The sequence below is a fragment of the Bufo gargarizans genome, chromosome 3 (genome assembly GCF_014858855.1).
Source record: "Bufo gargarizans isolate SCDJY-AF-19 chromosome 3, ASM1485885v1, whole genome shotgun sequence".
Classification (NCBI taxonomy): Eukaryota; Metazoa; Chordata; class Amphibia; order Anura; family Bufonidae; genus Bufo; species Bufo gargarizans.
The window spans coordinates 433,910,986-433,983,074 of record NC_058082.1 but is presented as its reverse complement, the minus strand read 5'-3'; positions in this window follow the sequence as shown (position 1 = coordinate 433,983,074).

Below are 72,089 nucleotides of genomic sequence, written 5' to 3'. Positions count from 1 at the left end.
GCCGAACACGGAACACAAACTTTTAATGAAAAGTTTGGGTTCAGGTTCGGGGTCCAAAAATCATAAAGTTCGGGTTCGCTCAACCCTACTGCTGAAGTGAACTGAGAATAAATATATATATATATATATAGATAGATAGATATATAGATATATTTTTGTAAACAGATTTTTATTATTTTAAAATATCCATACAATTAATAAGTGCAATCGTATTACATCTTAATAAGAAGACTGTTTACATGAGCAGTTGCAATTATTAGAGCAAATGATAATTATTGAGCATTGATACATTACACAGATATTATATTTAGGTAGTTTGTTTGTTTGATTAACAAACTCAGGAACACAGGGGTAGAGAGTATAAAGTACTACTTAAAGTGCCTATAAGATTTCCATAACGACCAGGTAAGGAGGAAAGTGTTTTTCTGGATTTAAGTTCCCAATGGGAGAGTTCCTCTAATCGATAAAATTTATCAACTTTGTTAATCCATTGATCGACAGGAGTAATTTCTGGAGAGTGCCAGAATGTAGAGGTAATGAGTCGGGCTGCTGAGATCAGGAAGGAAAAGAGAGAAATTTTTGTGAGTACCTACCCCCTGGATGCCAAAAGATAAGAGAGCAATTTCAGGAGAACAAGGGAAGCTAGTTCTACAAATATTATTGCGTATATTGAAAATGGTTTGCCACCATGAGAGTATCAAAGGGCACTTCCACCATACATGAAAGTACAAACCTCTACTCTTTTCACATCTCCAACATTGATCTGAAACATTGGGATAGTATAAAGAAATCTTGTCCGGAGTTCTGTACCATCTAGATAAAACTTTATACCCATTTTCCTGCACTCGGACACAGCGTGAGAGTTTATGTGGGATGTTGAAGAGTTTGGTAATTTCTATATGTGAGAATTGTCTAACCAAGTCTCTCTCCCATAGTCCATATTACAGTAGGTTTGGCATCCAAGGGGGAGAGGATAAGTTTTTTGTACAGAGTGGAAATCAGTTTTTGAGGGAATTTGGTAGTATATTTTTCCTTTTGTACTAAAATAGGCCAGTAAACACTTTTGACCCAAATAAGTGCACCAGTGAAGTGCGTATATTTTTTTATTTCTATCATGAAATTGGCCACTAAACGCTTTAGCCAAAAATAGGCGCACCAGTGAATTGTGTATATGTTTTTCTTTCTGTACAATAACAAGACATATAACTGCAGAAGTGAACTGAGAAAATATTTTTCTTTTTGTAATGAAATAGGCCAGTAAATGCTTTTAGCAGAAATAAAGGCACCAATGAAGTGTGTATATTTTTTTCTTTCTGTACTGAAATAGTCCACTAAACCATTTTAGAAGAAATAAATGCACCAGTGAAGTATATATATTTTTCTTTCTGTACTGAAATGAGCCAGTAAACTCTTTTAGCAGAAATGAATGCACCAGTGAAGTGCGTATATGTTTTTCTTTCTGTACAATTTAATCACACATAACTGCAGAATTGAACTAAGAAAATATTTTTCTTTTTGTGCTGAAACAGGCTAGTAAACGCTTTTAGCAGAAATAAATGCACCAGTGAAGTGCATATATTTTTTTTCTTTCTGTAATGAAATAGGCCAGTAAACACTTTTAGCAGAAATAAATGCATCAGTGAAGTGCGTATATATTTTTATTTCTGTACTGAAATAGGCCAATAAATGCTTTCAACACATATAACTGCTGAAGTGAACTGAGAATATATTTTTCTTTTTGTACTGAAATAAGCCACTAAATGCTTTAAGCAGAAATATATGCACCAGTGAAGTGCTTATATATTTTTATTTCTGTACTGAAATATGCCACTAAACGTTTTTGACACAAGTAAGTGCACCAGTAGAGTGCATATATATTTTTTTCTTTCTATAATGAAATAGGCCACTAAACACTTTTGCCATAAATAAGTGCATCAGTGAAGTGTGTATGTTTATTTTTCTGTACAATAACAAGACATATAACTGCAGAAGTGAACTGAGAAAATATTTTTATTTTTGTACTGAAATATGCCAGTGAAGTGCGTATATGTTTTTCTTTCTGTACTGAAATAGGCCAGTAAATGCTTTTAGCAGAAATAAATGCATAAGTGAAGAGCATAAATATTTTTACTTTTTGTACTGAAATAGGACACTGAACGCTTTCACCACATATAACTACATAGGTGAAATGTGTATATAATTTACCTTTTTTTGTACTGAAATAGGCCACTAACCTCTTTCACAAATAAATGCACCAGTGAAGTGTGTATACATTTTGCCATTTTCTACTGAAATTAGATACTGAACGCTTTAACCACAAATAACTGCAGAAATGAAATGTGCATATATTTTTCCTTTTTGTATTGAAATGGGCCACTAATCTCTTTCACAAATAAATGTAGCAGTGAAGTACGTATATTTTCTTCCTTTTTGTTTTGAAATAGGACACTGGACGCTTTCTCCACATATAACTGCAGAAGTTTAATGTGTAATTTTTCTTTTTTGTACTGAAATAGTCCACTAAACTGTTTCACAAATAAATGCAACAGTAAAGTGCGTATATTTTTTTTCCTTTTTGTATTGAAAGGTACTAAACTCTTACTACACAAATAACTGCAGAAGTGAAATGCGTATATATTTTTTCTTTTTCCACAGATATAAGTTACTAAAGGCTTTTCAACATAACACTTGCACCCCAATAATAAGAACAAATTTCTAGAATGTTAGAGTTAGAATGAGGTTTTTCTAGCACTGTCCCAAGCGACTTTAAATGCCTCTTCCTGCACTAAGATGCTGTGAAATGATTCCTCCCTATCCTTTCCCTGCTCTAATAAATCATTTCTTCAGAAAAAGGTTTTTCCAATTGCTGTCCCTAGCACCTTCTCACATCTGCCCCTGCACTCAGAATGCTTGAAAATGGTAGACTCTAAAATGGCTGCCGTATTTATAGTGCTATGACATCACAGGGCTGGCTGCTGATTGGCTGCATGCGTGGCATTATGGGTCAGCCCGCCTTCCCAGAGTTCCTTGTCCCATGTCCTCACATGTGTAGCTGCCATTGTACCTGCCATTTTAGGAAAAATTGCGATTCGTTACCACTAAGCACGTGGAAATTCACATTCATTGCGAATCAAATTCTTCCTTAAAATTGGATCGAATTCCACTTCGCCTCTTTCGATCTGCTCATCTCTATTCATGACATATAATGAACATCTTTCAAAATGAAGAGAACCAATTGTCATTAACAAATCAATGGTTTTATACTCAATAAATCTACCAGCTAATTCAGTAGAATCTATTCCAGACACTGGAACGGTTCAGGTAGTCTATATACCACGAGACAAAAGGCAGACATTAAAAAAATTATCAACATTTGATGCAGCCCCCGAATCAACAAAAGCAAAAGTAGAAACTGACCTTCCCAGTGAAAATAAATTAACATGCAAAATAATATTTTTGGGGGGAAATACCTGTTCGTCTGAGTGACCGCCCCAATCATCACTTAGGACAGGATCGCAGTTGATATGCAGGGCTGCTGCAGTAGGAGTACAGACCATTTGTCATACAATGTTCCTTACGCTGCTAAGAGGACATAGTACCCACTTGCATGGGCTGCTCCATCTATACTAGCACCTTGGATACAGAGGCTTGAGGGACCGAGTAAAGAGAAGGATGGACAAGGACAGATCTTTCCTGCTTACACTCCCTAAGGTGTCTGTCAAGTCGAATAGCTAGATCTCATCTAAATAACCTTGGGTGGGATGACTAACTAGAAGGTCTTTCGGAGTATCAGAAAGGCCTAGTCTAAACTATGATCTAAGAGCTGGGTCATTCCAGCCAGAGGCAGTACACCACTTACAGAATTCAGAGTAGTAATCTTCCACAGGTCGTCTGCCCTGACATAAAGAAAGAAGTTGGCTTTCCACATAAGCTATTCTGTCTGGCTCATGGTACAGGAGACTTAGCAAGGAAAAGAAACAGTCAACAGAAACTAATTAAAGGGGTTGTCCGGGTTCAGAGCTGAACCCGGACATACCCTTTATTTTCACCCCGGCAGCCCTCCTGAGCCTGGCATCGGAGCATCTCATGCTCCGATGCGCTCCCGTGCCCTGCGCTAGATCGCGTAGGGCACGGGCTCTTGTGTTTTCAATAACACACTGCCGGGCGGTAACTTCCGCCCAGCAGTGTGTTCGGTGACGTCACCGGCTCTGAGGGGCGGGCTTTAGCTCTGCCCTAGCCGTTTTACTGGCTAGGGCAGAGCCAAATCCCGCCCATCAGTGCCGGTGACGTCACCGGGCTGCCTGTCAGCCCCATAGAGAGCCCGGTATGTCACCGGAACTCAGAAAAATGCCTTTGCCCTGCGCGATTTAGCGCAGGGCAAAGGAGAGCAATAAATTTTAAATAATTTATTGCTAAGGAGAGCAATAAAATTTTAAATAATTTTACATTGTGCCTGCATGTTCTAGCATTTAATGTTTTCATTATTAAACTGCCAGTGCATGTGTCAAATCAAATAATGTGCTGTTAAGCCAGGGAAGCCTAAGCATACTATGTTTTTGGGGAGTTGGAGAAGAAACTAATAAGAATTCTACGTTCATTTAGAACCTTATCCAGTGGGAGTCATTTATAAAAGCCCTCTAGTTTCATGATTCTGTGGAAAATGATATATGACTACGGAAAGATGAGTACAGTGAATTTACTGCTGCTTTTATTAATCTATAAAAAAAAATGTAAATCACATATGGGTACAGCAATATCTCCTTATATACTCCTGTATTCAAATGATCTATCTATCTATCTATCTATCTATCTATCATCAAATATATATCCATCCATCCATCCACCTATATCTATTTTTCTATCCAAACTTCTGCCTACAAGGTTAAAAGTAAACCATATGGATAACTTAGTACAACTGCTAAACATGTATGACTATAAATGCAAGGGAGAACATGTAGTGCATGTAACATGTAGTAATGTAGAAGTATTTGGCTTCTGCATTGCTACACTGCCCTCTACACATATGTTCATAGACACAATAGGGTGTAGCATAGAATGTAATGCCTGTATTACACAGGCTGATTGAGCAAGAGATCGTCGGGAGGGAAGCGTTCCCTCCAGGCAATTGATTGCTAGCTTGTAGAGGAGACCACTACTATTACATGCAGCGATTTCCTCTGCAGCATGGGGAGGAGTGATCACTATGCCAGCGCTTGTCCCCATACTGTCTAGTGGTTTGCCGGGGGCAGATCGTTATGAGACAGCACGACCTGCTACCGGCAAGTGATGACTTTTAAGCATGTTTAAAAATCTGAATTGCTGGATGAAGGAGTGTTTGCTCGTTCATCTGGCAATCGGCAGCAGTATTTTTGAACACTTGTTATCGGTTATCGGCCGAAAAAAATCGCCCAGTGTAATACAGCCTTAAGCAGTGTCTATTTTTGATAGTGTGGGTGTTACAGGCTGAAGATAAAGCCCTTTCAAATAGAAAATCAGGACAAGGTTGAAATTCGCATTCCCATGAGTTGTTATTAGATTTTGCCTGGGTTCAGTAGCGTTATTGAATAAAATTTAATATATTTATGAGTAGTCTCGGATTCCATTAGTTATCAGCTCTAAAAATGTGCTGTGCTTTCCTAGTGCCAGGATTCAGTGCTGTGTGCTCTGCCAGTAACACCATGTATATATTAAACAATTCTTCCACACATAAAATCCCGCAACACCAATATTGGAAATTAAAGTTATAAAACATAGGCAGAATGCTTTGCAACTAAATAAAGACAGCATCAATCAAGAACTTGCTGACTTTTGGTGCCACAGAAACAACTGTAACGAGAGCTTATGTAAGCAGTCCACTTCTAGCCGCGCATACACTATTTATTGCAAATCAATGCAGATCCAGTAAGTGGAGGGGAGGGAAATGGACTCCTGACTTGCTCAGAATTCATGTCTAAGGTTTACAGGCCAACTACAGCCTAACCTTAAGCTTAGCATTTAAAGCAATGTCATAAATTTAATAGATAAACACTTAAAATAGTCTTTGTTTGCCCTTCATTATATACTCTAAAGTTCTGCACTAAACATGCTGTACTTACTGTTAATCAGTGTATGTAAGATGATTATATGGCCCCTACTAATATAGCCTTTGTTGGTATTCAGCAAGATGTTAAATATTAGTTTCATATGTGAGAAAAATCTTTTGTCACAGGTAGATCATTTTAGTGACAATTTTATGCAGGTTTGGAAGAACTAGTGTTGTTTTGTTTCATGTTAATGCAATAAGGCCGGGTTCACATTATCGTTTAGTTTTCCGTTCTTCTGATCATCATAAGAACATAAAAATAAAGAAAAAAATGGCTTCAATGGTGACCAGGCTCCCTAGCATTGCGGGTGATGCTGGGGAGGCTGGTCACCATCACGGCATACTATTGGCTGCTCCCCCGTCACCAGATATTTAGATCCATGCGACGAGGAGATGCAGCGGTGGCTGTGCAGCGATCCGCAGGTGTCAATTATAGGAGGGGCCCAGGCATTGTGGGGGGTATTTCTGCTATTGGATAACCCCTTTAAGCATCCATTATGTTCATTTAGGCACATTCGGCATTCCATTTGAGATCCGTTATTTTAGATGGCATAAACAAAATACTTAGTGTAATGCTTTTTTCCATCTAAAATAACGTATCTCAGACAGCAATAGCTAAAATGGATGTCAAATGTGCATAATGCATGCTTTAAATACAGGATCCTTTTTTTTATTTATTTTTTCTATTCTTGGCAGATCAGAAGAATGGACAATTTAACGGTGAACCCGGCCTCACATTGTCCATTCAAGTTGTCTTCACAAGAAAAACATTTGAGAATGAAGCCAGCCCTGCAAACAGCTGATCACCAGGGTATTCTACAGCCAGCCACACTTTTCTACTTAAGACTGTAGTATGACGTGCAAGCCATTCAAGTGAATGCCAAACTATATCACAAATGGACAGGCTGGGTCTCTTTATAAGCAGCACTCTAACTTAGGACCCCCCTCATTGATATCCATATGTTATAAGAGACCACATGGAAAAGGTTTGTTTTTAGGAGACAACTAGAGTTGAGCGAACACCTGGATGTTCGGGTTCGAGAAGTTCGGCCGAACTTCCCGGAAATGTTCGGGTTCGGGATCCGAACCCGATCCGAACTTCGTCCCGAACCCGAACCTCATTGAAGTCAATGGGGACCCGAACTTTTTGGCACTAAAAAGGCTGTAAAACAGCCCAGGAAAGGGCTAGAGGGCTGCAAAAGGCAGCAACATGTAGGTAAATCCCCTGCAAACAAATGTGGATAGGGAAATGAATTAAAATAAAAATTAAATAAATAAAAATTAACCAAAATCAATTGGAGAGAGGTCCCATAGCAGAGAATCTGGCTTCACGTCACCCACCACTGGAACAGTCCATTCTCAGATATATAGGCCCCGGCACCCAGGCAGATGAGAGAGGTCCCATAACAGAGAATCTGTCTTCATGTCAGCAGAGAATCAGTCTGCATGTCATAGCAGAGAATCAGGCTTCACGTCAGCCACCACTGCAACAGTCCATTGACATAAATTTAGGCCCAGCACCCAGGCAGAGGAGAGAGGTCCCGTAACAGACAATCTGGCTTCATGTCAGCAGAGAATCAGTCTTCATGTCATAGCAGAGAATCAGGCTTCACGTCACCCACCACTGTAACAGTCCATTTTCATAAATTTAGGCCAAGCACCCAGGCAGAGGAGAGAGGTCCCGTAATAGACAATCTGGCTTCATGTCAGCAGAGAATCAGTCTTCATATCATAGCAGAGAATCAGGCTTCACGTCACCCACCACTGCAACAGTCCATTTTCATAAATTTAGGCCCAGCACCCAGGCAGAGGAGAGAGGTCCCGTAACAGAGAATCTGGCTTCATGTCAGCAGAGAATCAGTCTTCATGTCATAGCAGAGAATCAGGCTTCACGTCAGCCACCAGTGCAACAGTCCATTTTCATAAATTTAGGCCCAGCACCCAGGCAGAGGAGAGAGGTCCCGTAACAGACAATCTGGCTTCATGTCAGCAGAGAATCAGTCTTCATATCATAGCAGAGAATCAGGCTTCACGTCAGCCACCAATGCAACAGTTCATTGTCAGATATTTAGGCCCAGAACCCAGGCAGAGGAGAGAGGTCCCGTAACAGACAATCAGGCTTCACGTCAGCCACCAGTGCAACAGTCCATTGGCATATATTTAGGCCCAGCACCCAGGCAGAGGAGAGAGGTCCCTTAACAGAGAATCTGGCTTCATGTCAGCAGAGAATCAGTCTGCATGTCATAGCAGAGAATCAGGCTTCACGTCAGCCACCACTGTAACAGTCCATTGTCATATATTTAGGCCCAGGCAGAGGAGAGAGGTCCCGTAACAGAGAATCTGGCTTCATGTCAGCAGAGAATCAGTCTGCATGTCAGAGCAGAGAATCAGGCTTCTCGTCAGCCACCACTGCAACAGTCCATTTTCATAAATTTAGGCCAAGCACCCAGGCAGAGGAGAGAGGTCCCGTAACAGACAATCTGGCTTCATGTCAGCAGAGAATCAGTCTTCATGTCATAGCAGAGAATCAGGCTTCACGTCAGCCACCACTGCAACAGTCCATTGTCATAAATTTAGGGCCAGCACCCAGGCAGAGGAGAGAGGTCCCGTAACAGACAATCTGGCTTCATGTCAGCAGAGAATCAGTCTTCATGTCATAGCAGAGAATCAGGCTTCACGTCACCCACCACTGTAACAGTCCATTTTCATAAATTTAGGCCAAGCACCCAGGCAGAGGAGAGAGGTCCCGTAACAGACAATCTGGCTTCATGTCAGCAGAGAATCAGTCTTCATATCATAGCAGAGAATCAGGCTTCACGTCAGCCACCAATGCAACAGTCCATTGTCAGATATTTAGGCCCAGCACCCAGGCAGAGGAGAGAGGTCCCGTAACAGACAATCAGGCTTCACGTCAGCCACCAGTGCAACAGTCCATTGGCATATATTTAGGCCCAGCACCCAGGCAGAGGAGAGAGGTCCCTTAACAGAGAATCTGGCTTCATGTCAGCAGAGAATCAGTCTGCATGTCATAGCAGAGAATCAGGCTTCACGTCAGCCACCACTGCAACAGTCCATTTTCATATATTTAGGCCAAGCACCCAGGCAGAGGAGAGAGGTCCCGTAACAGACAATCTGGCTTCATGTCAGCAGAGAATCAGTCTTCATATCATAGCAGAGAATCAGGCTTCACGTCACCCACCACTGTAAGAGTCCATTTTCATAAATTTAGGCCCAGCACCCAGGCAGAGGAGAGAGGTCCCGTAACAGACAATCTGGCTTCATGTCAGCAGAGAATTAGTCTGCATGTCATAGCAGAGAATCAGGCTTCACGTCACCCAACATTGGAACAGTCCATTGGCATATATTTAGGCCCCGGCACCCAGACAGAGGAGAGGTTCATTTAAATTTGGGTAGCCTCGCAATATAATGGTAAAATGAAAATAAAAATAGGATTGAATGAGGAAGTGCCCTGGAGTACAATAATATATGGTTAAGGGGAGGTAGTTAATGTCTAATCTGGACAAGGGACGGACAGGGCCTGTGGGATCCATGCCTGGTTCATTTTTATGAACGTCAGCTTGTCCACATTGGCTGTAGACAGGCGGCTGCGTTTGTCTGTAATGACACCCCCTGCCGTGCTGAATACACGTTCAGACAAAACGCTGGCCGCCGGGCAGGCCAGCACCTCCAAGGCATAAAAGGCTAGCTCTGGCCACGTGGACAATTTAGAGACCCAGTAGTTGAATGGGGCCGAACCATCAGTCAGTACGTGGAGGGGTGTGCACACGTACTGTTCTACCATGTTAGTGAAATGTTGCCTCCTGCTAACACGTTGCGTATCAGGTGGTGGTGCAGTTAGCTGTGGCGTGTTGACAAAACTTTTCCACATCTCTGCCATGCTAACCCTGCCCTCAGAGGAGCTGGCCGTGACACAGCTGCCTTGGCGACCTCTTGCTCCTCCTCTGCCTTGGCCTTGGGCTTCCACTTGTTCCCCTGTGACATTTGGGAATGCTCTCAGTAGCGCGTCTACCAACGTGCGCTTGTACTCGCGCATCTTCCTATCACGCTCCAGTGCAGGAAGTAAGGTGGGCACATTGTCTTTGTAGCGTGGATCCAGCAGGGTGGCAACCCAGTAGTCCGCACAGGTTAAAATGTGGGCAACTCTGCTGTCGTTGCGCAGGCACTGCAGCATGTAGTCGCTCATGTGTGCCAGGCTGCCCAGGGGTAAGGACAAGCTGTCCTCTGTGGGAGGCGTATCGTCATCGTCCTGCCTTTCCCCCCAGCCACGCACCAGTGATGGACCCGAGCTGCATTGGGTGCCACCCCGCTGTGACCATGCTTCATCCTCATCCTCCTCCACCTCATCCTCGTCCTCCTCATCCTCCAGTAGTGGGCCCTGTCTGGCCACATTTGTACCTGGCCTCTGCTGTTGCCAAAAACCTCCCTCTGAGTCACTTCGAAGAGACTGGCCTGAAAGTGCTAAAAATGACCCCTCTTCCTCCTCCTCCTCCTCCTCCTGGGCCACCTCCTCTTCCATCATCGCCCTAAGTGTTTTCTCAAGGAGACATAGAAGTGGTATTGTAACGCTGATAACGGCGTCATCGCCACTGGCCATGTTGGTGGAGTACTCGAAACAGCGCAACAGGGCACACAGGTCTCGCATGGAGGCCCAGTCATTGGTGGTGAAGTGGTGCTGTTCTGTAGTGCGACTGACCCGTGCGTGCTGCAGCTGAAACTCCACTATGGCCTGCTGCTGCTCGCACAGTCTGTCCAGCATGTGCAAGGTGGAGTTCTACCTGGTGGGCACGTCGCATATGAGGCGGTGAGCGGGAAGGCCGAAGTTACGCTGTAGCGCAGACAGGCGAGCAGCAGCAGGATGTGAACGCCGGAAGCGCGAACAGACGGCCCGCACTTTATGCAGCAGCTCTGACATGTCGGGGTAGTTGTGAATGAACTTCTGCACCACCAAATTCAGCACATGCGCCAAGCAAGGGATGTGCGTCAAACTGGCTAGTCCCAGAGCTGCAACGAGATTTCGCCCATTATCACACACCACCAGGCCGGGCTTGAGGCTCACCGGCAGCAACCACTCGTCGGTCTGTTGTTCTATACCCTGCCACAACTCCTGTGCGGTGTGGGGCCTGTCCCCCAAACATATGAGTTTCAGAATGGCCTGCTGACGTTTACCCCGGGCTGTGCTGAAGTTGGTGGTGAAGGTGTGTGGCTGACTAGATGAGCAGGTGGAAGAAGAGGAGGAGGAAGTCGAGTAGGAGGAGGTGGCAACAGGAGGCAAAGAATGTTGCCCTGCGATCCTTGGCGGCGGAAGGACGTGCGCCAAACAGCTCTCCGCCTGGGGCCCAGCTGCCACTACATTTACCCAGTGTGCAGTTAGGGAGATATAGCGTCCCTGGCCGTGCTTACTGGTCCACGTATCTGTGGTTAGGTGGACCTTGCCACAGATGGCGTTGCGCAGTGCACACTTGATTTTATCGGATACTTGGTTGTGCAGGGAAGGCACGGCTCTCTTGGAGAAGTAGTGCCGGCTGGGAACAACATACTGTGGGACAGCAAGCGACATGAGCTGTTTGAAGCTGTCTGTGTCCACCAGCCTAAATGACAGCATTTCATAGGCCAGTAGTTTAGAAATGCTGGCATTCAGGGCCAGGGATCGAGGGTGGCTAGGTGGGAATTTACGCTTTCTCTCAAATGTTTGTGAGATGGAGAGCTGAACGCTGCCATGTGACATGGTTGAGACGGTTGGTGACGGAGGTGGTGGTGGTGTTGGTGGTACATCTCCTGTTTGCTGGGCGGCAGGCGCCAACGTTCCTCCAGAGGCGGAGGAAGAGGCCGAGGCGGCAGCAGCAGAAGAGGCCGAGGCGGCAGCAGCAGAAGAGGCCGAGGCGGCAGCAGCAGAAGTGGCCGAGGCGGCAGCAGCAGAAGAGGTAGCAGGGGGAGCCTGAGTGACTTCCTTGGTTTTAAGGTGTTTACTCCACTGCAGTTCATGCTTTGCATGCAGGTGCCTGGTCATGCAGGTTGTGCTCAGGTTCAGAACGTTAATGCCTCGCTTCAGGCTCTGATGGCACAGCGTGCAAACCACTCGGGTCTTGTCGTCAGCACATTGTTTGAAGAAGTGCCATGCCAGGGAACTCCTTGAAGCTGCCTTTGGGGTGCTCGGTCCCAGATGGCGGCGGTCAGTAGCAGGCGGAGTCTCTTGGCGGCGGGTGTTCTGCTTTTGCCCACTGCTCCCTCTTTTGCTACGCTGTTGGCTCGGTCTCACCACTGCCTCTTCCTCCGAACTGTGAAAGTCAGTGGCACGACCTTCATTCCATGTGGGGTCTAGGACCTCATCGTCCCCTGCATCGTCTTCCACCCAGTCTTGATCCCTGACCTCCTGTTCAGTCTGCACACTGCAGAAAGACGCAGCAGTTGGCACCTGTGTTTCGTCATCAGAGACATGCTGAGGTGGTATTCCCATGTCCTCATCATCAGGAAACATAAGTGGTTGTGCGTCAGTGCATTCTATGTCTTTCACCGCTGGGGAAGGGCTAGGTGGATGCCCTTGGGAAACCCTGCCAGCGGAGTCTTCAAACAGCATAAGAGACTGCTGCATAACTTGAGGCTGAGACAGTTTCCCTGGTATGCATGGGGGTGCTGTGACAGACTGATGGGGTTGGTTTTCAGGCGCCATCTGTGCGCTTTCTGCAGAAGACTGGGTGGGAGATAATGTGAACGTGCTGGATCCACTGTCGGCCACCCAATTGACTAATGCCTGTACCTGCTCAGGCCTTACCATCCTTAGAACGGCATTGGGCCCCACCATATATCGCTGTAAATTCTGGCGGCTACTGGGACCTGAGGTAGTTGGTACACTAGGACGTGTGGATGTGGCAGAACGGCCACGTCCTCTCCCAGCACCAGAGGGTCCACTAACACCACCACGACCATGTCCACGTCCGCGTCCCTTACTAGATGTTTTCCTCATTGTTATCGTTCACCACAACAACAAAAATATTATTTGGCCCAATGTATTGTATTCAAATTCAGCTGAATATAAATTTGAGGCCTAGTATTTAGGCGCTGGGTGACCGGTATGGATTTACTGACAGAATTAGACTTGGAAATGCACAGTAGCGTGTGTGTGAAGTTATTCTGAATGACCCTATGTGCACCTTGAATATTATATACCCTTTTAGGGATAGATTTCAAATAGCTCTGATATAGCAGAAACCACTAAATTATGAAATTGCTAAATTGGGAATTGTATTTCAACCCAGAACAAAAAATGTGCTTTGACGGACACTAAATAACTTGCCCAGCCAGAACAGTACAGCGGTAACGACAGATTTAGCGGGATATAAATTTGAGGCCTAGTATTTAGGCGCTGGGTGACCGGTATGGATTTACTGACAGAATTAGACTTGGAAATGCACAGTAGCGTGTGTGTGAAGTTATTCTGAATGACCCTATGTGCACCTTGAATATTATATACCCTTTTAGGGATAGATTTCAAATAGCTCTGATTCAGCAGAAACCACTAAATTATGAAATTGCTAAATTGGGAATTGTATTTCAACCCAGAACAAAAAATGTGCTTTGACGGACACTAAATAACTTGCCCAGCCAGAACAGTACAGCAGTAACGACAGATTTAGCGGGATATAAATTTGAGGCCTAGTATTTAGGCGCTGGGTGACCGGTATGGATTTACTGACAGAATTAGAATTGGAAATGCACAGTAGCGTGTGTGTGAAGTTATTCTGAATGACCCTATGTGCACCTTGAATATTATATACCCTTTTAGGGATAGATTTCAAATAGCTCTGATACAGCAGAAACCACTAAAATATGAAATTGCTAAATTGGGAATTGTATTTCAACCCAGAACAAAAAATGTGCTTTGACGGACACTAAATAACTTGCCCAGCCAGAACAGTACAGCGGTAACGACAGATTTAGCGGGATATTGTCATGGAACCATGAACCAGACGTACAACAAGAGATAAGTGGAAATAAGAAGGCTTTATTGAAAATCAAGCTGTAAGGCAAAAGTCCAAACGGATGGCTAAACCGAAGCAGGGTCTTGCGAAGCCAGAGGTCAGGAACCAGAAGGGTAGTCAGACGAAGCCTGGATCAGGAACCAGCAGGGTAGTCAGACGAAGCCTGGATCAGGAACCAGCAGGGTAGTCAGACGAAGCCAGGATCAGGAACCAGAAGCAGCAGCAGTCTTAGAAGCATGTGAACACAGGAGGACCAAGCAAGGAACTGAAGCCACAGACCTCCTATATATATGAGCTAGGCATCCAGCTCCTCCCAGTGGGAAGGAGAAGCCGCAGGGTGGGAGGCTACAAGAAACCCAGAAACCAAGATGGCAGCCAGCACATGTCAAACGAAGGAGAACAGCAAGAAGGTAAGACCATGACAGTACCTCCCCCTCAAGGGCCCCTCCTCCGCGGAGTAAAGAACGGTTTCTGAGGGAAGCGCGCGTGGAAGGCTCGGAGCAAGGCAGGAGCATGGACATCTGCGGAGGGAACCCAGGAACGCTCCTCTGGACCATAACCACGCCAATGGACCAAAAACTGCACCCGACCGCGGACCAGGCGTGAGTCCAGGATATTGCTCAGCTCATACTCCTCACGATTGCCCACTTGGACCGGATGAGGCCGAGGAACCGAGGAAGTGAAACGATTACACACCAGTGGCTTCAACAGGGAGACATGAAACACGTTGGAGATCCGCATGCCAGGAGGAAGCGCAAGGGCATAGGCTACCGGGTTTACCCTGCGAAGCACTCGGAAGGGACCAACAAAGCGAGGCGCCACGGTGCCGAGGGGACTTACTCTGGGCACAAACGGAGCATGCCGCTACATATGCGGCGATGTCGGAACGTAGAGAAGGCCACCAGAACAGACGTGAAACAGCCCAGGACAGCTGATTCTTTCCAGGATGCCCCGCGGCCTTGGAGTTATGGTAGGTTCGCAACAACCGAGTGCGCAACTCCTCAGGCACAAAACATCTGCCGTTGGGTCTCCCAGAGGGAGCACCAGATTGAGCCGCCAAAATCTGCTCACCCAGGGGAGAGGTCAGGCTGGTGCGAATGGCGGCCAGGATCTGATTCGGAGGTATGACCGAAGTCGGAATCGACTCCTCCCCGGACAGCTCGGAGTACTGCCGTGATAAGGCATCCGCTCTGATGTTCTTGGAACCGGGTAGGTAGGAGACCACGTAATTAAAACGTGACAAGAACAGAGCCCATCTGGCCTGACGTGGTGTCAATCTCTTGGCCTCAGAGAGGTAGGTCAGATTCTTGTGGTCCGTCAGGATGAGAACCGGAACCACCGAGCCCTCGAGCAAGTGCCTCCATTCTTTAAGGGCCTGCACGATGGCCAATAACTCCCTGTCACCAATCTGATAGTTGCACTCCGCGGAAGACAGTTTCCGGGAGTAAAACCCACAAGGAAGCAGAGGACCCTCTGGTGTTCTACGCTGAGACAGAAGGGCGCCTACTCCTGTCTCAGACGCGTCCACCTCGAGGACAAAGGCAACCCAGGGTTAGGATGCGACAGAATCGGAGCCGACACAAAGGCGGACTTTAGAGCCTCAAAAGCTCGGATGGCCTCGAGCGGCCAGACCTGGGGATTACTGCCCTTCCTGGTCAGATCCGTGAGAGGCTTGGCTAGCATGGAAAAGTCCCTGATGAACTTCCGATAATAATTGGCGAAGCCCAAAAAGCGCTGCAGGGCACGAAGACCACTGGGCTGGGGCCACTGTAAGACAGCCGAAACCTTCTCAGGATCCATGGAGAACCCCTCAGCGGAAATGATGTAACCTAAGAAGGTTACCTGGGATCGGTGAAATTCGCATTTCTCAAGCTTACCGAACAGCTTGTTCTCTCGTAACCGTTGCAACACTCGTCTGACATCCAGAATGTGGGCCTCCATGGATTCAGAATATACCAAGATGTCATCCAAATAGACCACCACACACTGCTGCAACAGGTCACGGAAAACATCGTTGATGAATTCCTGGAAGACTGCGGGCGCATTGCACAACCCAAAGGGCATAACCAAGGATTCATAATGACCGGTCCTGGTGTTAAAGGCGGTCTTCCACTCATCGCCCGCCTTGATCCTTACCAGGTTATATGCCGCCCTCAGGTCGAGTTTGGTAAAGACCGTGGCCCCTTTGAGGCGATCGAACAGCTCGGAAATCAAGGGTATCGGGTAAGCGTTCTTGATCGTGATGCGATTGAGACCCCTGTAATCGATGCAAGGCCTCAACTCACCGCCCTTCTTTTTCACAAAGAAAAATCCAGCCCCTGCCGGGGACGAGGATTTGCGAATGTGTCCGCGTGAAAGCGCCTCCCTCACATACTCCTCCATGGCCTCATTCTCCACTACCGACAGTGGATAGACTTTGCCACGAGGAGGAACGGCACCAGATTGTAACTCTATGGCACAATCGTATGGGCGGTGCGGAGGTAGGGCAACCGCACGCACCTTATCGAATACATCCCGGTACTCCTCGTATTCAGGAGGCAACAGAGAGTCCGAGGAAGTACACAGCAACTTGACAGACCCATGGATGCAACTAGCCCCACACTGCGGTGACCACGAGAGGATCTCGGCCGATCTCCAATCGAAAGTCGGATTATGCTTCTGGAGCCAGGGGTACCCCAAGACCACCGAGTAGTGTGGAGACGAAATAACCTGGAGACAGACCGACTCTCTGTGAACGGCACCAATGGCCATCCCCACTGGAAGGGTCTTATGAGTCACGTGTGGCGGCAGAAGGGGTCTGCCGTCTATCGCCTCAAGTGCCAGTGGGGAACCTCGAGGCTGCAGAGGAATGGAATTGGCGGCAGCGAACACACTATCAATGAACAAACCACCAGCACCAGAGTCCACCAACGCCTGGGTCGTCACCGAGCCCCCGACCAAGGAGAGGACAACAGTAATCAGTGGTTTGTCAACACGGGAAACCGGGGACGAGGAGACTCCACCCAAGATCTGCCCCCGACAGGATCTCAGGTGCGAGCGTTTCCCGGACGGTTCGGGCATGCCAACCGAAAATGCCCACCGAGACCACAGTACATGCATCGGCCCTCGCGTCTCCGGAGTGCCCTCTCCCCCTCGGACAGGCGAGCAAACCCCAGCTGCATGGGTTCACCCCCAGACAAGTCATCCCCAGGAGGCGTGGGAGGAGAGGGAGGCACGGGTGGGACAGCAAACGTAGGCGCCAATCTGTTAGAAGGCCTCCGCAGGCTCTCCTTAAAGGAAGGTCTCTCCCTGAGTCTGGTGTCAATCAAAATCAGGAAAGAAATAAGAGACTCGAGCTCCACTGGTAGGTCCTTAGCTGAAACCTCATCCTTCAAGGCATCCGAGAGACCATGAGAGAAAGCAGCGACCAGAGCCTCATTATTCCAGCCCACCTCTGCTGCCAGGGTACGAAACTCAATGGCGTATTCAGCTACGGATCGTGAACCCTGTCTGATGGACATAAGGAGCTTCGCAGCAGAGGCAGCACGAGCCGGCACATCGAATACCTTCCGAAGAGAAGCAACAAAACCGGAAAACTCGGCAACCACCGGATTGTTGTTCTCCCATAAAGGGCTGGCCCAGGCCAAGGCCTTGTCCGAGAGCAGCGAGATCAAGAAGCCCACCTTTGATCTCTCAGTAGGAAAGGCATGTGGCAGCAACTCGAAATAAACGCCCACCTGGTTAAGGAAACCTCGGCACTGAGTTGGCTCTCCCCCAAAGCGCTGTGGAAGGGGGGCAGAACCGGTCATACCCCGAAACACTGCAGGCGCAGCAACAGGTGTCGGGGTAGACTCTGGCGCAACAACCGGAGCGGCAGTAGGAGCGGGCCCAGGAGCGACAACCGACCCATCGGCAACGGAAGCTAAATGAGCCGTGCGTTCAAGCAGGGTTTGCAACGCCACAGCGAACCGACCCAACAGGTGATCCTGCTGATCAAGTCTGGCAACCAGCGTAGGTAGCGAGGATGGCCCTGTACCGTCAGAATTCATGGCTTGGTCCTAATGTCATGGAACCATGAACCAGACATACAACAAGAGATAAGTGGAAATAAGAAGGCTTTATTGAAAATCAAGCTGTAAGGCAAAAGTCCAAACGGATGGCTAAACCGAAGCAGGGTCTTGCGAAGCCAGAGGTCAGGAACCAGAAGGGTAGTCAGACGAAGCCTGGATCAGGAACCAGCAGGGTAGTCAGACGAAGCCTGGATCAGGAACCAGCAGGGTAGTCAGACGAAGCCAGGATCAGGAACCAGAAGCAGCAGCAGTCTTAGAAGCATGTGAACACAGGAGGACCAAGCAAGGAACTGAAGCCACAGACCTCCTATATATATATGAGCTAGGCATCCAGCTCCTCCCAGTGGGAAGGAGAAGCCGCAGGGTGGGAGGCTACAAGAAACCCAGAAACCAAGATGGCCGCCAGCACATGTCAAACGAAGGAGAACAGCAAGAAGGTAAGACCATGACAGATATAAATTTGAGGACCTAGTATTTAGGCCCTGGGTGACCGGTATGGATTTACTGACAGAATTAGACTTGGAAATGCACAGTAGCGTGTGTGTGAAGTTATTCTGAATGACCCTATGTGCACCTTGAATATTATATACCCTTTTAGGGATAGATTTCAAATAGCTCTGATATAGCAGAAACCACTAAATTATGAAATTGCTAAATTGGGAATTGTATTTCAACCCAGAACAAAAAATGTGCTTTGACGGACACTAAATAACTTGCCCAGCCAGAACAGTACAGCGGTAACGACAGATTTAGCGGGATATAAATTTGAGGCCTAGTATTTAGGCGCTGGGTGACCGGTATGGATTTACTGACAGAATTAGACTGGGATATGGCCAAAAAATAACCACACTATTGATGGTTAAATGCACTTGGTGTGACAGCTTGACCAACCACACTACTGAGGGTTAAATGCACTTGGTGACAGGCGCAGCTTGCCCCTGATGTAGTATATGGCCAAAAAATGAACAGACTATTGCTGGTTAAATGCACTTGGTGTGACAGCTTGACCAACCACACTACTGAGGGTTAAATGCACTTGGTGACGGGCGCAGCTTGCCCCTGATGTAGTATATGGCCAAAAAATGAACAGACTATTGCTGGTTAAATGCACTTGGTGTGACAGCTTGACCAACCACACTACTGAGGGTTAAATGCACTTGGTGACTGGCGCAGCTTGCCCCTGATGTAGTATATGGCCAAAAAATGAACAGACTATTGCTGGTTAAATCCACTTGGTATGACAGCTTGACCAACCACACTACTGAGGGTTAAATGCACTTGGTGACGGGCGCAGCTTGCCCCTGATGTAGTATATGGCCAAAAAATGAACAGACTATTGCTGGTTAAATGCACTTGGTGTGACAGCTTGACCAACCACACTACTGAGGGTTAAATGCACTTGGTGACGGGCGCAGCTTGCCCCTGATGTAGTATATGGCCAAAAAATAAACAGACTATTGCTGGTTAAATGCACTTGGTGTGACAGCTTCACCCTGATGGAGGCTTTAGCCAAAAAACAACCACACCATTGAGGGTTAAATGCACTTGGTCGCAGCTTGTGCTGGCGCACCACAAGACACAAAATGGCCGCCGATCACCCCAGAAAAAAGTGACTGACAAACGGTCTGGGCAGCCTAAAAACAGTGAGCAATTGAGTATCAGCAGCTCAATGATCCACAGCTGCAGATCGATCAATTAATCAAGTCCTTTGGAGGAGTTAATCTGCCTAATCTCGCCCTACTGTCGCAGCCGCAACCTCTCCCTATGCTGATCAGAGCAGAGTGACGGGCGGCGCTATGTGACTCCAGCTTAAATAGAGGCTGGGTCACATGGTGCTCTGGCTAATCACAGCCATGCCAATAGTAGGCATGGCTGTGACGGCCTCTTGGGGCAAGTAGTATGACGCTTGTTGATTGGCTGCTTTGCAGCCTTTCAAAAAGCGCCAAGAAAGCGCCACAAAAGCGCCAAGAAAGCGACGAACACCGAACCTGAACCCGGACTTTTACGAAAATGTCCGGGTTCGGGTCCGTGTCACGGACACCCCAAAATTCGGTACGAACCCGAACTATACAGTTCGAGTTCGCTCATCCCTAGAGACAACCCCTTTAACACCAAAATTGTTTTTAAGCTATTATATTGAATATGAATATTTTTGAGGGGCAATGTTCCGAACACAGATATTCACTCCATGGTGCATGTTCAGTATAACGACTTTGGAAGAATGCTCTGTTGCACTTAAGTCATACCCAGTGGGAACATTCTGTTTACAGATGAAACACGTTGGCTGTGACGTCTAATAGTAGCACTGCCTGAAGCTTTTCATGCTGAGCCTAGCATCTATGAGGAAGATTATGTGAACCATATAAATGATAGAGGTATAATGCACGTTATATGTTGTGTTGGGTAAACGCTAAAATTGATTACATTTGTAACAGCTATTGACTGGCAGTTGTTCATAGTTAATTCAGTTATAAGGAATGTTCAGGGGTTCTGCAGTTTTTTTTAAACTGATGATCTACTGTATCCTCTGAATAGATCATCAGCATCTGACTGGCGGGGGTCCGACACCTGGGACCCCTGCCAATCAGCTGTTTGAGAAGGCAGCAACACTGGCAGTAGTGCTGCAGTCTTCACGCTGTTTACCGCAGGCCCAGTGACGTCACGAATAGTATCAATGGACTGGGCGTCACTAAACTCCATTCAAGTGAAAAGAGCTTAGCCCTGCCCAGGCCATTGATACTAGTCGTGACGTCACTGGGCCTGCGGTAAACAGCGAGAAGGCCGTGGCACTACTGCCAGCTTCTCAAACCGTTGATCAGCAGGGTCCCGGGTGTTGGACCCCCACCGATCAGATGCTGATGATCTATCCAGTTGATAGATCATCAGTTTATAAAAACTGCAGAACCCCTTTTTAAGATAAAGATAGCACATATACTACAATGCACACACCATTTTGCTGCTTTCTGAATAGAATTAAAAGATTAAAATAGGCAATTACATGGATCCATTTCTAATATTATAAGTGTTCATAGTTTACCGTTCATCTACACAAGTGAAATTCTGAAACAATGACAAAGTGGTACTGTTGCCTGACACAAAAACAAAGGACAGGCATACTATGCTGTCTAAAATGTCTGGAGCCTTTTGCCATGTCAATCTATCTTCTGGTCAACTAGCTTTTTTTTAACTTTTTTATTTAGTCTGCTAAGACTCACAAATTAAAATGTACCGTACATTTAAGTACATACGTGAAGATAACAATAAGCCAAATATGAATCCCTAGAAAATCAATGACTCATTTTGAATCACCCCCATGCCCTCAACACTCTATGTTCGGCATAATATAGAAAGAGATTAAATAAATTAAAGAAAGATCTCATCATTAAAGGAACTATAAAAAATGTATTTTCCATTATCATAGTATAATAGCCATTCGACCAGCTAACTGTTCTTTCAGAAAACAGTAGGTGAATTGAAAGCAGTGAAAGAGCACTCTTTTAGTGGAGAATGGTAAGGTCTCAAAGAATTTCGACCACATGACTGAAAATCTCTTGGTTCATTCCTAACTACAAGGTTTTGATGTGACATGATCCTAGCTGTTATGACTGAGGTCTTATCTTCATTCATCTTGTGCCTGGAATGACTCAAACAATTGTAGTTTCCACAACATCTCAATGCAGTGGTTTTCTAAGGTGCAATACCACCACTGGAACTTCACATGACAAGTCAACCATGTGCTACTGGCTTAGAAGAGTATTCCAGCTATTAGATTTTCATGCCCTATCATCCGGGGTCTGACACCTGGCACCTTGATCGACCAGCTATTTTCAGCAGTTGCTGGAAACTTTAATGTCAGCAAGGCCACTACACAGTGGATTGAGTCTTCGCAACAGCTCATTGGTGGGGGTGCCAGGTGTCAGACCCCGCAGATCTGATATTGATGACCTTTCTGAGAATAGCTTATCAATATACTGTATAAAAGCTGGAACAACACTTTAAGCTACATTTATGTCAAGAAAAAAAACCATAAAGTACAAAAAAAACTAATCCAGTAGTCCTTGCTAGAAAGTCAATTTAATCTTATAATGGCTATGTAGTCACACAGGATCAAGTTAAAGATTATGCTAATTTGACTTCTTTATCCTTGTAACTTGTTTTAGTCTCCCAATATATATTGCTCTTTAGTTTGATTACTTGAAAAAAATACACATAAAAAGGCAATGAATACCTTTGAATGCAATTTAGAATTTTTTCATTGCATTTACCGTATTTTGGGATGATAAACATGTTTCCAATTGATCTTTTAAATTAACAGTTTTCCCCTGTAGCCTGCAGCTTTTCACATATAGTTGGCTACTCTCCTCGCCAGTAAAATCTATCAGGGGAGCTGACTGACAGCTCATTCTTTTATGCTGCATAATAAAATCAGCAGTTGTCATCAGTGAAAGTGCATATACTCAACAGGGTCATAGACCCTACAGGAAACTTCCCAGTGGGACAGTGCCCTCATGACCACCGGTCATGGTAAGTAGTCAGGGGCAGATTGGGAACTCATAACAGCCCTGGAAAAAATTGTAGAAGTGGCCCCATATTGTAGGCGGAACCAAACATGTAGCAGGTGTGTTGAAACAAAGGAGGCAGGGTCTGAAAACCTGTTGCTGTATAATTTAACAAAACATGTGGATTTGCACCATTGTATGCCATCCCCAAATGTTTTTATTTTCTTCTGCATTGAAATACAAGAAAAACTATACATATGTGGTATCACTGTAATCGTACTGAAATGGAAAATGAAGAGCACAAGTCATTCTTACTGCATAGTGAACACAGTGAAAACAAAACCCATAAAACTGTGTTGGAATTGCATTTTTTTGTTCAATCCCACCCCGTTTAGATTTTTCTTCCAGCTTCACACTACATGGTATGCAATCTGAAATGGTACAGTTAGAAAGTACAACTTGTCCCGAAGAAAAAACAAGTCCTTAAACGGCTATGTGAACGGAAAAATAAAAAATTTAAGACTCTGGGAATGCTGGGAGTAAAAAACTAAAATGCAAAAAGGGAAAATTGCCATGTCAGGAAGGGGTTAAGCATTTTTCTTGACCATGTTTTCCATCAATTTTCATTTTTATTTGTGGCTTTTTCACATATCTTTAGATTTTTATTAGAGTTTTTTATTTTTGCTTATTCATTTTATTTCACAACTGGCTTTAATATAAGTTTCATACCCTTTCACATGACCATATCTGTTTTTTGGTCCCGCACATTCCGTCCTATGTTAGAAATGCCTATTCTTGTCCACAAAATGGACAAGAATAGGACATGTTCTATGTTTCTTGCGGGGCGCAGAATGGATATACGCATGCGGACAGCACACCGTGCAGTCCATTAAAGTGAATAGGTCCACATCCGTTGGTATTAGTTGGTAAAATCGAGGACGCCTTGGGGAAATTTGTCTTGAAATTTAAGCAATGCCCTCCATCCTGTTTGATAAGCCCTGGCCGTGTTGGGTGACAGGGACTTGGCCAGTAGAGAACGAGCTGTAGCTAAGTGAGAGTTTATGTCCAAACCAGTGAAGGGAACGGAGGGACTGTGGCTCCGCTGGCGTCTGCGTCGGGAAATACCTGCGAGAAAAGGCCAAAACTAGCTCTAGACAGCACCTCAGCTGCGACATTTTTCTGTCCTGATATATGTGAGCATGTGTAACGAAACTGGTATTGAAATGAAAGAAGCACTGGCCGTCTGAGGAATGGCAACACCTGCGGGGATTTAGATAATCCGTTATTTAGGATATCCACAACTGCTGCATTGTCGGAAATGAACAACACTGTGTGACCGGTCCACTCGCGACCCCACACATGAGCAGCTGCGACTAAGGGGTAAATCTCACAGGAAGCTGAAGACTGAAGAAACCCTGGCAGTATCTTGACTTCGTCAGGCCATACGTCCGCTAGCCAATGTGTGCCAAAAATGGCTGCGAATCCAGAACTGGGAGCTGCATAAGAAAAGACTATAGGGGAACTATTGGACACCACCGGGATAAGGAAAGAAATACCATTCCAGTTATAAGAAAACAATCCCACACGGCTAAGTCGGCAACTATTTGGTCGTCAAGGCATACGAGGCTGTCTTGGGAGGGAGCTGAAGGAAGGAGAGCTAGCAGTCGTGACACGAACGGCCTACCTTGGGGTATGACTCGCACAGCAAAATTGAACATGCCTAAAAGAGACTGTAATTACAATTTTATTTTTATTTTTTTATTTTTTTTCTTAACGGTCCTGGTCTGTGTGCAATTGTGGAGGGTGAACCTAACCCTGTCCAGTTTGTTTTCCGGTAATTTAGCGACCATGTTTACTGTGTCCAGAACGATACCTAAGAAAGTAATAACTGGGGACGGACCTTCCACCTTTTTAGGGGGCTGACAATAAATTCCTGCACTCATAAGACGATTCAGGCAAGACGACTAGGCCAGTTTGGAAACCTGATCTAAACCCTGAAATGAGGAACTGAACGAAGCTAGGGTCGTGGTGGTTGCGTAGGAAGTGCAGCAGACAATCAACGTTACGGACACTGAGGTACGACTTATCCGCTTTTAATGTACAGACTAACTTGGGATGGGCTCTAAAACAATTCACACACACATGTAACAGCCTACACTGGCTATAATTGCAGGAGGAAAAGTTAAAATTATTGCAGATATGTGATCTGCCGAGATATTGAATGGGCCTTCCCAACTTGTCGACTAAACCAGGGGCATGCAGGGGATCAGGGTGCCTAGACGGCTGTGCGGGAGGGCTAATATCGGCACTAGAGGCGGCTTTGTGACACCATTCTGCTGTGTGGTAGATGGATTGACACAGAGAACAAGCAGGAGCCCTAAGACCAGCAAAGTGTCTGCAAAATATCTCAGTGTCGATATTAGCCCAGTTTGTGAGAAACTGAAATTGACTGAGGGCCGCCGCGGCTTTAGCTGAAAAGGAGCAGTGATAATCGTAAAATGAGCTACCACCATATTTGTACCCCAATTCGGTCACTCTAAACAAATAAAGATCTAGCTCTTCCCTGCGATCAGGCCGTACGGAACAAATTACGTCTCTATACAGGCTGAAAGCTAAAAGGAACTCCGGGATGGTAAGCTTCCTGTTTAGCCTGAGATCGCGGCCCCTGAGTACTACTGAGACATCGCCGCACGCAATGACTTTGCTGTCAGAGAAATCCCGAGTAGCAATCAACAGGGAAGCCAGGTTGACGTCCCTGCCTTCCAGAATATCTGATGTTGGCTGGTATGAAATGAGCGGGGGTGATATTAGGAACAGAGACTGTCGTACCGGAACACCCCGCAGCGGATGTGGACGGGATGGCCAGCTCTGGACCCGGAGGAGTGAGAACGGCACCCCGGGACTCGACTGTGTCCAGTCTGGATTGGATGTCCGTGACAGATGACGTAAGATTATTTAGCATGAGGTGAATCTGAGCGAGCGAGGTCTGGACTGTGGCCATCGAGACTTCCTCCTGACGTTGAGGACTCGCAGAAGACATGAGTAGGCGGTATAATTCCGCTTTTCTGGCCGATGCTGTAAACGGGATACCCCTCTTGGACAGCTCTGCCATCAACCTTGGCACGGTCCAGCTCCGTAGTGACGGGATGCTACCTGCTTCGGACAACCTGGCGGTATTTTCGTTGACCGAGGCCTCCATGATGTCAGAGGCATGAGACATGATCCTGTAGATACAGTACGTGAGAATGAGGCACAGGCACGGGACCCGGGACTGGACACCAGTGACAACCCTACCACCGAACGATGTGGTGTGCGTGCGCATGCCATCGTGGACGACGTCACCTCGTGACCAATGATTACCGCCACCGACAACTGAGCTGACTTACCCACAGCACGGAAGAAGCAAATAGCGGGAATGAGGAGAGTATCTAAATAAAACCGTGAGATTTTTTAGATGACAAAATGAGAAGGTGAACTAGTACTGAAACGTTCCCTATACTACCCGTTGGATATGATACTGGGTCACTGAGAAACGATGGTAGACCTGAAAAGAAGTAATGTTCCTGGAGAGAAATGGAGAAAACATAAAACAGACAAGGAACGGCTATACACGACTTGAGATGTGGACGAGATTGACGAACAAATATGCGTATGATGCGTAAACTACGGAGGTTTGAAAATGTACTGACGTAGTGAATGCGTACTTGAGGCGACTGAACATGACCTGAAAAATGTGCAGGGCATTTCTTTCCCCTTTTTTTTTTTTTTTTTTACAACACACGCATATATATATACATACCCCATCGTGTTAATACAACCTTCTTCCCCTTTTTTTTTTTTTTTTTTTTTTTTTCTGCCTAAGTAAAACAATGGCATAGGTAAGTAAATGTGTTTTCTCTTTTTTTTTTTTTTTTCTCTCTTTCTCAACTGCAGTAGCAGGAGTGACCACCAGAGGGTGCTCATACTGAAACCCTGCTACACCCTGTGTAGTGAGCTCCCCATCCTGCATTCTCAGATGCGGCCACCGGGGGCGAGTGAAGCCAGACAGGAAGGAGCCTGGGACGCTGAGTGAAGCGAAGCAAGCAGCCGGCAGCAGCAGGAGAAGACACAGAGGTAAGTACAGCAAATATAACCAAATAACCTGCCTCACTAATGGCACGGCGGCCCGTGCCAGACATTTGCGAACGATTTCGGGACCACGCTGACCCCTGCACCCTGCCTATACTGCCGCGTGGGAGCCGATGCATCCAGGCAGTTCGCTCCGGTGCAGCGTGACTCCCCCTTACCTGGGGAGCCGGCGCTGCCGACCGGACTTTAAGCAACGGGCCGCTGACTGAGGCGGCAACTTACCTGGGAAGGCGGGCGAATGAGTTTGGATGTAGAAACGGTGGGCACAGCGCACGGTGCGAATAAGGAGCAGTAAGGCAACTGACCAGACGCACACGGATATGGCCACGATCTGTGTTGAGCAGACGTAGGATGTAGGGGAGGGGGAACAGAGCCTAAATAGCGTGGCATAGCCCCTCCCACAAATACAGGCCAATAAATCGGCCTTAACACATATTGCAGTTGCCTGGCTGCCCGTGTGTGAGAGGCTGCAGGCTCAGTCACAGACAGTACTGTGTGCACACCATTCATACAGGGTGTGACAGAAAATACCTCACAGATAAAAAAAAATAAAAAAAATGTAAAAACTAAATTTAAAATTTTTCTGTGATATAATTACATTTGCAAGCCCGTGTGTGTCAGGCCCACACAGACTGTATTGTGGCCACTGGATAGTGGCTAGGCTTCCACTCATATCGTTACAGGGTGTCACTCACTCAAATACCTTGCAGATAAAAAAATTATATTTAATATTTTTCATTGATATAATCAAAGTTTCAAGCCAGTGTGTGTCAGGCCCACACAGACTGTATTGTGGCCACTGGCTAGTGGCTAGGCCTTCACTCATACCGTTACAGGGTGTCATTCACTCAAATACCTTGCAGATAAAAAAAATTATATTTAACATTTTTCTGTGATATAATCACATTTGCAAGCCCGTGTGTGTCAGGCCCACACAGACTGTATTGTGGCCACTGGCTAGTGGCTAGGCCTCCACTCATACCATTACAGGGTGTCATTCACTCAAATACCTTACAAATAAAAAAAATTATATTTAATATTTTTCAGTGATATAATCACAGTTGCAAGCCAGTGTGTGTCAGGCCCACACAGACTGTATTGTGGCCACTGGCCACTCATACCGTTACAGGGTGTCATTCACTCAAATACCTTACAAATAAAAAAAATTATATTTAATATTTTTCATTGATATAATCACAGTTTCAAGCCAGTGTGTGTCAGGCCCACACAGACTGTATTGTGGCCACTGGATAGTGGCTAGGCCTCTACTCATACCGTTACAGGGTGTCACTCACTCAAATACCTTGCAAATAAAAAAAATTATATTTAATATTTTTCTGTGATATAATCACAGTTGCAAGCCCGTGTGTGTCATGCCCACACAGACTGTACTGTGCCCACTGCCCACCACTTAAATAAGGTGGCACAGTACCTTGCACGCATAGTACCACTTATCTAAAAAAAAATGACAGTTAGAGGCAGGCCACCCCGCAGGGGCCGTCGTGGTCGTGGTGCTGTGATTTCCACTGGCCCTGGAATATTGCCCAGTGTTCAGAGGCCACGTACCCTGAACCCAAAAAATTCAGAGAAAATAGTTGACTGGCTTACACAGGACACCCAATCTTCAACAGCTTCCGCTTAGAACCTTGACGCACCATCCTCCTCCAGCTCAGCTTTGGTTACCTGCTCTCAAGTTACCACTCTCCCGCCCGCCGCCACCACCACCACTACCACCACAGCCACCACAGCCGCTTTACTTGAGTTATTTACACATCAGTTGGATGAAATTAGTGATGCTCAACCATTATTGCCAGAGGATGTAGATAACAGGGATATGCCTCAGGCAGGCAACATTACACACATGGACATACAGTGTGATGATGATGATGATGATGTTGTACCCACTGCTGCTTCCTTTGCTGAGGTGTCAGATACAAGTGAAGTGGTTGATGATGACGATGTGTCCGTGGATGCCACGTGGGTGCCTGCTCGAAGAGAATTCCAATACAAAGCAAGTACAGAGCTCAGAACAAAATTATTTCAGGATGTCATTTATTCGACAATGATTAATCAATTCGACACACGTCCCCGGATAGGGGACGTAACAGGGATTAAACTGATAGGAATAGTACTAGTTAAGACACCACTCATATAGGGTGTCACAGCACATTGCTCCGTGCACGCTCAGTGCCCCAACTTGGGAGTAAGAGGACCGACCAAGCTGCTTTTTCCATCTCCCGGTTCCTAAAATCAATTCAGTTTGGTGAATCAGAGGTTGGTCTGTCACTGTGAAGGCAGTCGAAGGTACCCGGCCTAAATTTTTTTCACAAAAGGCAATCCCTGATATGGGACATAACAGGGATTAAACTGATGAGAATAGTACTACAGAAAATACCACTCATATCGGGTGTGACAGTAAATTGCACGGCGCAGACGCAGTGACCGTGGCGTGGATTCAAACAAAGGGGAGGGAGCCAGCGTTTTTTTAACCATCTCCCCGTTCTTAAAATCAATTTAATAAATGGACCCCAGATTGGGGATGTCACGTAACAGGGATTAAACTGATGAGAATAGTACTACAGAAAATACCACTCATATCGGGTGTGACAGTAAATTGCACAGCGCAGACGCAGTGACTGTGGCGTGGATTCAAACAAAGGGGAGGGAGCCAGCGTTTTTTTAACCATCTCCCTGTTCGAAAAATCAATTTAATAAATGGACCCCAGATTGGGGACGTCACGTAACAGGGATTAAACTGATGAGAATAGTACTACAGAAAATACCACTCATATCGGGTGTGACAGTAAATTGCACGGCGCAGACGCAGTGACCGTGGAGTGGATTCAAACAAAGGGGAGGGAGCCAGCATTTTTTTAACCATCTCCCCGTTCGAAAAATCAATTCATTTCACCTTTCGGGGACCCTTGGTGTTGTACGTGGCTGGGTGGAGGAAGAAACCTTCAATGACATCTACGGGACATGGCTAGCTTGGTATCCAACCTTGTGCAAATGGAAAGTTTGCGGTTGGACAAATGGACTGTTTGCGGTTGTTTGTGGTGCATTAAAAGGGGAGTTTGGTCTGTCAATGTCTGTGAAGCGGGCGTAACCCTTACACTACCTGATCGATACAACATCATACCTGATCGTATACACACACTGGATGTTTTAAACCACGTTGTTCAAAAAAATTTAGGATTGTTAGGTGATTTATGCCCTTTATGGATTAAAATCCAACTCTGCGTCAACTATGTACTTTTCCATGGGAGTTTTGCCGTGGATCCCCCTCCGGCATGCCACAGTGCAGGTGTTAGTCCCCTTGAAACAACTTTTCCATCACTACTGTGGCTAGAAAGAGTCAGTGGGTTTTAAAATTCGCCTGCCTATTGAAGTCAATGGCGGTTCGCCCGTTTGCAAACATTTGTAGAAGTTTGCGTTTGCCGTTCGCGAACGGAAAATTTTATGTTCGCGACTTCTCTAATTGCAAGCTGATGTCCCTGAACTAGCCTGTCAGTATCATGATTAGAGTGGGGTTGCAGGCAGCATGCACAGGGTCACATCGCAAGCTACCTGCCTTGCTGTGCTGTCACTATGATAATGACAGCATTGCAGGGATGCCAGGGCCACCGCTTGCAATGTGTCTGTGTAGTTTAGCTGACATTGTGCGCGCCAGCCAGCCCCAGTGTGGCACTTCACTTGGAAGTGTCAAACTCTCCCAGGCAGCCTAGGGATGGAGTGGCAGCAATGTGAGAGATCTCACACACTTGAGCGGCCTAGCCCCATCCACAGTAAGTCCAGACTGTCCAGTCAGTGGAGCGCAGCAGAGATGGCACTCACAGTAAGTCCCTGACACTGCACACACACATACCTACAGCCCCAGAAGTGTCAGACAGTCCGGACTAAGCAGCGCAGCTGGCAGTAGGTGCATTGGCCTGCGCTGGCTGCAAGTGCTTAAACAATAGCTGGTCTCCACCGGCCCACTGCACATGAAAAGACATGCGGCCCACTGGGAAGGTTCCAGTACAACACATTGCCAATCCACCCCTCTAAGTAGTGATATGATGTTCCCCTTCTGACTCCTGAATTCAACTGTATTGCCATCCTCAGGCAACTGGAGTAAGAGGAAAGAAAGTGGCAGCTAGTGTTGGAGGGGCCTAGAGGAGCACTTTTTTGGTAGGTATGTTGTGCTGCTGGGGCAGTATTTTGTGATGCACTGTATTATTTGGCTCTGCTGGGGTGGTATAATATGCCACAATATGGTATTGATTTTCAGAATTCAACTTGAATAAGTGTTTATCATCTCTCAGGAGTCCAGAATATGAAACCAAGCCATCAGACAGATCCTCTGGTGGATTTCACTGTGATGGAGAAAAACTGGTTGAACATTTTTATTAACAGAAAATTGGAAACATTTGTATCCCAAACTAAGGGTAGTTTTACACTAGCGTTATTCTTTTCCGGCATTGAGTTCCATCCTAGGGGTTCAATACCGGAAAAGAACTGATCAGTTTTATCCTAATGCATTCTGAATGGAGATAAATCTGATCAGGATGCATCAGGATGTCTTCAGTTCAGTCTTTTTGCCTTTTCAGGATGGAGATAATACCGCAGCATGCTGCGGTTTTATCTCTGTCCAAAATTCCTGGAACACTTGCCGGAATGCCGGATCTGGCATTTTTTCCCATTGAAATGCATAAATGCCGGATTCGGCCCGAGTGTTCTGGCAAAACGGATCCGGCATTATGGTCTGCGCATGCTCAGACTGCAAAAAAATTGAAAAAACATAAATGCCGGATCCGTTTTTCCGGATGACACTGGAGAGACGGATCCGGCATTTCAATGCATTTGTCATACGAATGAGGATCCTGATTCGCCTGACAAATGCCGTCAGTTTGCATACGTTTTGACGGATCCGGCAGGCAGTTCCAACAACGGAACTGCCTGCCGGAATCCTCTGCCGCAAGTGTGAAAGTACAATCCAACAATAAATAATGCACTAAAATGAGTCCATAGCCTTTAATAAACAAAGCTAATACATAACTCTCCCTACAGACTCAAGATCACAATTGTTACAAAATACAAAAAAAGTCGTAGCAGCATGACGTAGCCGCGGTACGTAGGTTCGTGGGTGTGCCGCGCGTTTGCTTAGGTGCCCCCCTTACTTGTCTGCCTCATCCCTCACCCTTGGCGTCCGGCTGGCCTTGTACCCCACGCTGAATACGACATGCCGTGGGTCCGGCATTTGCACGGCTTTCGACAGGGGGCCTAGGTGCATGCCACGAGGAGACCGGTGAAGCGTGATGCAGCAGCGGGATGGAGTGATCCGTGTTAGAAGATGAAGGGCATGGGCCCCATGTTGGATCAGCGCTGGGAAATCGGGGCCATATAGGTCCTTGCTGTCGCCTACCTCTGACCTCTTAGGTGGATGCTGGTGGAGGTTCTCTGCGTTCCTGCTTCATTTTACCAGGCGAAGTCGCCTCACGACAAACGCGGACACGTGGGGGCCGCACTGTCTGCAGATGGATGCCGTCTGTTTCTGTTCGGCAAGCTGAAGATTGGCGAGAGTGTGTCAGCCTACGAGTGTTATTAACATGCATAACTCACTGCTACATACCCTTGCATTATGTGGGTCAGCATATTGTAATAGGTTGTTTGGTCCTTTGTGGGCCATACATTTTTGTCATACTTCTGTGGGGTCAGTGTATATGTGCACAAAAATGTCGATTATGAACCCCTGGAACATCGGATTGATACAGACGGGAGATTCGTCTTTCTCTTTGGCCGATGGAATGGCCGGAATTGTATAATGGATTTTTTGTACATCCCCCCTCCATTCCCCATGAGAGTCCTGAAGCAACTGGCCACGTTCGTATATTTATTATATCATACACACTTATATAGCGCTACTAATGCCACAGTGCTTTACAGACATTATCATCCAACTGTCCCCAATGGGGCTCACAATCTAAGGTCCCTATCAGTACGTCTTTGGAGTGTGGGAGGAAACCGGAGTACCCGGAGGAAACCCACGCAAACACGGGGAGAACATACAAACTCCATGCAGATGTTGCCCTTGGATTCGAACCAAGGCACCAGTGCTAACCACTGAGCCACCATGCTGCCCGTTATATAGCAGAGAGCGGTGTCCGGTTTTAGTATCCAGGGACTTTAATTGTGTGCTAGACCCTGAACTGGACAGAATATCCAATGTTGCAAAATATAATCAGGGAAAGCACTCATTACTCCGAGGGTTCTGTCAAGAAACAGGGCTAATGGATATCTGGCGGGCATTGTATGGCAATAGACAGGCTTTCTCATGCAAGACATCTCATGCAAGACATACAATGCCATGTCCAGAATTTATATTGCCCTGCCAAATAGTGAGATGATCGCCCTAATCTTGAAAATGAAATATGCGATCGCCGGGAGTCTTACTGATGAAGGTATAGACTCCCGAAACGTGTTTAAGAAAGCTGAGGATTACCGGAATATTCACTACTCGCAATAGAGTAGGAGAAACACTGTGAACGCGCTTGAAAGAAAGTTTGCGATCACGTGACCGCTTACGTCACTCTCCAGACGCACGAACCACGCCCCCCAGCGTCCTTGGCAACACGAGGCACGCCGCCGACTCCTGAGAATCGGACTGGATCGCAACAGCCTCCCAGGAACAGTAGACTACCATCAGAGGACCCAAGAGAACAAACGTCGGGAAGGGTAAGTGATCTCTGTAGCCAGAGACAGTGCGGGACGCCGCACCTAACCCTGGGTTCACACCTGAGCGTTTTACAGCGCGTTCAAACGCGCTGTAAAACGCTTAAGACATGAAAACCAATGCTTCCCTATGGGAAGGGTTCACACCTGGGCGTTTTACAGCACGTACGAACGCGCTGTAAAACGCCCGACGCTCAAACAAGTACTTGAGCTTCTTTGGGGCGTTTTGATGCGCGTTTGTGGCCATAGGACACTGCAGTCAATGACACAAACGCGCGTCAAACGCGCGTTTACTATTACAAAAAACGCGCATAAAAACGTGCGACAAAAACGCGCGTAAAACGCGCATTTGAGGAACGCTCAGGTGTGAACCCAGGGTTAGGCACAGAGCACCCCTTTCCTCCACAGCGCAATATATGGAACATAACTACCAACAGCCATAAATTGTTACATTTGCAAACTACACTTTGAAAAGACGCACCATTGATCCTCTGCTGAGCGGCAATTTATCTACACTATATCCCATAAACGGAGCTACAATTGCACAAAGGGGCAATATTGGACAAAAATCCTCTTTATAGCGATTATGAAAGACTATCCCATACATCTTCTACTTGATTTTACCTCTGATCAGTGACCACTATATGTAAACTGTTTATGAAAGACTTTATGAATATTTTTTCTAGGTATTTTTATCTGCTTTTGAAAGACTCTATGAATATTCTTTTTCCAAGGATTTTTATCTAGATATTTTTACCTTTCATCTAGGTATTCTACATATTTTATATATTTTTTTTATCCACCATTTTTCCTAGGACATTTTTTCCAGGACATCCATCACCTCTCATCCAGTGGTGATCATTTATCACTCCAGAATTTCTTCATTTTTTATTTATTAAAAGGGACTATTTTTATACACTTTTTACATATATCTACCAGACCTTACAAACACTAGAATATAAATAAATCATTACCATGTACCCAAATAAGAGTGTGCCTGCTTATCCTTTATCCTTTTGTAATCTTATGCCTCTGACTGGGTGAGTCAGATCAAGCAGCTTTGCACCTCTACCATTTACCTGAGCAGTAGAGCCGTCTATTCCACTTCTTTACTGTTAGTTTTCTGTTACACGTTCTATGGGAAATGGGAAAAAAATTTGGGTTTCACAAATCTATACCAGACTACAAAAGGATTTAAGCACGGTTACTAAATTTAAAAGTGTTGGTAAATGTGTTGGGAAGCGGATTTAGGGTTAGGTAACTCACTCCAGTGGCGTGAAGTATATCAAAACTTTAAGAAGGCCTCCCTCTCGCGCCAACATCGGCTGACACAATTCAAAATCGTACACCGGCTATATCATACTCCGTGACTCCTCTCTAAAATGTACAGGAATAAAGAAAAATAATTTGTTTATTCTAGATGGATGGAGGGAGACTAGTATCTATGCTAGTTCTTAATTTTTATTTTTATTTTTTATTTTACCTGCTTGCTGGCCTATCAGGCTAATGCGCCATGCTAATGTTCTAGCATTATGTATGTTATTGTGATGGTACATTTTGAGATGTAATATGTACACGCAATATGCTATTTTTTTATTTTATATTTGTATATTGTCTTCCCTCTGAGAAAATAATAAAGAAGTTTATAACAAAAAATAAATAAATACTAAATAAGAAATGTTCAATAATTTTTTGTTTCATTTAAGAGTATTTTTTGTCCATAATCATAAAAAAAATTAAGACAACCTTATTACAGATTAAAATCTGAATACTCTTTAAAATCACTGTATATCTGGTTTGCTGAAAAAAGAGCAGATTGTATCACCATCAACGGTCATGCAGTGCTCTCTCACCAAGACTCTACAGCTGCAAGCACAAGTGCCAGGAAAACTGCAGAGATACTTAATTTATATGGAAGTGGTTATTGAAGCAAACAGCTAAATAATGTTCATCATTCTGTAATTTGAGTGTTTTCACATTGGAAGCCACTTGTTATTCAGAGACTAAAGGCACATAATTGAAGCTGCTCATTGTACATTTACAGTGTACACTTACAGTGAAGAGTAAATAATATAATAATGTCCATGTTTATTGCATCTTCCTCTATGCTGTGACTTTTTTCAGCTGAAGGGCAGGCAGGAATTATACAAAAATTGTCCAGGTTTTGAGCTTGAGTCACTGTGTCATTTAGCTTAATGCACGTAACTTATATGGGACTTTCTATGGGCATAAAGTGCACTGTGTAATTGGTTGGAGAAAGGCCACGTATGGGAATTTCTAAATCTGCCGCTAAATCAATGCAATAAAAGCTATCATGCCGTTTTTAGTAGAGGGATTTTGTGAATTAATACTTTGAAGGTTAGCCGAATGAGAGATAAAACTAGGAAAGCCAGGTCCAAGTTAATTTTCCAACAAGGAAATGGAGGGGAAATGGTTTTGTAGGTTTGAAGCGCTAAAACATCAAATGAAGAATTCTCCAATTTTTTAAAAATGTTTATAGTGTGTTTTTATATCTGATGTCATTGTTTCTATATACTGTATTTTTGTCCTATAAAATGCACCTACCTTAGATTTTAGAGAAGGAAAATAATAAAAAATGTTTTTCGTCAATGTTTATCAGAACTCATCTCATACCCCCAATGTTAATTAGACCTCAGCTCAAACCCCCAATCAGACCTTTGATCAGACTCCCAATCAGACCTCAGCTCAGACAAAGAAATTAAATAAATCAAATTATCTCTCTTGCTCCAGGTGCCGCAGTCACTCGGGACTGTGCTTTGACCCAATGTCACACAGTGTGAGCTCACAGAGGGCACCTACCTCCTCATGCTGTGCGCAGGTAACACCACAGCATGCAGCACCGGCAGGAGAAGATCAGGGAGTGGTGAGTACTGCCACCACAATAAGCTCTGTATTGACCGCTCCCCGATACTACTGTACTAACGTATGCTTTAATAATGGAAACGCTCATTAGTATTCGGCCTATAAGACTCACTCTTATAGGGTGAAAAATACAGTAAGTGGTCTATGTAATCTAAAACATGGTGAAATGATATCAGCGCAACCTTTGCCAAGGGACAGGTATAACTACCCTACGCGTATCGCCAGAAACCCAGCTTAGTTAGGGGTGTGTGATCAATGGGGTATTAAGCCCTTTTTACACATGATGGTACGAATAACACAATTATCAAATCATAAAGTAAATATATTCAGCTGACTTGGTGGCCGCCTACCTGGAGGACAGTATCTAAAATATGTGCTGGTGTGTAATCGTGGCTGCATGCGTCCAGGACATCACAGTAGGCACTTAGTGTGTCACACAGCAGGCGCATCATAATATATGCACTTCAAATATTGCACTGAGCATGCGCCCATCATCTAACCCTTTTGCTACCAGCGCTGTGCATATATGGTGCTGGAGCAATGAATAAACTGGCACCTGCTCACACATGATACAGTCACACACAAAGGCGATCCACAGTGAAGTGGATAGAGCAAGCTCTTCTTCAGTCTCCCTGTCCTAAAAATCCATTATCTATATGTTTGCCAGATAGAGGACATAGGAGATATCAAACTGAGAAGAAAAGATACACCAGGTGATCTCAGCAATTTGATTGTCTGCAGCGGTCCCACTTGTCTGCAGCTGTCCCACTTGTCTCAGACCCCTCCAGAGGGGCAGGAGAAAGAAGCGAGACATGGCCTTGCCCACAGAGCTGTTTGCAGGTCTCAGAGTCCAGCGAACTCAGTCACACACAATGGCGATCCGCAGTAGAGTATGTCAATACATGGTGTGGACAGAGCAAGCTCTTTTCTATTCTCCCTGTTCAAAAAATCCATTAGATATATGGTCGTCAGATAGGGGACGAAGGAGAATTAAAACTTAGACAAACAGATACTACAGGTGATCTCACAAATTGTATTGTTTCCAAATGTCCCACTATTCCCAGCTTAGCCCCCTCCAGAGGGGCAGGAGAAAGAAACGAGACATGGCCAGTGGGCGCCATGGTCGGAGGGTCTCTGCTGTTTCAATGATGCTGATCGGAGTCATTAAAGCCTTTAGATGCTATGATCGAGTGTGATCACGGCATTTAAACAGTGAAAAACCCGGAAGCGCATGCTTACGGGTTATTACTGCCATCCCCATGCCACTAATGGGGATGCCGGAAATTTACTTTAATAGGCTTGGTCTATCTGAATAGACCCAGTGTATTAGAGCTGCAATTCTTAAGTTGGCCAGGTGTCAGATCAACATAAAAAATCAGGATTGTGCATACAGAGACATCACTCGCTGCCACAGCAGAGCAGTGGGTGATGGGGAGGGAGGGGGGCCCATCGGGGACTGAAAAGGCACAGCAGCCCCCGATGGGAGAGGGAGGGAGCTCCCTCTTAACCTTTTCCATACAGCGGTCCCTACGGACCGCGGTATGGAAGGGGTTAAATGCATGGCATCTGTGTTCTATCTTCTGAAAATCCAGTTTATTTGGTATGCAAATGAGCCAGTAAGGTGCCCAGAGGGCCGTCATTCTTGCAGGAAAGGATCCCAGGCACGCCTCCTGCCACAATGTGTCCACCCACTCCTCCTACATCACATTCAAGCCATAACTCTGCCCCCCTTTTCTCTGCTCCTAGCATAAGGGTGGGCTTGTTCACTAGCATGAGGCATGCCGGGTATCCTTCTTGCAAGAGTGATGCCCCTCTGGGTACCTTGCTGGCTCATTTGCATAACAAAAAAATTGATTTTCAGAAGATAGAAAACATCTATTGCTTAAACAAAGGCACTAAGTGCTATTAGGCTATGGTTTTACTTCAAAAGCAAATATCCTGGTGACAGATTTCCTTTAATGGATAAAGTTGACATTATGTATGCGCCAAATAGACCGTAACTGCTAGCAATAATCAAGGTATTGAAATATTGTAATGGTTAAAAGCTGGCGCTACACGTGCTTCCCCTTATGGTCCATCTCATCTCAAGTCACTCCACAGTATATACAAATAGATAACATACCAGGCCAAAGACATATAATATAGTATGTATATATATATATATATATATATGAAAAAAAGAAGGAAAATCCAGCTTCCCATACAAAACGTTTTCTTTATTTCTTCAGCGGTTAAAACATATTCAAGAAACCAATAGTCTACGTGTTTCGGACAATAAAATTTCAGTCCTTAATCATGACATACATAGTGAGAAAAGAAAAAAACACTTCCTTTTAAGACAAGGAAAACACCTGGTGCTGATTAATTAACATCTATCACCTGCTAGTGAAAGGGGGGGAAATAAATCAGCAAAGACAACCCATTTGTCAATTGAAAGGGCTAAAAACAGTTACAATTATTTATACTGTAAAACCAAGTCATGTCTTTTGTTCAAACCATTGGTTGCGCAACTTCCCAGGCTGAACATCCAAAATGCTTCTCTGCTCAGGAGCTTGTGCCTATGTTCTCCTCCTCTGATAGGGCGTGACACCTTCTCTATTCCCTGGGTGCTGCACGTGTGAGGACATGGAGCAAGGAACTCTGGGAAGGTGGGATCAGCCCTGCGATGTCACAGCTTTATAAATAGCCTCAGCCATCTTGGATTCTGCCATTTTCCAGTGTACTTAGTGCAGGGAGAAACGTCAGCAGGCGCTAGGGACAGTGCTAGGAAACGCTTTATTGTGCTAAAAAAAAAACGATTTACAAATGCAGGAAAAGATTATTCAAGGTGTAGGGAAAGGATAGGGAGCAATCATTCCACAGAACAGGGTTCAGTAGATGAGGTTACAGCCTGGGTAATAGGAACAATCCTATCACACCTTGCTGCACTGACTGGGGATGCAAATTGCCTTTATACAGCTCTGTAATTCCATCAAACCGTTCTTGTTATTGGCGTGCAAGTGCTGTTTGATACAGCCATTAACAGGGTTTATTGCAAGCAAATATTTCTACGTCTTAATTGCTCTTGTGCGGTGCAGTTATATGTTCTAAATCATTTTTGGCTTGTATGAGTAGGAAAAAAGGGCGTATTAGCCATTGTGTGGGGAACTGCGAAAATTACAGCCCTTTTTGGTGTATATTAGTGGCAAAAGAAAAATATATTTGCTGATCAGCGGTGCAGTTATATGTTCTAAAACCCTTTTTGTCGTGCATTAGTGGCAAAAAATATATATATTTGCCATTCAGCTGTGCAGTTATATGTTGTAAAGCCCTTTTTGCCATGTATTAGTGGCAAAATAAAAATATATTTGCCGTTTATCGGTGCAAGTATATGTTCTAGAGCATTCTGTGGCGTGTATAAGTGGGAAAAAATGGCCTATTTGCGGTTCAACAGTGCAGTTATATGTTCTAAAGCCCTTTTTGTTGTGTAATAGTGGCAAAATAAAAATATATTTGCCGTTCAGCGGTGCAGTTATATGTATTAAAGTCCTTTTTGCTGTGTATTAATGACAAAATAAAATATATATTTGCCGTTCAGAGATGCAGTTATATGTTCTAAAGTCCTTTTTTTGTGTATTAGTGGGAAAAAAGGGGCTTATTAGCCGTTGTGTGGTGAAGTGAGAAAATTACAGACTTTTTTGGGGTGTTTTTATTTATTTGATCTAACATTATGTCAGACAGAGAAGTGCCAGAGGCCTTAATGTTTCCGGCGCATCAGAGTAAGGGGCCGTGGCAGCAAGGGTCACTTTGAAAGGCCTGAGCTCCCAGTGTCAGCTAGCGGTCGTGTCTTGACCAGCAACCCAGCGGTTCTGGAATGGTTAACTCGGTCTTCAACTTCGTCGCAAGTGACATCAGACATCCCCAGCCAAGAGTCGGTGGGTTCTTCAGACACAACCCTTAGTTGGCATGGCCCGGGAGCAGGCCCTGTGCCCTCACCTGTCCTCCACCTGCCTCTGTCCTTTTCTGTTCCCTCAGCCAAAGAAGTATTGTATGCTGTGGGCTCAGCTCCACTACAGTGAGGACGAGCTACTACAGGACAGTCAGCAGCTCATGCCCAGCCAAGATGTGGAGGAGACATCTGCCACTTCCTACACTAGGCCTGCAAGTTGTGATGAGGAGAGAGGCGTGGGAGCTGATGTTGCGAGCAGTCAGGCTCCTGACCCAAAGACGGTTGAGAAGGACATCAATGATGTGCAGACAGTACTCGATAATGATGATGTACAGTCAGGTACATAAATATTGGGACATCAAAACAATTCTAACATGTTTGGCTCTATACACCACCACAATGGATTTGAAATGAAACACACAAGATGTGCTTTAAATGCAGACTGTCAGCTTTAATTTGAAGGTATTTACATCCAAATCAGGTGAATGGTGTAGGAATTATAACAGTTTGCATATGTGCCTCCTACTTGTTAAGGGACCAAAAGTATTGGGACATAATAATCATAAATCACTTTTTAATACTTGGTTGCAAATCTGTGGCAGTCAATTATAGCCTAAAGTCTGTAACCCATAGACATCACCAGATGCTGGGTTTCATCCCTGGTGATGCTCTATCAGGCCTCTATTGCAACTGTCTTCAGTTTCTGCTTGTTCTTGGGGCATTTTCCCTTCAGTTTTGTCTTCAGCAAGTGAAATGCATGCTCAATCGGATCCAGGTCAGGTAATTGACTTGGCCATTGCATAACATTTCACTTCTTTCCCTTAAAAAACTATTTGGTTGCTTTTGCAGTACGCGTTAAGTCATTGCCCATCTGCACTGTGAAGCACCGTTCAATGAGTTCTGAAGCATTTGGCTGAATATGATACTATTGCCCGAAACACTTCAGAATTCATCCTGCTGCTTTTGTTAGCAGTCACGTAATCAATAAATACAAGTCACATAATCAATAAATACAAGAGAACCAGTTCCATTGGCAGCCATACATGCCCACGCCATGACACTACCACCACCATGCTTCAATGATGAGGTGGTATGCTTAGGATCATGAGCAGTTCCTTTCCTTCTCCATACTCTTCTCTTCCCATCACTCTGGTACAAGTTGATCTTGGTCTCATCTGTCCATAGGATGTTGTTCCAGAACTGTGAAGGCTTTTTTAGATGTCGTTTGGCAAACTCTAATCTGCCCTTCCTGTTTTTGAGGCTCACCAATGGTTTACATCTTGTGGTGAACCCTCTGTATTCACTCTGGTGAAGTCTTCTCTTGATTGTTGACTTTGACACACATACACCTACCTACTGGAGAGTGTTCTTGATCTGGCAAACTGTTGTGAAGGGTGTTTTCTTCACTAGGTAAATAATTCTTCGGCCATCCACCACAGTTGTTTTCCGTGGTCTTTTGGTGTTGCTGAGCTCACCGGTGTGTTTCTTCTTTTTTTTTTTTTTTTTTTTTTTTATAAACAATTTTTATTGATTTTTGAAAAAAGAAAGAAAAGAAACAAAAAGAAACTTTTACAGTACATTACTGAGCAATCATGAGACTTCCTGACGCAGCAGGAGAGAACATGAGGAAAGGCAACTATGACTCGTTACATCAGAGATCACAATCCATGAGTCCTGTGTAGAGTGATACAGTAAGACGCTACAACAACATCACTACATTTCAATGCGTAGAAAGATAGGAGTAGGAATACTTCTGGAAGTTGGGAGCGTGGTCATGTTTAAAGAGAAACCTATTAGGAGAAGTTTCTATATTTCCTCCAAGCTGACCAAGTGGTTAAGAATTTTTTTCTAGTACCCAATTCCCAGTTTGACAACTCCTCTAAACGATATAATTGATCAACTCTATTAATCCATTGGTCTAAGGAGGGTATGTCAGGTGAACGCCATTTGGTGGGGATCAAAAGACGTGCGGCAGATAGTAGGAAATTAAGTAAGCCAACACGGTTGTCGAGTCTAGTTATCCCTAAAGATAGTAGAGCGAGATCTGGTGAACAGGGAGCCCTCGTACCGCAGATGGAGTTACTAAGTTGGAAGATCTGATTCCACCATACTAGAAGAGGGGGGCAGTTCCACCAAACATGCATGAAGGTACCTTTTTCTGAGCCACATCTCCAACACCGGTCTGTGGCGTCTGGATATATAGAGGCTATTTTATCAGGCGTTTTGTACCACCTTGTCAAGATTTTGTACCCGTTCTCCTGAACCCGAACACACCTCGATATTTTATGCGGAGCGATGAGCATGGAGTCAATTTCTTTTTCAGAATTTTTTTTATCCAGGTCTCTTTCCCAGTATCCTATGAACGCGGGCTTAGCTTTGATGCTGGGGTCAATAAGCTTTTTGTAGAGAAAAGAAATCAATTTGGGGGGGTATTTGTCAATAGATATCAAATTTTCAAACCAACCGGCTAGGCGCTTCTCGGGTAAAGATCGAGCGTGAGTAAGTAACTCCGATTTAAGATAGTTAATGGTGAGAAAGCCAGAGGGGGCGGGTTCTAAGATGGAGGTTAAATCTGCATCTGGGGGGACGCACCCATCTTTGTCTAAGATTTCTGTTATGAGGGCTGTAGAATTTCTTAGATGAAGAGGAAGGGAAGATCTGAGATCTGAAGGGGCTAATGAGCATATATCTTTAATTTGAAGGAAGGGAGATAAGGAAAGCACGTCGCTATATTTGGAGGAGAACCAATTCCAAATTTTTATGGTGGTGCTAATCACAGGATTAGACATCCTAGGAAGAGGAGTAAGGGGTTTCCCAGACAAAATGAGAGATCTAAGGGTGGAATTGAAATTAGCGTTTTCCGTGATGATCCATAATTTGTTGGGAGGAAGGCGAATCCAATCAATAACTCTATTTAGGTGAATAGCTTTCATATAAAGCTCCGGATTAGGAAGGCCTATTCCCCCATGACGTTTAGATTTGGTAAGGGTGGATATTGAGATTCTGGGTCTTTTCTTTTCCCATAAGAAACGGCTTATAAGTGAGTTGAGTTTCCTGAAGAAGGTACGGGGGACCCCTATAGGAAGAACCTGGAGAAGATATGTAAGTCTAGGGATTACTAGAGACATCACCATATTTTTTCTCCCAAACCAAGAGAGAAAGTGTCCGTCCAGTGAATCCAATTGAGCGGCGATAGAGGTCAGAAGGGGGGTATAGTTTAAATGAAACAGGTCTGGAAGATGAGCATTAATTCTGATTCCTAAATATGTGATAGATTGGGTGGACCAATTAAAAGGCGAGTCTGTTTGGAGTTGCTTGATAGCCGAGGAGGATAAACCTGTATGTAGAATCTGTGACTTGTGGGGGTTGATTTTAAAGTTGGAGAAAGAACTAAAGATGTCGAGTGTTTGGAGAATCTTGGGCATGGAAGAGATAGGGTTAGTTGTTAGCACTAGGAGATCGTCTGCGAAAGCAGCTAGTTTGCATTCATGGGGACCTATTCTTAATCCATGGATGGAGTTTTCTTGTCTTAGAGCCTGTAAGAGGGTTTCCATGACTAAAACGAAAATAAGGGGGGAGAGAGGGCAACCCTGACGCGTTCCATTATTAATTTGAAAGTAGTTAGAGGAGTGATTATTTACTAGGACAGAGGCGGAAGCATTATTATACATGGCAAAAATGGCGTGGATATAGGGGTCGGGGAAATAAATTTTTTCTAGGGTGAGCTTGATATAGGGCCAGTCAATCCTATCGAACGCTTTTTCAGCGTCAGTACCCAAGAGTACTAGAGGTAATTTTTTGTTAGATGCAAAGTAAAGGGCGTCCAATATTTTGGTGGTGTTGTCCTTTCCTTCTCTCCCTTTAATAAATCCCACTTGGTCAGGATGTATCAGACCTGGAAGAATAGACTGGATTCTAGATGCAAGCATTGTAGCTAGAATTTTCAGGTCAATGTTCAGAAGGGAGATAGGTCTGTAGTTAGCGCAGATAGTTGGGTCTTTTCCCTCTTTAGGGATAATCGTTATTACAGCTCTTGTCATATCTGAGGAAAGGGGGAGGTTTAAAAGGGCCTGATTAAAAACTCGAATAAGATAAGGAGCTAGTGTATTACAGAAAGCTGAGTAATAGGTCGTTGGGAGTCTGTCAGGGCCTGGGCATTTGTTTTTTGGGGAAGATTTTAAAGCTTTCGTAAATTCTATGAGGTCAAAAGGTTTTGAGATATCTAGTCTTTGTGAGTCAGGATAGGGATGGCAGTTTCAGGGTATCTAAAAAGGATTTAGCTTGAAGAGGGGAACCAGTAGGTGGGGGAAGATTATAAAGATCTTTATAGAAGAGTCTGAATTGTTCAGCTATGGAGTCTGGGGAGAAAAGTTGTTGTCCTTGGGATGATTTAATTGACGTAACGTATCTGGCGTTTTTTCTTCTCTTTAAGCGATTCATCATGAATCTGGAGGCCTTATTGCCATGGGCATAGAATTTTTGTTGGGAAGAGAGATAAAATTTAGCTGATCTTTTATTAAGAAGATTTTTAAACTCTGACCTAAGGGAGGAAAGCTCGGAAAGATGAAGGGGATCCAGGGAGTGTTTATGAAGAATTTCTAATGAGTGTATACGGTCTATTAAGGAGGAGATCTGTTTGTCTGCCAATTTCTTCAAGTGGGAACATTTGCTTATGAAATGGCCACGAATGTATGCCTTGTGAGCATCCCATAAGGTTTGAGAGGAAATTTCGGGGGAATCGTTCTCCCCAAAATATTGTTCTAGAAGGGAAGTGAAGTGGGCTAAGTGTCTATCGTCGCTCAATATGGATTCATTTAGTCTCCAATTAGAAGGCTTACCAGAGCCCGGTTGAAGATGGAAGGAACAGAAGACTGGAGCATGGTCGAATATGGTGATGTTTCCAATCCGGGGGTCAGAAGATAGATGTAAGGAATCTTTTGAAACAAAGATGTAGTCAATCCTGCTGTATGAATGACCTGGAGCGGAATAGAAAGTGTAATCATTAGTGGTAGGATTCATGCATCTCCAAACATCCAAGAAGCCTAATAAGTGTAAACGATTTTTCAGTTTTCTAAGAAGTTTGAGAGAGACAGAGGATTTCTTAGAGGAAGAGTCAGAGGGAGGGTGCAAAGCTAAATTAAAGTCACCTGCTAAGATGACGATACCTTCTCTGGTATTTTCCAAAATGTCGAGGACTCCTAGGAGCCAGGGGACCTGATTGTAATTGGGAGCATATACATTCATCAAAGTAAACATTTTATGGCCTATAAGTCCCTTAACTATAAGATATCTCCCCTCAGAGTCCGCAGTATGTGAGGAGTATTGGAAAGGGACATTTTTCTTGAAACCAATGCTGACTCCCCTAGAGGCCGCCCCATCAGAACCACTGTGGAACCAGGTGGGGAATCTAGAATGAGAGAGATCTGGAAATTTCCCTTGTTTGTAGTGAGTTTCTTGAAGGAAAATGATTGAGCAATTCTCCTTCCCCAACAGGGAAAGGACCTGGGACCTTTTAGACGGTGATCTCAAACCCTTCACATTAAAGGAAGATATTTTAAAATCAGTCATGGATTGTCAGGTATAGGGGGACTAGGGAAGATAGCGGCAGCCTCCAGGGAAGTCAGGGGTCCCAAAATCGCTACTTTACGGACCAAAAGAGAGATGTTCCAAGCCTTCAGAATGTACTGTGGTAGAGAATAACAAGGTGTAAACAAACAATAACACCAAAAACAGAGTCGCTGAATGATATATCGTCTAATAAACATTAGCGCAATTATATATATTATAACCGTTGTATCTAAGGGGGAGAGAGGTGTAGACCTCATATATAATAACCTGCTTAGGGAAAACAGTGAGAGTAATTGTAGAGACCCTTAAGAATTAAGAATTAAAGAGGATAGGGGAGAAAAGGGGGACGGAGATTTAGAGAAAGGGAAGGGGGAAAATGGGGTAAGAAAGCAGGAAGGGGGGAAGGAAAGGGAGAAAGGATAGAAGATAAGAAAATAAGAGGTAGAGCAGTTTGTATGGCATCAGAGAACATTAAGCTTATGATATGAACTCAATACTACTGAAAAGACCATGCAATCCTTTTAGGGGTCAGGAGACTGCTTCTTTTCCTAACTCTTTGTTGCTTCGGGGTGCCGGTTTTCTCCCAAGGAGTCATCTTTGGGAGGTCTGGGAGAGCTGCAATATCTGAAACGGAGTCCCAGCAGGCGATATCCAGAGGAGGGGTATCTGTGGAGGAGAAGAAATCTTGAAGGTCGTCAAAAGAGGAGATCCTAAAGAATTTCCCTGAGAAGTTGAAGGAGATCCCAAAGGGGAAAGTCCATCTATATGGAATACGCTTATTCCGGAGCAGGTCAGTGAGCGGCTTCAAAAATTTTCGCTTCTGTAAGGTGACCGGCGCCAAATCTTGATAAATAGAAACCGGATTATTTTCAAACGTAATATTATTTGAGGATCTAGCCGCTGAAAGGATTTTTTCTTTGTCTCCAAAGTTTAGGAGACGGCAAATGATGTCTCTGGGAGGCTCATTACTTTTAGGCTTGGGCCTCAAGGCTCGGTGAGCTCTTTCAATAATCATTTGTGAGAGGTCCTCACTGCCCAGAATCGAGGAAGCTATGGTTTTGATAGCCGGAATGATATCTTCAGTAGCGACAGTTTCAGGGATCCCTCTGAATCGTACATTATTTCTGCGACTACGGTTCTCTTGATCCTCCAGACTTACATAGAGGGCATTAATATGGTTCTGACATGTGGAAAGGGAGTGCGCCATCGCTGCACTATGCTCTAGTGCGGCTGCTTGTGTGGTTTCCAAAGCTTCTACTCTGTGGCCTACATGGAGAATCTCCTGCGTCAGGCCTGCCAATTCCTGCTTCAGAGGAAGTAACGCTTCTGCCAGAGCTTGCTTTATGAATCTCCTGGACACCGGTAGGTCCCGGGATGTGTTCACTTCTCCGGTCTCGCTTTCTCCCTCTGACTGACCTTCATCTCCGCCGTCTGGAGCGCGGTCACTCGTCAGCGCCATCTTGGATTCCTTAGCTTCCGCGCCTGTAGTCTGTTTTTTCAGGTATTTAGCCATTCCCGAGTTCGGGTTTACGGCTTTAGGGATGGCACCCGCATCAAGGGGTTTCTGCCCTCCTATTTTGACCATGATTCGGGTCTCTGGGGCTTACGTTAGCTAAAATCCCAGCAGGTCTGTGAACGGAGCTCAGCGAGGCACAGCCATTCAGCTCCGGCGCTAGCTCCGCCCCCCGTGTTTCTTCTTTTTAAGAATATTCCAAACAGTTGTTTTGTCCACGCCTAATGTTTTTTCTATCTCTCTGATGGGTTTGTTTTGTTTTTTTCAGCCTAATGATGGCTTGCTTCACTGATAGTGACAGCTCTTTGGATATCATCTTGAGAGTTGACAACAATAGATTCCAAATGCAAATAGCACACTTGAAATGAACCCTGGACCTTTCATCTACCCATTGTAATTGGGATAATGAGGGAATAACACACATCTGGCCATGGGACAGCCAAGAAGCCAATTGTCCCATTACTTTTGGTCCCTTAAGTGGGAGGCACATATGCAAATTGTTGTAATTCCTACACTGTTCACTTGATTTGGATGTAAATACCCTCAATTTAAAGCTGACAGTCTGCAGTTAAAGCACATCTTGTTAGTTTCGTTTCAAATCCATTGTGGTGGCGTATAGAGCCAAAAATTTTAGAATTGTGTTGATGTCCCAATATTTATGGACCTAACTGTAGCTGATTGCACTTGGGAGCCGGTTGATGAAGGGGCTTTATCATCATCAAGAGAAGAGGGTTGCAGCTTGCCCGTGAGGCAGCGGTGGAGCCAGTAAGTCGCTAGCGTGGCCGCAAGTCAGCAGGGTGGCAGCAGTGTAAGGTCAGTAGCCAAATGTGCCTGGGGTAGACCACTCGCTTCGCCTAGCTGCCTGGGAAGTAGCAGTGCATCGGCTCGCGGAGGCAGCAGCGGTAGCAGTCAGTCAGTATGTAGTGTTGGGGATAAAATCACCTTCTCAGCGGTGTGGTAGCTTTTTGTTAAGCTGCCGGGGGAGGTGAACATGGCCATATGTAGAATCTGTGGGCAGAAAGTGAAGCGTGGCCAGGGTGCCAATGTTGTCATTACGGCTCTGCGTCAAGATATGCAGCTTCACCATAAAGTTGCCTGGGAGTACCATGGCTCCGATGTGGTGGTCTAGCTTTCTGCAGCAACCGTTGTATCACCCAGCGGCACGCAGCCGATTTCAGGCAGTCAAGGATCCACCACCTCAACCAAAGGAAGCTGTCTGTCCTTCCCATCATCTACTGGTCCTGACGCTCCTGCTCCTCGTCCTCCTGCTCCTTGTCAGTCATTCCGTCAGCAATCGATCACCAAAGCGATTGCCAAGAGACAACAGTATGCATGCATGCATCAAACAGCACAGAAGCTGAATGTGGTCCTGGCCAAGTTACTGGTGCTGCAGTCCCTACCTTTTCAAGTGTTGGACTCTGCACCTTTCGGAGATCTGATGGCTTGTGCCGAGCCGAGTTGGAGAGTCCCAAGCCGTCATTTGTTTGCCAAAAAATCAGTACCAGCCCTTCACACACATGTAGAACAGAAGGTGGGCTAGTCCTTGAGCCTGTCGGTGTCTGCCAAAGTTCACGGCAGCACAGACGTGTGGAGCTATAACTACGGTCAGGGACAATACATGTCCTTTAAGGCCACTGAATGAATCTGGTTCCTGCACAGCCACATCAGCAATTCTGCCAGGTGACGCCGCTTCCGCCTCCATGTTCTCACGCCATTGGTCTTGTGACAATGTCCGCCTCTGCCTCCTCATCCTCCACGGTGTCCTCAGCCTCCATTTCAGGGACAATTCACAGTGCCCTTTCAGCATACCACATGTGCAGGGCACGGCGGTATCACGCTGTTCTGCACCTCATTTGCCTGGGCGAACACAATCACACAGGGGAGGAACTGCTCTGTGTCCTTTATCAAGCGGTTCCTGAAGCCTTCCACACATCTGCAAGACATCCTAAAAATGGCCAGGAAACTTTGCATGCACGTCAGCCACTCGTGCACCACAAAGCACACCCTCCTTGAGCTGCAGCGGCAGAACGGCATCCCCCCAACATAGGCAGATATGCAACGTTTCCACCCGTTGGATTCCACCCTCCATATGTTGGACCGACTGTACGAACAGAGAAAGGCCATAAAGAGATCAACTTTGATGTCAGCCAATGGCAGCTCATGCATATCACCTGTTGTTTGCTCAGGCCCTTTGAGGAGGCCACATTATTTGTCAATCACCAGGACTACGGGATGAACAGTGTCATTCCACTGCTTCATGTCCTGGAACAGATGCTGGTAAATCTGACTTGTCAGGGGACTGGAGATGTGGCGTCTACATCTCAAGGCCACATGAGCCCTGTGGGGGCTGAACTGGAGGAGGACATTGGAGGACATTGGAGCACAAGCAATGTGTAGCGAAATGGGTGGTTTTAACACACAGGTGACAGGAGAGGAGGAGCAGGAGCAGCCAGAGGAGCTACAGGGCGATTAAGAAGACAAGGCAGAGGACCCAGACACACTGTTGCAGTATGCAGTGGAGATGGAAGCAGGGAGTTCCTCCGAGTCACTTGCACAAATGGCCCGATGCACACTCACTTGCTTGTGTAGTGACAGCCGAATTGTCAACATTCGGCAGAGGGATGACTTCTGGCTCTCCACCTTCATGGACCCTCGCTACCGGTACAAAATGGGGGCCTTTTTTTACACCCACTGAGAGGAAGGACAAACTGAACTACTATAGAGACATCCTATGTAGTCAGTTGGCCGCTGCCTATCTGCACCATCGTCCATCCTATTGCAGATCTGATTGGGAGGGCCCTCTGGACTCACGTTCCACTGCCATGGCTGCTGGGGAGGGGTGGGGTGGCAGGAGCAGTACCAGCTCCATCAGCAGCAGCCTGAGTCTAGAGTCGCTGATGAGCAGCTTTCTTCACCCGCCTAGTGAAGAAACTACTCACCAACAGCTAGACACAGAGCAGAACCTGAACTAGCAGGTGGTGGCATACTTGGAGTGCACCTTGCCACCCGTCATTGAAGATCTGCTGGACTACTGGGCATCCAAACTGGATTTGTGGACGCAACTGGCTGAATTTACCCTGGAAAAGCTGTCCTGCCCAGCCAGTAGTGTGGCATCAGGGTGGCTGGGGCCATAGTTACCCCAAGAAGAACTCGCCTGTCTAAAATGTTGAGAGAATGACCTTTGTCAAAATGAATCAGGAGTGGATCAGACAGTATTTTTCACCCACCAATGCCTGATGCATGAGACTAGATCATCCATGGTGCCACACCAACACTTTGACAAAAGAGACCGGTTTCTTCTGGTTACCTGCCTCAGCTACTATTCTGATGCTGCCACCCGTCTGATGCCACACATCTGATGCCAAATGCTCTATCTTTCACCCACCATCTTCAGCTGGTACTCGTATTACCACCCATCTCCCCACTCTTTCACCCGGTCACCCTGTGGTCTCCTGATGCTGCTGCCACCTCCACACTATCTCACCTTCCCACTCTGTGGTCTCCTCATGCTGCTGCCACCTCCACACTATGTCACCTTGCCACTCTGTGGTCTTCTGATGCTGCTGCCACCTCCACACTATGTCACTGTGCCTCTCTGTGGCCTCCTGATGCTGCCGCCACCTCCACACTGTCATTGTGTCACTCTGTGGCCTCCTCCTGATGCTGCTGCTGCCACCTCCACACTGTCATTGTGCCACTCTGTGTCCTCCTGATGCTGCTGCCACCTCCACACTATGTCACCTTGCCACTCTGTGGCCTCCTGATGCTGCTTCCACCTCCACACCCTGTCATTGTGCTGCTGTGTGGCCTCCTGACTGATCCTGCCGCCATCTCCACACTGTCATTGTGCCACTCTGTGGCCTTCTCCTGATGCTGCTGACACCTCCAGACTCTGATATTGGGCCACTCTGTAGTCTCCTCATGCTGCTTCCTCTTCACAACTATGTGATAGCGCCGCTCTGTGGACTTCTCATTCTGTTCCCACCCTCCCCACTTCATGACTGGGCCACTATTTTGCCTTTCGGCCTGGCTGACATCATAATTAATTTGACTAGGATGCAAAACGGATCCTGTCTGTGTAGCAGCTGTAAGGCCTGTATTGTCCCATGAGAATTAGCTTGTGATTTGGTAGCCAAAAGCAGGAGTGGGTACAAAACACAGAAGACATGCAAATATTCCATTCACGTGTCATCTCTGTTTTGGATCCACTCCTGTTTTTTTGGCATTAGCAATACTGATGAATTACTGACCAAATGCTGAAGGCAGATGCTCAACAGACAAGATCCATTTTTTGGGGGTTATTGTTCTGACGGATGAGAGGAAGGGCAAAATAATCAGTGACATCAACACAAACTTACTGCTGACACCCCCTCCACTCTATCGGAGGGCTCTACTTGTATAAGCGTTTAATTGAACAGGTTGTGTAGACATCTATGTGGCATCAGCTACATATTGGAGCTAACATCGACCTGTAATGCTGAGTTCATACTTGAGTTATTTGGTCAGTTTTGTCCCCGTGACTGCTCAAAAAAGTGACGTGTACAGTGATTCTAAGAGCGACGCCTGTCATCTGCATGTACTGTACAGTAATACTGACTCACAGTATTATTTCGCTACCACAGCAGACTCCCTATGCGTGTTACTGCAAGGTACAATGTTCTACTCCACTATAAAGGCTCTCTGCAGCGAGGAAATAGCCTTTTTTTAATGCAATTTGGCGCTAATAAACTCGGATCAAACCAAATTTTTTTGAAAAATGTCGGCGAACCGACCAAATCGAATCTTTGAAAAATTTGCTCATCTCTAATAATAATTTCTAAAAGTCCAAAATATGACCAAATTTTATGCTAAAAATAAGGTCCAAATAACATGCCAACACATAGTAAAAGAACTGAATGAAAGTAGAGTAAATAGACTCAAGGCATACTAGATATTAGAATACAAAAACCCTCAAAGGAAAATATGAAAACTGGCTGAGGGAAAAATACGTGGAAAGGGTGTGGAAAAGTGAGTACGGAATAAAGCCAAGCCAGTAAATAACTGGGAAAGTGAATGTGAATGTGTGAGCACCGACAACCAAAACCTATCAATACACCAGAACAACAAATTAATGTAAATGAAATACAACACAAAAGTGAATAGTAAACAAATAATGAATACAGATGAGAATAAAATAAAAATTATAATTATGTGATTATCGCTAAGATAAGAATCCATTGAATAGAAGTTCCTCATTAATACCAATGGATGCCATATTATTGAAAAAAAAGTTTCAATGTGCCTCACTGCATAATAATTGCGGAGTAATATCAACACATTAGTATTGGTGGTTAGTAGAACTTTTTATTTATTTATTTATTTCTGATGTTCACTTTTGGGGGTCTGATACCCTCTGCAATGCATTACAATACATCTGTATTGTAATGCATTGCCTGTTTGTGTACTACAGTGAGTAGTACACAAACAGGTTGCCTAGGAGACCCAGCCTGAGGCTGGATCTCCTCGGATCCCATAGAAGGCAGGTCCAAATGCCATGGGAGGCATTGGGCAGCCTCTGCACGGTATCTGGGTGCTTTTTGAGACATCGAGTCCCCACCACAGCAGCGCGGGGACTCTATGGGCTCACTCTAACACAAACTCCTTCTATGCCACGGTCAGCGGCATAGTAGGTGTTAATCCACAGCGATCACCTGTGATAACCCCCTCCAGTCGTGCTAAACACACGTTCAGACAATACACTAGCTGCAGGGCAGGCCAGCACCTCCAAGGCGTTAAGGGCAAGATCAGGCCATGTGCCCAATTTGAAGACCCATCAGTCAGTTCGTGTAGGCATGTGCACACATACTGCCCCATCGTGTCACACGTCACCCTGATATCCACGATCCATTTGGATATCTTCTCTATCAACTTTCGATGTTCTTTTCTGAGCCTACCATGTTGATCACCATTATCGGCAAATCATGGTTCCACGCCAGAGAGGGAGCGTGAGAAAGAGAGATCACATCCAATTAGTGAAATTTTATTACCTGTCTACTAGGTATAGCAGTGGTATATCACACCCAAAAATTTATGAATTAAACCCAAAAATGTAACAGACAAATTAGTGAAATGTTTTTACCGGTGTACTGGGTACAGCCAGGGTATATCACACCTAAAAATTTGTGAATTTCACCCGAATATGTAACAGACAAATTCATTAAATGGTTTTACCTGCCTACTAGGTATTGCAGTGGTATATCACACCCAAAAATTTGTGAATTTCACCTGAAAATGTAACAGACAAATTAGTGATTTTTTTTTTATCTGTCTACTAGGTATAGCAGTGGTATATCACCCCCAAAAAACTAGTGAATTTCACCCGAATATGGAACAGATAAATTAGTGAAATGCTACCTGTCTACTAGGTAGAGCAGGGGTATATCACACCCAAAAATTGATGAATTGCAACCAAATATGTAACAGACAAATTAGTGAAATTACATAAGGTCCATATGGAGTAGGAGTTTGAGGAGGCGGTGGACGTAGCGGTGTAGGTGTAAGTGGCGGTGGAGGAGGAGGGGGACGAGGTAGCCAACACTGGTTTTTGGTTTAAATGTTTATTACATTTTTTTTATTAGGGTACACTCCAAAAGAGTGTGAAATATCCAAAATACAACAATGAGCAATTGTGCTGTAGTATAACAATGGCTGGTTAAGGCCGGTATACATGTCTATTCTGAACAAGGTACGGACAAGTCCTGAGGGATCCATGCCTGGTTCATTTTAATGAACGTGAGCTTGTCCACATAGGATGTGGACAGACAGGTGCGCTTGTCTGTGATAACGCCCCCAGCCTGCTAAACACATGTTCAGACAATACACTGGCTGGCTGCAGGGCAGACCAGCACCTCCAAGGAGTAAAGGGCAAGCTCAGGCCATGTGCCCAATTTGGAGATCCAGAAGTTGAAGGGAGCAGACCTGTCATTCAGTACGTGTAGGCGTGTGCACACATACGGCTCCACGATGTTGCTGAAATGCTGTCTCCTGCTAAGAAGTTCCATATCAGCTGGTGGTGCTGGTTGTTGTGGCGTGCTAACGAAGCTTTTCCACATTTCGGCCATGCTAATCCTGCTTTCTGAGGTGCTGTTGGTGCCCCATCTGCATTATCGACCTCTTCCTCCTCCTCTGCCTTCACCTTGTGCTTCCACAGTGCCCCCGTTGTCAGGTGGGAATGCCACCAGCAACGCATCTACCAGCATGCGCTTGTACTCGCGCATCTTACGATCACGCTCCAGTGAAGGAATTAAGGGTGGTACGTTGTCCTTGTAACGGGGATCCAGCAGCGTGGCCACCCAGTAATCAGCACAAGTTAGAATGTGGGCAACTCGGCGGTCGTTGCGGAGACACTGTAGCATGTAATCACTCATGTGTGCCAGGCTGACAAGAGGCAATGAAAAGCTGTCCTCCGTGGGAGGTGTATCGTCTGTGTACTCTGTTTCCCCCCAGCTATGCACCAGTGATGGCCATGAGCTGGTTTGGGTGCCACACTGCTGCGAACACGATTTCTCCTCCTCCATCTACTCCTCTTCATCCTCCACCTAGTCATCCTCCAGAACTGTGCCCTGGCTGGACAATTGTCTACCTTGGGTTTGTGGGTGCAGGAACCCACCCTCAGAGCCACTTGGGAATGACTGGCCGAAAACCCTACGAAATGATCCCTCTTCCTCCTCCTCCTGTGCCACATCCTCTTCCATCATCGCCAGGAGCGTTTTTTCAAGGAGGCATAGAAGTGGGATAGTAACGTTGAGAACGGCGTTATCGGTACTGGCCATGTTGGTGGAGTACTCGAAAGAGCGCAACAAGGAACACAGGTCTCGCATGGAGGCCCAGTCATTGGTGGTGAAGTGGTGCTGTTCCGCAGAGTGACTTACCCATGCGTGCTGCAGCTGAAACTCCACTATTGCCTGCTGCTGCTCACACAGTCTGGCCAGTATGTGAAAGGTGGAGTTCCACATTGTGGGCGTGTTGCATATGAGGCGGTGAGCTGGAAGGCCGAAGTTACGCAGACAGGCAAGCACCAGGGTGAGAACACCAAAAGCGCGCACAGACGGCCCGCACTTTATGCAAAAGCTCTGACATATCGAGGTAATTTTTAAGAAACTTCTGCACCATTAAATTCAGCACATGCGCCAGGCAAGGGATGTGCGTCAAACCGGCTAGTCCCAGAGCTGCTATGAGATTTCGCCCATTATCACACACCAACAGGCCGGGCTTGAGGCTCACTGGCACCAACCACTCATCGGTCTGTTGTTCAAGGCCCGTCCATAACTCCTGCGCGGTGTGGGGTTTGTCCCCCAAATAAATACGTTTTAAAACTGCCTTCTGTCGTTTACCCCTGGCTGTGCTGAAGTTGGTGGTGAAGGTGTTACGCTGACCGGATGAGGAGTCGATAGAGGATGAGGAAGCGGATTTGGAGGAGGAATCAACAGGAGGCAAACTGAAGCGCCCTGCAATCCTCGTTGGGGGAAGGACATGCGCCAAACTGCTATCCGCCTCAGGCCCAGCCGCCACTGCATTTACCCAGTGTGCTGTTATGGAGATATATAACGTTCCTGACTGTGCTTACTGGTCCACGTATGCGTAGTTAGGTGGACCTTGCCAGATGGCGTTGCACAGTGCACACCTGATTTTGTCCCCCACTTGGTTGTTCAGGAAAGGGATAGCAAGCCTGGAAAAGTAGTGGCGGCTGGGCACGACGTACTGTGGGACAGCCACCGCCATAAGGCTTTTAAAACTCTCCGTTTCTACCAGACGGAATGACAGCATTTCAAAGGACAGTAATTTTGAAATGTTGGCTTTGAGGGCCAGGGATCGCGGGTGGGTAGGGGGGTACTTCATCTTCCGCTCCAGTGTTTGGGAGATGGAGAGCTGAACACTTCCGTGGGACATTGTGGAGATGCTTGGTGACCCAGGTGGTTGTGTTGCTGGAAGATCCTCTGTTTGCGGGGTGGCAGGTGGCACTGTCACTCCAGAGGTGGATGAAGAGGCCGAGACTGCTTTTTAATATATCATTTTCATGGGTCACTGGGACCAAAGCGTGGCTTGTATCACCTCTCTGATACTAATATTTTTATTTTATTGAATAAAACATATATTTTTATTTATTCCACTTAAAAAACTGTAACTCTAAATCAAAAGGATTAAAATTCCTCAGACTTTTAGAGAGGTGGGAATTGTAGTGACTTCATCCTCTGTGTCACTCCTGCGGATGCACTTTGAGTTTTGGAGGGCGTCTGATAATCTCTCAGAAACACCCCCTAGCTTGCACTTCACTCCTCACTGTCTCTGCTTCAGCTGTATATTTAGCTGTATGCCTTACCCCATATTGGGGGCCCTACCTCTCTAAGTCTGAACTAAAAGAAAGCCTGCATCCCTACATGTTTCGCCATGAAATGGCGTCTTCAGGGGATGGCGTGCAGTGACCCATGAAAATGATATATGTAATTTGAATAGCGTGACCACCTCCTGCAGGATCAAAAAGTTTGTCGTAAGCTGCTTTTTAATATATGCTCACATAGAAATATTATGGAGGGCCGGGCGTGGTACCCTTTATGTATATCGAATGGGTATAGCGCATAATGTTGCGCCTTATTTATATTTATATATATTGTTATACACTTATCTCATTATTATTATAGATGATTCGGTCCAGCTATACATGGTGCGAGCTTGTATAGCACAACTGTAATCAGTACTTATGTCACATTTTACATTCAATCATATATATATATAGTTTGTAGGTATTTATTCAGCACATCTTATATAGATTTTATATAGGATCTTTTCTTTGCAGACATCCTATACTCGCTATATAGGTATAACTTTTTTTTTTTTTTTGGAGCTGCCTCCTGATAAGTTTTGTATGATGACATTCTGTGCAGTAGTCCCTTATTTTATTGGGGCGGTCTGTTGCTGAAATGCCATGTTTGTTTAAACGTGCCCCAATGTTTGAATTACTTAGTGCAGCACAGGATTTGATTTGGACAACAGGACTTTCCTGTCTGGCCTGTGTGAGCGAAGGCTTACTGGCAACACAGTGAGCAAGATGCGATCATATGATCGCCATTTAATCTAAGCTCCGGAGGCTCTGTTCATGTGGGATGGTTCTTGTATTTGCATCCAGTTTCCATGGTGCGACAGGAAGTTGTATGCGATCATGTGATCGCGATAAAACTCAGGTCTCGATGGTTCCGGTCTTGCGCGAGTTTCTCTGCATCCGACTTGACGCGGTGACGTGTGGCTGACGACGGCTGCGGACTTCTCGCGTGACTGGTAAACATCTGCACACACTTGTTCTTATTTTCGAACATTTGTGCAAGTTTGTCCCCACTTCCTGGTCTTACTATGGTTGGTCATGTGACCGGTGATGCTGACACTGCGCTGTCTCGTTTAGACGACGCAGTCAGCAATGATTGGTTTGTGTCATGTCAGTTCTCTGTGCTGCAGTATCATTGGCTATTTGTCAGGTGCATTACACCTGATTATCAATCATCCAGGCTATATGTAGGGTGGTAGCAGGTGCAAATGTATACGCCCCCTGAGAAAGCGGAGGAGCGAAACGTGCATCAGTGTGCGCTCTATGCCAGACCTGGGTTTGGTCCATTTGTGCCTCCTATCAACTCTAGGTAATATGTTATAGTATTCTCTTCTTATTTAATGTCCATTACTACTATTGTTGTCCCTCCATACTGCTTATGGGCTAGCTATAGGTGCTGTTATTTGACCCTTTTGCTGTATGTTCATCTGTGGGGGTTGGAGGCTTGTACATATATTGGGGGTAGGGTTTATATTGCCTGCTTTGTGCAGCATACACTGTTCCCCTATTCCTCTTTTGGATTTATTTACCCAGAGTCTGGCGGCTGAGCTGCTTATCGCAGCGCTTGCCTGCACTGCTGCTACTCATTTTATCATTGTCTGTGGTCTATATATATTACTTAATAAAATATTTGTGTTATAATTGTACATGTGTGTCTTCTGTCTTAATTGATTGTGTTATAACTTTTCGGCACACATAATCTGATCCTTTGGATGATTTAATAGGTGGTAATAACAGAATATGACAGCAGTATATAACGCTTGAATTTCACACGTACAGATGCAGCAAGGACTGTAAAATTTAGTATTTTGCCCAAAAAGTGTGTTTTTTAAAGCCCAGAAAATTATTACTGTATTTCTAGCTTAAATTGCACTCTGACAAATGCTGCAAACGCACCAGATGTAGGATATTGCCAAAAATTGGTGTTTTTTTTTAACTTAGATTATTATGAGCATCCTCTCTTTACACTAAGCACAGCAGAGTGACGTGCAGCACTACATGACTCCAGCTTATATAGAGGCTGGGACACATGCTGCACTGGCCAATCACAGCCATGCCATTAGTAGGCATGGCTGTGGTGGCTTCTAAGGGCACAGAGTTAAATGCTAGTAGATTGGCTGCTCTGCAGCCTTTCAAAAAGTGCCAATAAATCGTCGAACACCGAACCCAAACTTTTACTGGAATGTTCGGGTCCGGGGTCCAAAAATCCTAAAGTTTGGTATGAACCCAAACTTTACAGTTCGGGTTCGCTCAACCCTAGATATCGAGCAAAAATGATAGCACTCAAATGCAAAAGATCTGTGGCTCTGATCTAGCCCTTATAAATGACTCCTGCGCTATTTATTAGAATAAAAATGGATTTATTATGTTATACAGAGGTTGAATGCACTGCAGCATTATTTCTAATTTGAATAATTTATATAAAGGAATTTCATATTCAAAATGCTACACTAGATTAAATGATTGCAACAAATTATGTCTCATTCACACATCAGTGTTTCGGTCAGTGATTTCCATCAGTGACCGTGAGCCAAAACCAGGATTGGAGCCTCCACAGACATAAGGTATAAGAGAAAGATCTGCACCTGTTCTGTGTTTAGAGCCGCACCTGGTTTTAGCTCAAAATCACTGATGGAAATCACTGACCAAAACACTGATGTGTGAATGAGGCTTAAGGCCTCATGCACACAGCCGTTGTGCGGCCGTTCCGTGCATTGGGGACCGCAAGTCCTAAACTGGCAGTCGATCCACTGTAGTTATGAAGAGGCGCCAACCTCTTCATAACTTTGGTGGATCCTCCGCCAGTTCTAAATGTAAGATGGCTTCCTTGCTGTCTTGCATTTAGACCTTTTTTCTAGGCCTAAAACACGCATAGAAAATGGTAAATGAGACGGGCCGGACCTGGTGTGAGCGGGCAGAAGTTGCAGATTGCGTATCTAATTTAGGCGTATTTCAAATTAATAAATGACCCCCTAAGCTGCCTTGCTGCTGTAGATTTAGAACATTTTATATGCTTAAAGCAGCCGGACAAAATGATAATAACCTTTGTGCCGTAATCTGCAATCTACAGTATAACTGTATGCAGGCCTATGATTGTCTATGGTCTATGGTAACAGACTACAAAACTGCTGTCTGATCCTGCAGTCAAACTGTTTTCCATCTTCCATCTTCCCTCTATGTCTTAGGCTGGGTTCACATCGCATTTTTGCAATTAGTTTAACGTACACAAAAGAAACGCATATGTTAACGGATGTCTTAGATGCCACAGAGTAGCATCCATCATCATATTGTTCCATCCTGCATAGTCCAGCAAAAAAAATATGTTTTTTTTTTTTTTTACAATGGGTTTCAATGGTGACGGATGCCACGGTATGGCATCTGTCTAAGGCATCCGTTAACGTATATGTTTTTTTGTGTACTTTAGACATATGACTAAAACGTGATGTGAACCCACTCTATCCTGCATGCTTTTACTTGGTTAGAAGATGGATAGCAGCATGACTGAACGACAAGACTACACATAGTTTGTACTCCTATACCATGGGGACACATATGATGTATGGAACAATTAAACCGTTTGGTGCATTCTGGATATTCCTGCAGTCAAAAAATGAAATCTATATGTAGCTTTGAGGAGACACATATCTGCAGAAAAATGTTCTCCATTTTCAGTTCTCAGTATAAATTTGTCTAAATGTTTGCCCAAGGAGAGATGGTACCCCCCGAATCCTGACTTAGACCTCTCATTCAGTTAAGCTAGCACTCTCTGCTCTGCACTGATGAGGGACAATCACCCCGATACAGCTGTCTGCAGATGAGATGCTGGCTTATTTAATATCCGCATCATGTCACAAGCCTATTTAAAGAGTTGAACATTGTTGTTACTTATAAGATAGCTGTCTTGGATCTGGTGGCATTAGAGGCAGAGCTATTTGCATCCCTTCTTCCCAGAATTCGAGAGGTGAATGTATTTCCTATAAGTCTTCTCACACCAACTAAGGCACTCTCTCCCCAAGGAGATATAGTGCCCTCTTAATGTTTTAGGTCACACATCCTGGCAAAGTAAAATCTTGCGTAATGTGTGTCTTTTTGCGCCTTTGGGGCTCAGTTTAGACCACAAATTGGCATAAACTGATTAGCAAATGTGGGCACATTTTTCCTTTTTTTCCCCCCAAAAACTGTGCCCCACTTGTTTCGTCTGTGATATTGCAGCATTCTGTTTTTAGAAATAAGTGGTCAAGCTTTTCTAATCCTGGACAAACAGCCAGTGGCAAGACATCTATGTAACCAACTGCAGTGTATTAACTGGAACACTGACAAAGTGCTACAGTATGTTAAGCACTTGGAGTTAAGCATTGAAATTTAACTTTTCTCAATGTACCATTATGGTTAATAATCAAACTGTTTTCAACTATGCCATCCATTAAGCTATTAGCAATTATATTACCCAGTTGGAGTCCGGCTCAATCAGCAATAGTACTTGATTAAATGCCATAATGTGTAACAGAGCAAGCTGAAGTAGACCTATTCCTTTTAGCTCCAGATGTATTTCACAAGTCAGCTGTGAAATAATTCATGAGATTATTTTATGAATCTAGCAATATTAAATATTCATTGAAGCATGCAATGAATATACATTGAATAGATGCCTTGTTCAGCATGCATTAGTAGTTACAAATAGCAATCAATACTTTTTATTTCTAACAGAACAGTTTTCACTTTAATTTTTATGTTTAACTTATTCCCTAATTATAATTTTCTCTGTTTACACAGAATCTGCAGTTCCCACATTTCATAAACATAATTATTAGTTAATTGATTTTCTAGTTTGAGATTGAAATTTTTACAACTAATGCAAGGCATTCGAGAAGTGACAGAGATCACAAAGTCCCGTGGTCAGCTTATTGCACTACTTTAGATTTAACCCATTCCAGATTTGTCGATTTTTCCGTTTTTGTTGTTTATTCCCTGCCTTCCCAGAGCCATAACTTTTTTCAGTCACATATCCCTGTGAGGGCTTGCTTTTTTTGCTGGACAAGTTGCACTTTCTAATATTGCGTATGATATAGTGGGAACCTAAAAAAAAAAAATGATGGTGGAATTGGAAAAAAAATTGCAGTTACGCTGCAGTTTTTGGGTTTCCTTTTTACAGCATTTGCTGTTTTGGGGTAAGTACGATTACAATGATATCACATTTATATATTTTTTCTTGTGTTTTAATACTGAAAAAAATAAAAACTTAGAAAAAAAAAATTTTTTTCTTCTTTTCATCGCTATATTCTGACCTCTGTAACTTTTTATAGTTATGTTTACCGAGCTCTGTTAGGCTAATTTTTTGCACTAAAATCTGTAGTTTTTATTTATACCATTTTGACGTGTGTGATCTTTTGATCACTTTTTATTCATTTTTTGGGTGGAGAAGAGTTTATTAAAAAACTGAGAATCGGCAATTTAGATATTTGTTTGTTACGTCGTTCACTGTATGAGAATGCTTTTTTGGTATTTTAATAGTACGGGATGTTTTCAGATGCAACAAAGCCTATGATGTTTATTTTATTTGCTTGTTTATTTATATTTTAATTTTGGGGGAAAGGGGATTATTTAGAATTTTTATATTCTTAAAAACTTTTTTTTTTTTTAACTTTTTTTTGGCCCCCAAGTGGACCCCAACATGCAGTCATTGGATTGCAACATGGATAAAGTAATGGAATTTTTATCCTTTACAATATTATCATAAATAGAGATCAGCTAATCGAAGTTGTCGAAGTGGAATTGGATCCAAATTTCAAAATAAAATTCAATTCGCACCGAATCCGAATTTCCTCACGCTTCGTGGTAACGAATCGCATTATTTCTAAAATGGCTGCTGCATGTGTTAGAACATGGAGCAAAGAACTCTGGGAACAAGGGATTATCCCATAATGCCATACATGCAGCCAATCAGCAGCCAGCCAGCGCTGTGATGTCACAGCCATATAAATAGCCTCAGCCATCTTGTATTCTGCCATTTTCCAGTGTACTTAGTGCAGGGAAAGATGTGACAGGCGCTAGGGAAAGTAGTAAAAAAGACTTTAAAACTTTTTTGGCTGAATAGAAGTTCAGGGAAAGATCATTAGAAGTGTAGGGAAAGGGAGGAATTATTGGGGAGGGAGGATAGGGAGGAATTATTCCACACTATAAAAAGAGAACGAGGTCCAATAGGGGAGTGTACAGCCTGGGTAATAGGCGAGATTCTATTACACCTTGCTGCACTGACTGGGGCTCCAAATTGCCAGTTATACTGATGCTTTTAGGTTTGCATTACTTGGAAATATTTATTTATGTCTTATTAGCCGTTGTGCGGTGCAGTTATATGTTTTAAAGCCTTTTTTTGTGGTGTATTAGTGGGAAAAAAGTCTTATTAGCCATTCAGCGGTGCAGTTATATGTTCTAAAGCCTTTTTTTGGTGTATTAGTGGAAAAAAGGCTTGTTAGCCATTGTGCGAATTGACAAAATTACAGCCTTTTTTGGGGTGTACTTAGTGGAAAAAGGTATATTAGTGGGAAAAAAAGTATTATTAGCCATTCAGCGGTGCAGTTATGGTGTGGGGCCCTTGTACCTGCGACGTAAATTCACCAGGTATGCCCCGTTGAGGACATTGACGTCTAGTAACTGTGCGAATTTTAACAAACAGGCGTTTGATCTTTCTATATAACACTTATTTGGTTTATATAATTTTGGGGGTTTTCCTAAATCTTAGTCTATAAATTCACGGTTGGTAATGTTCTTTTATCATAAAGATACTTTTTCCCCACGTTTATTAAATTGTTTTCTTCACATTCTCTATATCTCGTTCGAACCCTTTGAACCTTGAGATCCCCCTACCTTCCTCCCCTTTTTCTTGACTCTCCATTTGATAAGTGTTAGGAAATTGGTCTCTGGAATAGGTGCCTTATTCTCTAGGCCTTTGTGACCCATGGCAAAGTGCCATGCCTTCTTTTTATTCTCCCTGTTGAATTAGTCAGCTAAGTGCATCGAGGCCCGAAGGGTAAGACTGCGTGTACACAAGACTATACATCAGTCAGTGGCGGATTACAATAGGGAATTTCGGGTCGGCAGCCCCGAGCCCAGCACCAGCTGGGGGGCCAAACGCCAACCTGAACGCCCACATACTGTGGCGGGGCATGGGAGCGCATAGTTCCCTGCCCTGCCGCAGATCACGCTATAGGCTTCAGGGGTACTAGGCAAGGCCTATGCGGTAGTGAAATCCTGGTGCAGTCGTTCATGATGACATCATCGCTAGCGCCTGTGCCGGGATGCAGCACAGTGAAGTGTGTGCGCCTGCCATTGCGTGCCTGGACATAGGTGAGTATTTAGCTTTTAATTTGTTTTACTTTTATGTGCCAACTTTGGGGGACATAGGGGGATACACAGGTGGACATGTGAAGAGACAGTACATTGGGGGAAAAAGGCAGTATGGGGAGGAAAAATATTATGGTGGGATTACTCTGTGGGGGCAAATTATTATGGGAGGTATTACTATGTGGGGGAAACTACTGTGTGGGGGCAGTGTAGGGGAAACTACTGTGACTGTGGGGGAAACTACTGTGTGGGGGCAGTGTAGGGGAAACTACTGTGTGGGGGCAGTGTGGAGGAAACTACTGTGTGGGGGCAGTGTGGGGGAAACTACTGTGTGGGGGAAATTACTGTGTGAGAGCAGTGTGGGGGAAACTACTGCATTGGGGCAGTGTGGGGAAAAATACTGTGTGGGGCAGTGTGGTTGAAATTACTATGTGCGGGAAATTACTGTGTGTGGGAAATGATATTATTTCTGGGGACACTATACAGGGATTATTACCTGGAGCACAATATAGGGTGTTACTATTACTAGGGGACATTATAACTGCTGTGGACACTATAGGCACATTTGGTGTAATTTATCAAACTTGTGTAAAGTAGAACTGGCTTAGTGCCCATAGCAGCCAATAAGATTCCACCTTTCATTTTTTAAAGCTCTTTTGGAAATCCAGTTCTACATTACACCAGATTGATAAAAGATCCCAATTATGTCTACTGGGGTCACTATTTTTTCAGCAGTATAGTACCTGGGACATTGGGGAGCACCACGGGCATAGTATTGGGAGTGGCAGAGGGATAGCATTGTCGGGACACTAGGATGGGGAGGTTGACGAAAAAATTTGCCATGGCGGTCTAACGGAGAAGAAGAGGAAAGAGAAGGTCTACATGACAGGAGATGTCCCTTGATTTAAGAGGTATGTGGTGTTGTATTCTCAAGTCTTTTTTATTATAATTATATGTATTTTAAATTTGGCAACCAGATTTTTCATTTTAGGAGCCAATTTGGGGCAATTTGAGTTTTTTTTTTTTTTGTCTGGAGATGTCATATGGCATAGGAAGGACTGTGGTGCTCACGAAGCATCGCAGCCTCTTCATACAAAATAAACAAAATGAAACTAGAATGGAGGGAGGGGCCCAAGTTGGTTAGACAGCCCCGGGCCTATCATGCACTTAATCTCCCCTGTTTGCAGTTAGGTTTCACTCATCCCTAATCGCTGCATCCTGCTGATTATTAATTCACTGTGCATGGATCCTGTTAGAATTTAACAGTGTCCACAATCGTGATGATCTTTAATAGGCATACATTAGGCATTTGAAACGTGTGGGAATGTTGTGTTTTTTTACTAAGTGCCGAATTACCTCATTTGTGGAGTGATGGGGGCACACTTTTCTCCATCTCAACAAATATTTATGTATCGTGGTGGGAACATTTACATACTTAAAAACTACTGTCTTAATTACATCCACTGGCACAGAAAATATATTGATGATGTCCTCATCAAGGACAGCATCTACATGGAGTTTGTATGTTTGTGTGGGTTTCCTCCCACGCTCCAAAGATATACTGATAGGGAAGCTCATGTTGGACAAGTCGATGTTTCACACATCAAGTTGTCATAAAAAAACAGCCTATTAATGTAACTAAACAGGCAAATGTTATTAAACCAGCGGTGGGGGGGTAGGGGTGGATTGGACGGGGGCATGCACATGTCATTACTGGCAGCATGCATACAACATTACTAAATGAATCCTGTCATTTTCTTCCAGCTCAGGCTAATTGCGATTAAGGCTACATACACAAACATATGTATTTTCCTGTCCACAAAATGCAGATCCACAAAATTACTGTGTACCCATTGAAATGAATGGGTCTACACCCTATCTGCAAAAAAGACCCTTGCCATACATGTACGTCACAGCTGGACGTGACCTAAGGACCAGTGACGTACATTGCTGCAGGCCGATCAGAGGCAGGGGTCCAGCAGTCACTGACAGGCAGACCCCTGCTGCATACGCCGGCATTGGTGAAAACACAGATGCCGGCGTATTAACCCCTTGTATGGCGTGGTCAAAGATGACCGCAGCATGCACAGGGTTTGAGGAAGGTACGCGTGCCCTCTGCTTCCCCATCGGGTCACCGCGCTGCAGTGATAGGGACCCGATGGCAGAGAAGGCAGCCCGATGCCTTCCATTGGCATTGGGGCTTGCTATCTACAGAAGCCTGTGAGATCCAGCCCTTAGGCTGGGTCTCACAGGCAGGCTGTCAGCATACAAGCTGACAGCCAATGAATTACAATACACAATGAATTGTAATGCATTGCAGAGGGGATCAGACCCCCAGAATTTGAAGTCCCAAAGTGGGACAAAAATAAAAAGTTAAAATAACTGTATTTTCCATAATAAAATATAAAGTTTCAAGTAAAAAAAAAATCGCCCCTTTCCCAAAGTAAAACACATTTGTAAAAACAAATCGAAAAAAGATAGAAAAACAGACATATTTGGTATCGTCGCGTCTGTACCGACCGGATCTAAAAAAATATCACATGACCTTACCACTCAGGTGAACACTATAAAAAAAATTAAATAAAAACTGTGCTAAAAAACATTTTTTGTCACCTTACATCACTAAAAGTAATTAAACAACACCAAGCGATCAAAAAGGTGTATGCCCACCAAAATACTACCAATCTAACCATCACCTCATCCCGCAAAAAATGAGCCCCTCCAGACTGCTGCCTCTACTACCATTGTACTGTCTACGCTCGGCTTTTGGACATGTTGCGCATCGATACCTCCAAATCTTGGGTACATATAGCACACGACTCTTCCTCTAAGGCTATAACAGTACTCCCATGGCTTATAGACACCTCCTGCTCTACCTCTTCTAAGCTTTCTTTCATGGCCCGCAACACTTTTGCGATAATAGTGTCTATAAACCGCCACACCTCTCTAATTGATCCTAAAGGTCCCTTGGTCCCAATCACTGATTATCCACGTTTCCCTCCAGGGCACTCGCCTCATCCCTTCCTCAAGGCTACAAAGAATCGCCCACTTAGATTTTACCATGTCCTTTCATGATCCTCTCTGAAGCCCCTATCTCAATTGCTAGAGATCCCCCTCCCTATTCCACGCAGCTCCTTTGAGTATCTGCAACTCCAACACTTCTACTCTTCACTAGTCCCATACATTAAACCAAAATCTCAGAAAATTTGAACAAATGTGCATGACCCCCTCTGCGGTTTTCAGGAACATATCCACTATATATAAACTACTAATACATCAATGCTCCTCACACCTCCCCCCTTTTTGTCAAGCTTGGGTGCGGGATATAGGTGCACAATTTACTCTATCTCAGTGGAATAAGAGCTTCCTCTTATCCCATAAAACACTGATCTCTACTAAGGCCCAGGAAATGAGTTATAAAATCCTATCCAGATGGTATAGAGTGCCCGTGCTTCTCCATAAATGGTTTCCCACAGTGTCAGATCACTGGTGGAGATATCATACAGAGGAGGGCACGATGATTCATATTTGGTGGAATAGTACTGTCCTGCGCCCCTTTTGGAAATTTGTGCACAAAACCATCGGTGAGGTGACTGGCATTCCTGTGCAAAACTCCCCTAAATCTTTTATTTTTACTCAACCTAAATATCCCTGCCTACAAAAACTCACTCCTGAAATACATGATTCAAGCAGCAAAAGCAGTTATACCACAACACTGGAAATCCCCCTCCTTCACCAGAGGAAATGTTTGAGGAGATCACTCTATACCAGAGAATGAAGGACCTAATTAGGACCTAATTAGTTCTTGAAAACTAGGACCTAATTAGTTCTTGAAAACTTGGGGCCCATAGGACGCGTTCTGGTCCTTGGAGATGTTCTGGAATACACAGATGTGACTCTCCATATCTGACTCCCTACCCCTCCTTACCTCTCTACCTCTCCCTCCCCCCGCTTCCATACCATCTTCTGTCTGTCTCTCTTCTCCTTTAAGTTATTTTGTAAGTTGTTATATTCCAAGTTTTCGTAATTGTCATCACTCACGCTGTTGCGTGGCTTATTACTTCTAAACACTATATGTTATGTGTGCTCTTTCACAATGCATCATTATTGTAAGCTTGTATCATTTGTTTATGACCAGAATATGTTATACTAAAAACCTCAATAAAAATTTAATATGTAAAAAAAATATTTATTATTTAAGTTTTACAAAATTATATTTTTGAATATATAAAAAAATCATGGCTGTCAGACTATGGAGACACTAAAACATTTTTTTTTCAAAAATATCATTTTGTAAAACTTAAATAAATAAATAAATAAATAAATATGCATATTAGGTATTGCCACGTGACCTAACCCACGTGACCTAAAAAAAAAATATAAAAACTGTGTCAAAAAAGCCATTTTCTTTTGCCTTACATCACAAAAAGTGTAATACCAAGCGATCAAAAAGTCATACGCACCCCAAAAAAAGTACCAATTAAACCATCATCTCATCCTGCAAAAAATTAGCCCCTACATAAGTGACGACAGTCACCCCCAAAAAAATAAAAAATATATGGCTTTCAGAATATAAAGACACTAAAAAATATTTTTTTCAAAACTGCTTAATTATGGAAAACGTAACAAACAGCAAGAAAAATTGTCATATTTGGTATTGTTGCGTCTGTAACAACCTGCTCTATAAATATAGCATGTGATCTAACCTGTCAGATGAACTTGTAAATAACAAAGAATTTTGCCTTGCCTCACAAAAAGTGTATTATAGAGCAACCCAAAATTATATGTACCCTAAAATACTACCAACGAAACTGCCACCTTATCCCACAGTTTCCAAAATGGGGTCACTTTTTTGTTGTTTCTACTCTAGGGGTGCATCAGGGGTCTTCAAATGTGACATTGCAACTTAAAATTATCCCAGTGAAATCTGCCCTCCAAAACCCACCTGGCGCTCCTTTGCTTCTGCGCCATGCCGTGTGCCCATATAGCAGTTTACTACCACATATGGGGTGTTTATGTAAGCTACAGAATCAGGGTAATAAATAATTGAGTTTTGTTTGGCTGTTAACCCTTGCCTTGTTACTGGAAAAAATGGATTAAAATGGATAATCTGTCAAAAAAGTGAAAGTCAGAAATGTTATCTACATATTCCTTTAATTCTTGTGGAACACCCAAAGGGTTAAGAAAGTTTGTAAAGTCAGTTTTTAATACCTCAAGGGGTGTAGTTTCTAAAATGGGGTCTTTTTGGGTGGTTTTTATTATGTAAGCCTCACAAAGTGACTTTAGACCTGAACAAATAAAATGGCATTCACAAAATTATCCAAACATAAATTAGACATATGGGAAATGTAAAGTAATAACTATTATATGAGATATCACTATCTGTTTTAAAAACAGAGAAATAGAAATTTGGAAAGTTGCTAATTTTTCAAATTTTTTGTAAATTTGGTATTTTTTTTATAAAAATGAAAAATATTGACTTAAATTTACCACTATCATAAAGTACAATGTGTCACAAGAAAACAATCTCAGAATGGCTTGTATAAGTAAAATTTATTACCACATAAAGTGACAAATGTCAGATTTGCAAAAAATGGCCTGTTCCTAAAGGTGAAAAATGGACAGTGCATACAAACAATGGGGTTATCATAGAAAATAGAACATAAAATATACAGACACATACATATAGTGCAAAACAACAGTAAATTAAAAGGGATAAAAACAGAACTTAATACATTACTCAACGGTTAAGTCCGGTTGGCTGGGGAAGCAGAAATCTCAGTTAGTCCATCAAATTTCAATTAGTGATCCCCAAATAAATGACAGTTTGCTTTTCTCCATGCATATGTTAAAAAGGTTCAGTAAAATTTTTATCAGGTGATCGCCTAATGTACCTCCAACCACATAATAACAAGTTATTTTCTGTCAGGTGAATGCCTAATTTTTGGGGCCTGTAAAGGCCTACAGTAACATTTTTAGCCAGTGACCGTCTAATCTACCTCCAGCCACATCATCACAAGTTATTTTCTGTCAGATGAATGCCACATTTTTGGGGCCTGTACTGGGCTACAGTAAAATTTTTATCCATTGACCGCCTGATGTACCTCCAGCCACATAATCACAAGTTCTTTTCTGTCAGGTTAATGCCTAATTTTTTGGGCCTATACTCCTGTGACCTAAAATAAATTTTTCTAGGCTCCAGCAGGTCACATTTTTGAGAGTTTCCTCCCTTTAAGACGCATAAGGATGGCCACTGATTAAAATACATATTTATTGTGGGAATTTTTGCCAATGATCCCCCTCTGGTATGTCATTGTCCATGTTGTGGGTCTATTTGTGCACTTCTAGTAAGTATTTGGTGGCTGAAAATATGACCTGAAGGTTTTTCAGGCTTGCCTGCCATTAAAGTCAATGGGGCCCGCCGCGAACACGCGGTTCGTGAACATTTGATCGCGAACACGTGTTTGCGAACCGTCCCGGCCGATGTTCGTCCATCACTACCAACCACTTCACATAAGTTTACGTTGGTGGTTGAGATTTTAAATATGGTGCCCACTCTTCAGCACAGCGGGCGCAATAGCATCCATGTGCCTGCTGTTTTAAACAGCAGAGACCCAGGACTAATGTACCCGATCGACAATAATGCCAATTGCACAAATTAAGCCTTTCAGATGCTGTGATCAAATGTGACCACGACATCTTGTAGATTAAAGACTGTGAGCATATGCTCCCGGCCATGCACAGCGCCCCTCATTGAGGATTGGGGGAGCTGGATGCAGTGTGTGGCAGCCTATGAATGAAGAGAACAGGTCAGTTTCTCCATATAGGGAACACTGTAAAAAACAAAACCCATAAAAATGTGGCAGAATTTTTTATTTTATTTTTATAATTCCACCCCATTTGATTTTTTTTTTTACTCTTCCCACTCTATTGTATGCAATCATAAATTATGCCATTAGAAAATACAATTTGTCCTGCAAAAGAACAAGCACTCATATAGCTATGTGAATAGAAAAATAAAAAGTAATAGCTTTGGAAAGGCTGGCAGTAAAAAACTAAAATGAAAGAGGGGTTAAAAGGGTTTTCTGGGATATAAAAAATGACCTATACTCTGAATAGGTCATCATTATCTGATTGGTGGGAGTCCAACATCCCGGAGTACTGCTGCTGCCCTCTCACAGCTTTGCCTAGATCATATGATGTCACTTTCATCGGTCACATTTCCTAGGTGCTGCTTGGACCCATTGAAGTGAATGAGGCTGAGCTGCGATACCAAGCTCATCCACTGGGGCGCCACTCTGCTACTGGGGCCAGTGTCGTCTCAGACAGGTGATCAGCGGGGGTCCTATGTGTCTGACCTCCACTATCAGATACTGATGACCTATCCAGAGGAAAGGTCATGGCTAAAAAAAAATCCTGGAAAACCCCTATAATATGCCTTGCCAATGCCTTGGCAATCAATATTATTTTTTAAATAAACTAAGGTTGTCATCCCGTGAACATTACAGTCTTTGTAGATTCTTAATAAAGTGTGTGCTACATCTCTTAACTTGAAATTGAACTTGAAATGTTTTCAGTGAACTGGTATATTTTATGGCCTGTTTTCCTACAAGACATCTATGTCTGCAATAAAGAAGCTTCCCAAATCCTCACTTTTGTCTGTAGAAGATTTAATACCCTGCAAAGTTAAGAAGCTCATCTCATCCTTGCCGAGTCAGAAATGAAAGAATTATCATAATTCTCATGTCTGAACTGAACAAGGTTTAATATTTCTCTAATGCAAGAATGTACATTTTCTCTTGCAAAATATACGGTATTGGAATAATGAGAATGTTAAGGCATCACAGGCACTTGCATGTATTTGCCTTCCAAATATGCACTGTGCAGTGCATAGTGATGTCTTTTAATAAAAGCACAGGTAAGCTATTTGCAATATACATATACATAATCGAGCAGATCTACAGTACAAACACTCCACGCTTTATAATACGAGTTAAAGCTTTAAGATCTGCTAAAATCAGAGGAAACCAAGGAA